This window comes from Marmota monax, unplaced genomic scaffold, assembly GCF_021218885.2.
Source record: "Marmota monax isolate L192 unplaced genomic scaffold, Marmota_monax_Labrador192_F-V1.1 WCK01_AAM20220418_F8-fsc00037, whole genome shotgun sequence".
Lineage (NCBI taxonomy): Eukaryota > Metazoa > Chordata > Mammalia > Rodentia > Sciuridae > Marmota > Marmota monax.
The window spans coordinates 7,996,415-8,068,503 of NW_026693245.1; the positions used below are offsets into that span (position 1 = coordinate 7,996,415).

At 40.8% G+C, this 72,089-nt stretch overlaps 1 protein-coding gene across 1 annotated transcript; it reads left to right on the forward strand.

Moving 5' to 3' along the window:
- Window positions 1-9,814: 9,814 nt before the first annotated feature.
- On the forward strand, window positions 9,815-38,704 carry Snx18 (sorting nexin 18). The gene is made up of 2 exons (XM_046456355.1): window positions 9,815-11,569; window positions 36,030-38,704. The coding sequence occupies exons 1-2, from the start codon at window positions 9,949-9,951 to the stop codon at window positions 36,281-36,283; spliced, it is 1,875 nt and encodes a 624-aa protein (XP_046312311.1). The 5' UTR covers window positions 9,815-9,948; the 3' UTR covers window positions 36,284-38,704.
- The last annotated feature ends 33,385 nt before the right edge of the window (window positions 38,705-72,089 follow it).

Genomic DNA, 72,089 nt, shown 5'->3' on the forward strand with positions numbered 1-72,089 from the left:
TGATCTAATTATGGCCAGTTCTTTTTTTTATTGATTTTTTAAAAAAAATAAATGACAGCAGAATGCATTACAATTCTTATTACACATATACAGCACAATTTTTCTGGTTGTATATAAAGTATGTTGTATATAAAGTATGTTGACACCAATTCGTGGCTTTATGCATGTACTTTGGATAATAATGTCTATCATATTCCACCATCCTTGCTAATCCCCTGCCTATTCCCTTTCCCTCCCACCCCACCGTCCAATCCTCCCATGTTCCCCCCACCCACCCCACTATGAATCAGCTTCCTTGTATCAGAGAAAACATTTGGCATTTGTTTTTTGGGGATTGGCTAACTTCACTTAGCATTATCTCCTCCAACTCCATCCATTTACCTGCAAATGCCATGATTTTATTCTCTTTTATTACTGAGTAAAATTCCATTATGTATATATGTGGCATTTTTTTTATCCTGCCCATCTACTGAAGGGCATCTAGGTTGGTTCCACAGTTTAGCTATTGTGAATTGTGCTGCTATAAACATTGATGTGGCTGTGTCCCTGTAGAATGCTGGTTTAAAGTCCTTTGGGTATAGACCGAGGAGAGGGATAGCTGGGTCATTCCATTCCCAGATTTCCAAAGAATCTCCAAAGTATGGCCAGTTCTTATGAGCACCTGAAGGTGAGTGGAGGTGGAAGGGACAAAATAAACCCAAACCAGGAACATTCTGAAAACTCTCAGCCAAATCATTTGAACTTCTAAGGTTGATATTGTAAGCACCTTCTCTTCCTTCTTCTTGCTTTTCCTGAAGACCAGAAAAAACATTCATGGACCCATCGGAGCTGAAGTTGGAGAATCTTTTTCTTTCCTACACGAAGTTCTTCTGAAACAAGTTGAAGGTCGTCTAAAGGACAAATTCTGTGCCCGATTGCCCTTCTCAGTGCTCTTCCCAGAAAGCGGTTCCTCGAAGTATTTGTACTTAGGAAGCCTGAGATCATCCTAAGCCTGAGAATTTTTCTGTGCACACTTGGCTTAAAAGTTATGGGAGCCCAGATGTTGGTAAATAGCACAAGTAAACAGGTTTTTTTGGATTCACTTTAAATAAAGATTCCACTATGGCTATCTCACTCTTACACTTCACCTCCCTCTAGCAGCAGTTTGGTTTAACATTGAAGCTGAATCTACTGAGAGTCCTTTGGTGGACTGCCAAGGAGTTTTTAAAAATACATTAAAATTAAAGCTGGGCATGTTGATACATGTCTGTAACCTCAGCAACTTGGAAGGCTGAGGCAGGAGAATCACAAATTAGGTCAGCATCTTAATGAGATCCTCTGCAACTTAGTGAGATCCTGTCTCAAAATAAAAATTAAAAAGGACTGGGGAGGTAGTTCTAGTAAAGTACCTCTGGAGTCAACCCCAGTGCCAAATAAAATAAAGTAAAACATAAAAACAGCAAGAAGAGAACCTTCAGGTCTATCACTACAATGTTTCTGGATGCTTGATGATTTAGCCACCAGACTGATCTCCAGATACTAGGATGTTATTTCATAGAGAAACATGAATTTGTTTTATACATAGATATGAATTTATAAAGACCCTTTACACATATGTTTCATATGCTAAGAGAATTCTTTACTAAAGAAAATATTCATGATAGGATTTCCTCAAAAGCAAGTCACTTATCCTTGTTTAAAATGTTTTGCTTACCTGAATGTGAATCTCTTTACCTGATATTCAGCATGGTGTGTGTGTGTGTGTGTGTGTGTGTGTGTGTGTGTGTGTGAGAGAGAGAGAGAGAGAGAGAGAGAGAGAGAGAGAGAGAGAGAGAGAGAGAGAGACCCTGCATATTCTTCTCTAGGTATAATTTTGAGTTTCTTTGAACAGCGGTGACAATGACAATTATGGACATATAGATCTTCATGTGAAATTGACGGCAGTGCTGTCTATGCCATTGAAAAGTCATCAGATCCATTTCCCCACTGCTCCTCTGATTTTTATAAACATGTCCTCTGAGTTTGGCCAATATGTGTAGAATGAGATGGGAAAAATGTTCCACCACAAGCAGCCTGCCTTTTCCTGTTATGACAGGGCATTTAAAGAGAGCAGAGGTCTTCTCTAAAGGAAGGGCTTGTCCAGAGCTGCTCTGGGGAAAATCCATGACCTCACCTTGATTGGAAATGGGCATTCCTCCTGCTGATCTCAGCCACTCCTACTGTCTGAATGCCTGAAATATCTTCAAACACTTCCAGAAATATAGTGTGTGCCACACAGCATTGTCTGGCGGGTCTCAGATATTGGTTTTTTTTTTTTTTTTTTTTTTTTTTTTAGTTATAGATGGATACAATACCTTTATTTTATTCATTTATTTTTATGTGGTGCTGAGGATTGAACCCAGTGCCTCACATATGCTAGGCAAGTGCTCTACCACTGAGCCACACCCCAGCCCTCCAGATATTCTTTTACCAGTCAGGATTAAGACAGGTAAAAAATAATTTAAACTTTCAAAACAGGTATTGCCCTACTAGGGGTTGGTAGGGTAAATCCTGGTATTAGATACATGTTGTTTGGCCTACATGATGTTTTCAAAATCAGGACTTCTTACGTAGAAATCACGATTTCTGGATTCTCAGAAAAATCAAGGCATGTGGAATAGAGGGCCCATATTCCTGCATGTCACCAAAAAGCCTCCCTTTAGCTGGGGTAAGCTCTCAGTTTATCAACAGCCCTCATCTCCCTATCACTCCCTACCCCTCCACCAGACCCACTAGTTTTGCCTATCCCATGTGGCAATTTAATTAATAACTTCTTTAAAATGCTATTACCTATCATATTTAAATAATAACCATCTTGTGTAAGGTAAGATTGTTGTATTTGCATGCAGTTTTACCTTTACAAAATCTGTTTTATAAATTGCAATACTCTCCTGGAAAGCTATGTTATGTTCTTCAGGTAATAGTCTATTATGTACATATTCATTTCTTTTCCAAACTATTTCCTTGTCTTACAGACATCAGTTTCTTGAAACTTGATAGGTATCTTAGAGGAGGAGTCAATGTATCATGAAATCAATTCTTAGTAAATTTCCAGTTAGATTTTGTTTGGTTCTTTGTTGTTTCAGTTTTGCTTGTTGATTTACTTCACTGAATTTAGATTCCCCTGCAGTTTCTAACCCTGTAGGCAAAGATGCAAGAATAGAGTTCTCATATGTTAATGAGATAAAGGGTTCATTTGAATTTATAATAGAAGCATGGACACGGCCCCACACAGAGAGCCAGCATGGTTAGCAGCGAAGAACAGTGAGGACTTGGTGTACCTGGAGCAACCAGGTGTGTGTGCCTGCCTGCCTACCTTCTTTTCTTCCTTCCCTCTTTCCTTCCTTCCTTCACAACTTTTCCATGTGTCTTCTCACATTCTAACTTTTTACAAATGAGTTTTTCTTTTCTGAACTAAAGAATGATAACTGAAGAATCTTAAGTTATCTATTTCTATGTCTGGAAACTTAAACTCACATTTATCCCTAAATATCTCCTTCCATTTTCTCAAATTTGGTTAATGCCCACATTTATAATATATCTGTTTCCTATAGCTACTGTACACTTGACCACTGCCACATAAAATATTACAATACCTCCCTGCCCAAAGGAAACCACAAAGACTTCAGGTTATAAATTAGGGATCTTATTGATCTTTAAAAATGACTACTTCGAACTTCTAGACCTTTCACACCTGAAATTCATGTAAATGGGAACAGCCCTATAGACTGGTAATAAATCCTTATATCACAGTGGGATAGATGCCATAAGACCTGTATGAATGAATGGCAGTGAGAACACAGGGAAGGAATAAAGCATTCTGCAGGGTTGCCAAGAGAAGCTTCTAGGGAGAAGGGGAGCAGGGTGTCAAAGGATGATAAACAGTTCTGCCAAGTAGAACTGGGCATACTCCAGCCAGAGGAAAGCATGTGTAAAAGTCCCAAGTTTTGACAGGTTGTTGAGCAACCCCAGTGGGAAGGCTAGTATAGTGAAAGTGAAAAGTAAACAACTGCAGGGCATTTGCAATAGCCCATTGTAGTAAGAAGGCAGCCTAAACTCAGGTGGTGACTGAGGGGATGACAAAGGGACTAGATTTGGGGTTTGGGTGAGAGTTGAAGGATCCACAGAGTTAAGATGACTCTGAGATTCCCATGGAAGAGTGCTGTGCATGAACACCAGTGTCAGAGAAGGAAAACCCAGGAGGCAGCAGATCTGGGGTCAGCTGGCAGGGTTTGGACACCTTTAATCTGTTGAATGAACTCTTCAGCTAAATTCGAATGAATACTTCCTTTTCTGATGGGACTGCTTTCTTCTCTTCCTTGAAATTCTCTTTTAGTTTCCAAGTATGATCTTGTGAAATATATATTTGGCCTTCTAGTTTTCTGGCATACAACTCCTAAAATCCTTAGAAAGTCTAAACTGTCCTTTACTCTGCTCCTGAGTGGACTGATGGCTAGCAGCCCTAGGAAGCCTCAGGGTGGGGACTGGTCATTGGAAAGAACACTTGATCTATTTGAGCAAATGACCCCTCCATCCACCAGACTCTTCTGCACTCTAAGTTCCATGAGTATAGGGACCATTCCAATTACAGCCTCCAGCAATTGAGTGGAGACATGTGAATATGGTACAATAAGTGAAAGAAGCAGGCTGGGCGATTAGGTTTCTGGTAATCATCAGGAAATAAAAGTCATCTTCTACCTCTTTATCATCCCACTGTAACCTAATTAATCAAATTAGGCACATTTACTTCAGAAAGCCTTCCCTGATCATGTTAATTTTACTCGCTAACTCCTCAAGGGATGGAGCAGGTATAGTGTATATTCTGGTGCCTACTTGTTTAGTGGAAGAAGGGCAGATATTCCAGCAAATATCCTGTGGGTGGTATCCACAAGTGAGTGTTGAGCTCAGAAAGAGATGCCCAAGGTGATACCACAGGGGTAATTATTCTTCCCCTGGAACATGTGAGAGGTACAAACCCTCCTATGTCTATAGGGGCAGGAATGGAAGATAGTCTTGAGTTTAAGACACCAAAGAGTAGTGGGAACCATAGTGTACTTGAGCTGAACATGCCCTGCCTAATGGGGACAAGTTAATAATTGCTAAGTAGAAATGCTGGCTCAGTGTGGCCAGACATTCTGATTTTTCCTTTTCTAAAAAGAAGCGAGAATCCATATTTTTGGATGAGAAATCTCCAACACAGTTGCTCCTCAATTTATGATGGAGTCAAGACCTGATAAACTCATCACAAACTGAAAATATTGTAAGTTGAAAACTAATTTAATATACCTTAACTACAGAACACCATAATTTAGTCACAGAGTGCACTGCAGAATAAAGTACTGCTTGAATCCCCTTGTGATCACGTGACTGACTCACAGCTTTGCTTCCCTGCTGCTGTTCCAGAGCATCATGCCACAAATAAGAAAAGATCAACATTCAAAATTCATGGTATGGTTTCTACTGCATGCATTTTGGTTTTGTGCCATTGAAAAGTCATAAGTTAAACTGTTGTATTCAGGGAACCTCTGTATTTTACATGCCCATCCAACCAAATGATAGGCCAGATTCAGGTCTTGGTTTGATAGTTTGTGACTTTGGTTCTATACATAGAGGAATATTGCTTGATAAACTATAAAAATGTGAACATATTGAAAAGTGGAAGAAAACAGACCACAATTCAAAATAGGGCAGTTACAAACAGGGCAATGTAGCTACAAGAACACACTCATCAGTCAATAGCTGAGTTAATTAAATGAAACACATGTTTGAAGAAAGAGGATAATTTATAAAGGGAACTGTCAGATGAATGTTGAATCATGTTCTTTATTTGATTTTGGAGCAGAAATGAGCTGTGTATGAAAAATGTGCAGTAAGGAAAAATGAGGGATTTCTTCAATAGCAGTAGATATCTTTTTAGGTAATTGTACATTTATAACTATAAACAGCATTGCAGAGGAAGCTAACATTATAGACTATAAATATGAGAATTCATCCAAATCAACACCTTAAGAATTTATCTCAAGAATGAAGCACATAATTTGGGAAACTGATTTTAAGAACTGTACTGCTTTTAATTATATGAAAACTACTTTTCCACCTGAGCATTGTAAAACATTGTATGACCTAATTATTTCATTAAATCCTGATACGATGTTATGAAGTAGGTTTTTATTCCCATTTTGCAGTCTAAGGTTTGGAAAATTTCATTCATTTTACAAAGGGACATAGCACCCTTCCTTTCGAAGGCAACACTATTTCTGAATCCAGGCCTCTGGTAAGTGGCCAGTGCTCTTGAATAATAATAGTAATTTTGAGGAACCAGCAGAGTGCAGACCAGTGATTCAGTGGATGGAAGTTATCAGGACAGCTGAATAGTTATTAGGTCACATGACAGCAATGTGACCTCAGCAGACAGTCTTCTCCGTGGTTGGGTGCCCTGATGTGTGATAAAGGAGGTGACAATGTCTGCTCTGTGTGTGGAGGAGCTGCTGTGAACACAGCAAGGAATAACAATAAAGAGGGAAGTGCTTATAAAATCGTATGTGTACATTTGAGAAATGCTCCACACAAAGGAATGGTTTTCAAGTACCATTTAGTGTTATTTTAAAAACAATGTCTCACTTGGCAGTGATAAAATTTCCAACAATCTCAGAAAGTTCACAGTTGTGTTCTGAGTAATTGAGTTAGTTTTAAGGTTGTTAAAGAAAAGTGGCAGCAGAGGGACCCAGGCCTATAGACCTAGACAGTTCGAAGTACTTCTAGGAGCTAACATCATCTAGGAAATAATAGACATTTTCTCATTCATTCAATTGAACACATACTTTGTTCATTGCTAGATCCTTAGTGCCCAGAACAAACCTGCTGCCTGGAAGAGGTTTATATTCTAGCAGATAACTAATGTGTACATAAGATTAGGCAGTAAGTACTGAAAAGAAAAATAAAACTGGCTGATGGATGGGATGGGAGGGAGGGAAACTGTACTAGTCAGGATAATTAATGCCAGCTGTCTCAGCAAATAGACCCTGCAATTTCAGGGGCTTAGCCCAATGTAGAATTTTTCTTCCACAAAGTGTGATTGGGGTCCATGACTCAGGGACCCAAGCTCCTTCCATTTTACTTCTTGGTTCTCCAAGGGAGGAGGAGAAAGGAGGTTTGGAGGAGCCAGGTCAATTCTGAATGAAGAGAAAGTAGAGCATGGTGGATCTCTGGGGGAATAAATTTCCAGGCAGAGAAAACAGCAAAGGCAACACCTGAAGCAGAAATGTGCTTTATTGTTTCAGGAATAGCAAAGGAACTATTATGGCTTCTCTCAGTGGAAGAAACAGCCAACCAACTGGCAGACCTCAGTGTCTCCAGCAAAGGGGAAAAATGAGAAAATCCTGTTGTTTGGGGCCATTTAGAGTCACCTCAAGATTTTTATAAAGGCATAATTAAATGGAAATTATTGATAGCTTTAATGACCGTGTGAACTAAATTATGAACAATATTCTCATTTTTCTTGAGAAATCTTTTAGAAATGCATTACTGAGTCTACTTCCCTGAGTGAATAGTTACAAGTTGTTAATACTAGAGCACATTTTCTACATGTTCAAGACCCTTTAGGGGTAGGCTGTTTCCTGCCACTCAGTGCATAAGGGCAAACACCAGGATAGCCTGACTCCATCTTTTTGGAAGCTAGGTACCTGGCAAGCATAAAATCCTTGAACTTGACTTTCACAAGCTGAGCACCTGAAAATGCGTATGCACCTGTGCTGCAACCAACCTCAGACCTCAGATGCTCAATAATTCCTCAACTATTGCTTCCACAGCAGCTCTGCCTTCTGTAAAAACCATCACCTTGAACTGGATTTGTCACACTTGAAATAAGTCTGAAGTTACTGTAATTAACTCTAGAATCTAAAGAGTAACCACCAAATGAATAGTGAAATTAAGTATGTTTATCTTAAATATTCCAGGTTAGCTTCTCATAAGTTAATAAAATAATCTGTATTGGAGATATTTAATGTTAACTTCATATTTCTGGCCACATAAAGTATTGTCATTAAAATTCAATGATCCCAGATCAGTAGAGGAAAAGACCAGGAGGAGGGAAAAGGAAAAAAAGGAGAAATACTTGGGAATGATATTGGCCAAGTTGTACTGTTATATCTTGGACATGTTTGAATACGTAACAACGAATCCCATTATTATGAACAACCATAGTGCACCAATTAAAAATATGGAAAAAAGAAAGAAATTCCTTGGTCCCTGGTACTCACTGTGAGAATAGTCATACCAGAGTTTTCAGCTAAAAAATGTTGTAATTTAGAATTGATTTGCTGAACTGAATTAAGGTTTTGCATTATGGCATTCCCTTTGGGAGTAGTTCTGTTAAACTATGTTTGTGATTTTTTTCAGGATTCTTAGAGTAACACAGCCCTTACAAAAATGGTACACTCCTCTGGCTTGTTTGCCGGAAAAGGGACAGAGAACAGGCTGAAATTAATGACATATGAATGCTGAACCCCAATTAAAGTTGCCTTCAAAGGAATAATTAGGCTAGACTTAATAAGAGGACATTATGTGAAGAAAAAGCTTTGGGCAAATTATACACTGAAGGAAAAGAAGATACAAAACAAGGCAACTGTAGGAGACTGGAGTTGATTAATATTTCAGGAAGTGATTTATAATCAAATTATCTTTAAAATAACATAAGTTTAGTGAAACATAGAGATGATCTGGAGAGGGATAGTCACTGACCTCAGACCAGGAGAAGAGGTGTGAACACTGAGACTTTTCTTAGTGTGTACACCCTACAATTGCAATTATGGGGCCTTTATTCTCTTTATGAAAGAGGCCAGGAATTTGGCTTTCCATAACAATAATAGCAGCAGCAAACACTGAAACTGTGCTTACCATGTATAGTGTATGCCACATATTAATGTTTCATTGGTATGAACCCCCACCACAAGCCTAGGGGGTAGATACAATATAAGTGACTTGCTCGACGTCATAGAGCTAGTTTGTATAGGAACACTGACTGGAACTCAGCAGCCTGGTTCTGAAGTCTAGAATTGCACCCATCTGTCTCAGGGAGGAGAGGGGTCACATGCAAAATCTTAGCCTTCTGAGCACAACTTATTTTACTGGCAACTCTCTAGCTCCTTTCTCCCTACAACACTCTTTGCTTCTGCTTTTTGTCAAACATAACACCTTCCCTAGCTCTTACTTTGCTCTGTCAATCTCCTCCTCTCCACACCAAAAAGCTTCAGAGAATACGAGAGGGAAGAGAAGCTCCATCAGTGAATAACTCCTTGACATAGGCATCCTGTCGTGCAATCACTAACCTTCCTTGCAAAATCCTTCCTTACATGCAAAGGTTAACTCATCTAGGAACCTTCACTGAACCTTCAGAGTGTGAAAGTTTATCAGGCATACAAATACTAACTTACTTCTAGGAAGAATTTTTAAACTTTTAACTTAAAAAAAATCATGGTTTTTAACCCTAAAAAGTCCTTAAATATTTACTTCTGAATAGAAAGCACCTCCTCCACCCACTGTGCTCTCATTCCCCGGCCTCACGCCGCAGCTGCAGCCACAAGGGGGCAGCGGCGCCACGAGGTCTGGTCGGGCGGCAAGCGCGACAGTTCGGCCATCGCTTGCTCTCGCCTGGCACGTGGCTCTCGGCTGTGGATTAGCGCAGCTGGGGACGTGGGAGGCCGCGGGCCCCGCCCCCGGCCGGCGGCGGCCCTGCGCGGCAGTCGGGGCTGCAAGCGGAGCTGCGCGGAGGGCGCTACCGGCGGGCCAGGGAGGCGGGCCAGGGAGGCGGGCTGCGCTCTGCCTTCAGGGCTCTAGTCCGTGTACCAGGGTGCGGGTAGCACCGCGAGCACCTTGGGCGGGACCCGGGCACGGGGCCCCGGTATCGGGACCTCCCGCCAAGGCGCCAGGACCATGGCGCTGCGCGCCCGGGCGCTGTACGACTTCAGGTCGGAGAACCCGGGAGAGATATCGCTGCGGGAGCACGAGGTGCTGAGCCTATGCAGCGAGCAGGACATTGAGGGCTGGCTCGAGGGAGTCAACAGCCGCGGCGACCGCGGTCTCTTCCCGGCCTCGTACGTGCAGGTGATCCGAGCCCCCGAGCCCGGCCCGGCTGGCGACGGCGGTCCGGGCGCCCCTGCTCGCTATGCTAATGTGCCGCCCGGCGGCTTCGAGCCTCTGCCGGCCGCGCCGCCCGCCTCCTTCAAGCCGCCGCCCGACGCCTTCCAGCCGCTGTTGCAGCCGCAGCAGGCGCCGCCGCCAAGCACCTTCCAGCCGCCCGGCGCGGGCTTTCCGTATGCCGGGGGTGTACTGCAGCCGTCGCCTCAGCAACTCTACGGCGGCTATCAGGCCAGCCAGGGCAGCGACGATGACTGGGACGACGAGTGGGACGACAGCTCCACGGTGGCCGACGAGCCTGGCGTGCTGGGCAGCGGCACCTACCCGGACCTCGACGGCTCGTCGTCCGCGGGCGGCGGCGCTGCTAGCCGCTACCGCTTGTCCACCCGCTCTGACTTGTCGCTGGGCTCCCGCGGTGGATCAGCTCCTCCGCAGCACCACCCTTCGGGGGCCAAGAGCTCGGCCACGGTGAGCCGCAACCTCAACCGCTTCTCCACTTTTGTCAAGTCAGGTGGGGAGGCCTTCGTGTTGGGCGAGGCTTCGGGCTTCGTGAAGGATGGGGACAAGCTATGCGTGGTGCTAGGGCCCTACGGCCCCGAGTGGCAGGAGAACCCCTACCCCTTCCAGTGCACCATCGACGACCCCACCAAGCAGACCAAGTTCAAGGGTATGAAGAGCTACATCTCCTACAAGCTGGTCCCCACGCACACACAGGTCCCGGTGCACAGGCGCTACAAGCACTTCGACTGGTTGTATGCGCGCCTGGCTGAGAAGTTCCCTGTCATCTCTGTGCCCCACCTGCCCGAGAAGCAGGCCACTGGCCGCTTCGAAGAGGACTTCATCTCCAAGCGCAGGAAAGGCCTGATCTGGTGGATGAACCACATGGCCAGCCACCCAGTGCTGGCACAGTGTGATGTCTTCCAGCACTTCCTGACCTGCCCCATTAGCACAGATGAGAAGGCCTGGAAACAGGGCAAGAGGAAGGCCGAGAAGGACGAGATGGTGGGTGCCAACTTCTTTTTGACCCTGAGCACACCGCCCGCAGCAGCTCTTGACCTGCAGGAGGTGGAGAGCAAGATAGATGGCTTCAAGTGCTTCACCAAGAAGATGGATGACAGCACGCTGCAGCTCAACCACACTGCCAATGAGTTCGCGCGCAAGCAGGTGACGGGCTTCAAGAAGGAGTATCAGAAGGTGGGCCAATCTTTCCGTGGGCTCAGCCAGGCCTTTGAGCTGGACCAGCAGGCTTTCTCAGCAGGCCTGAATCAGGCCATTGCCTTCACCGGAGATGCCTATGACGCCATCGGCGAACTCTTTGCCGAGCAGCCCAGGCAGGACCTGGACCCAGTAATGGACCTGCTAGCGCTGTATCAAGGGCACCTGGCCAACTTCCCGGATATCATCCACGTTCAGAAAGGTAAAGCCTGGCGGATAGAACAAGTGGTATGGAATATATCCTTCAGGCTGAAAGCTATTCTTTGACAGCTGTAGGTTTCAGACATTTATTCTGTAGGTCTGGGAGTCAGGCAGGGATATGGATCCCTAGACCTTTTTCTAGAGCATTTGGTATATTGTGGGACATGTACCTTCCAGTCAGGGAGTAAGTACTTTGTAGAGAAGCTGCTGAAAGTACTTTTTATGACAATGCTATCATTTAGAATTTGAATAGTTGTGTAATGAGCTGCTCAGATCTGTAATCTTGTGACTAGGGTAGAATTAGCAGGGGACCCAAACCATGTTATGCATCCATTTGAACACTACAGTATCAACTTAGTATAGGAGGAAATAATGGGGCAGAATTGGATGTCTGCAGATGAAAGTAAGTCCTGCTTTCACTCTCCACATCTCAATCTGTGTGTTGTTAGGGGACTTAGGATCTTTTCTCTTGAATTGGGGCTGTATAAAAACTTTTTTTGCATAGGCTTCTTGCTTGCAACCTTTTAAAATAAGGTAAGAGGCTCACTGTAATTTCAGGAAACCAACTTGGTCTTTTTGAGTTTGGAATCTGTTAACTTGCTGATATTAAGAATGTTTAGGAAAATGGCTTAGGGAAGCTACATAGAATTCATAGAATATGAATACTGTATCTGGGAGAATTGCTTATGGTATCCCACTGAGTTGGCTATCTCACTGTCAGTATGTTTTAGTAGTAGTTGACAGTGTTCCTAGCATTCCCAACTTTTGTTATAACACTGGGATTTCCATTACTTTTTTTTTTTTTTTTGGTAAATTGTAGTTGTATTGCCTATCCTAACGTTTGATACTAATTTGCATTCTGATCTAGTATCTAGATTGACAGAGAGAATGGATAAGTGTTGGAGTTAGGGAGGCCATCCCTACTGTGAAAGCCCTGTGCAGGAGAAGGGTGGGAAGAATCATCTACTCTTGTATCTCTGGCTGGTGGAAACCTCCTTGGGTAACCAGGTCTGGCCTTCAGTGATGAGATGCTTACTACTTTTCCAGGTGGGCCAGTCCATTTATGAACAACTGATCCTTGAAATGTTCTTGGGTATTTTGAACTGAAGTTAATGTTTCTTTTTGATTGTCTTTCTGTACCCTGGAACCACACTTGATAAATCTAAATCCTTGACATGTCAGGCCTTTATACATTTGGAGACGAAGACTCCTGTCCACTTCCTTCCTCTCTGGATCGCTCCTTCCTCTTCCAAGTGTGACTAGGCAGACTTCTGACTCTTAACATGGGGGGAGGAGGAAGTACAAAGGTTCTAGAGTTGGTCTTGAAACTGCTGTTGCTGCTGTCAAGATGCAGTACCCTGAACATCTGCAGTACTAATTTTAGTAGGGAATAGTAACTTTCTTGGAAATTTTTAAATGGCAGTCTAAGATAAAATTAGCTTTTTGAGTTATAATGTTGCTGTTGAAGTATTCTGCATTCTCTTTTTGCATCAGTTATTATAAATCCTTTTTGGCTGGTGCTAGTGAACGGACTTTTTAACTCTTTAATGTGGCACCTTAACATTTAAATTCCATTACCTGCATCATTCTGGATTCATGCTGCCTGCTTATTTACACATTTATGTGAGTTTATGCAAATTGTTAGTAAATAGTTGAAAAGTGGGTAGAATCAAGTACAGACATCTGCGGCCCCATGCAGATAACTGCCTACCCCAGATTGGCATCAGTTCATTTACTCATTTTACTGTCATTCAGACTTCAAAGTCAGCCTTTTTCAAGTGTCCTGTTGTCAAAATAATGTATTAGAAAACATATGGTGTTTGTCTGTTTTAAATTTATAATAGTAGTCCACTTAGCCTATTAAACTACCAAGCTTATATTTTATGCATTTTAATTATACAGAAGAATGGGTTTCATTGTGGATATATTCATAATGCTACAATCAGAATTTTCTCCTGTTGCTTGGGATTTGAAAAACTTCCTTCATCAAAATTGGTGTCATTTTATGTGATTTAAGTAGGTTCAAGGTCACTAAACATAATCTTTAGGAACTTCCAGAAGAATACCAGTTGATATTCAGTATAGTTTGTTTCTGCTGTTGCCTTGGTGTGTAATGCACAGGGAGCTTGTGTCCCTAGATGACATGTCTTTAGAATGTTCTGCCATTTAAAGCTATAGAGTGCAATACATAAAGCTAGAAGCTTACAACCAGTGTTTATTAAAGATGCTAGGGTTGGTGATTTTTAGGAGTACAAATGAGATGCAGATAACAAGCCAGGGAAGAGCTTTTTAAGCATGTTTGGGACTTGTGGCTGGAAGAGCAGCTGGACTCCTCTCCCCACCCCTTAACTATGCAATTGCTATTGGAACTGCCATTGGAATGACTCTTTTTCAGTCTGAGCACTTAGGGAGTTTGTTTACTGGTTGATTTCCCCCCCCCCGCCCCCCCGCTAAGGTCTCAAAACACAATCACATCAAAGGTCTTAATTGTGACTTTTGAGAACAGCAATGACAAAAATCTTTAAGCAGTTTAACCAGTATTTTGTTGTATTTGGTACAAAGTTTATATTTCATTTTAAGAGAAATTTAAAAATTCAAATATGTTTCAAAATAATTGTTTTGCCTCCCTATTTCTCATCATTTAATGACTTCCAGCTGCCAGCAATTTAAAGTAATAGAAGAGCAGTTTTTCATTGCTTGGACATTTTACATTCTAATCATAATAAGGAGGTCTATACTTCAGTGAGCTAGAACATGATTCTAAAGTGCTTTGTAATTACTAAAGCAGTTAAGGGAGAACTGATTATTTTTTTTCCCCTTAATTGTTGGGGTTTGAAAGGTAAGCGACATTAGGTTCCTCTGAGCCTCTTGCGTATGTAGGAGGATGCTCTGGTCAGTCAGCTTTTAAAGTATTCTAGATTCGTGCTAGTCAATGCTGCACCCAGAAGCCACATGTGTTAAGTTAAAACTAAATGGGATGAAAAATTCAGTTACTTTCTCACTCTGGCCAGGTATCAACTGCTTAAATAGCTAGTGATGAGTGCATTGGATAAAGGGAACGTGTTCATTGTTGCTTCAAGTTCTGTTGGACAGCACTGTTCCACTTGGCTGGCAGCCCTGTGCAGGTGACGATCTACTCCAGGTTGGCATCAATCCGTTCATTTATTTTACTGTCTGGAGTGGTCACCTCTGTGGGTCTGACATTTACTTGCATCCCTGTCCTGAGTTTCTTCAGCAAATTGATTTTCTTTTAATGTGTCTTCCTGATAGTTTCTTTTTGTTGGGTCATCTCATGGCATCTTCTTCTTTCCTGTAATTAATAAAAACTGGGAGGGGAAGCAGGTTCTGCTGGATCCCTTGTGCCAGTTTCCCAGACACTCCTCCTGTGAGCAGTGTTCAGTGGTGTGAGCATGTCCATCTGCTTGCAGCTGGCCTTCTTGGCTTACTCAGAACACACACTGGTCTTCGGTTTAGTGTCCAGGACCATCCTGGTGAAGACACAGCTACAGAATGAGGACGGGAAACTCAAATACTTCTAAATGTGGTGGGCTGGCTTTTTCCTGACTTCACTCAAAACTGAAACCATTGCTTCAACTCATCAGGATTTTAGTGCAGTACTTTTCAGCAAAGTGAAGAAAGCCATATTCGGTTCCTTCAGCTAAAAAAGAATTCTGAATGGTTTTTTTAATGGTCCTATTTCAATTAATGGAGTGAAGAAAGAAGGTAGTTTGCTGTAGTCTGCAGTACATTGGATGTGAATTCAGAATTTGTTTGGATCTTACTTGAATTTTGTTCGACCTAACCCTAGTCCCTTACTTTCTTTGTACATACGCAGTTCATGGATTCCTCAGTCACCAGTGTGCACAGATCTGTTACTAACCTGTAAACCCCGTGGTTTTGATTTTATTTTCTTGAAATGATAGCATTCTATCTTCTCCCTCTCTTTATTGTCACTGTCTGCAGTGTGCCTTATAATGCTGATGCTGGTGAGTTTGGGGTAGTTCATAAAATACATGTCATTATCATGCATTTCATAATAGATTCAGCTTTGTTTCCAAAGAAATGATTAGGCTCTGAAGTTTAATAAAGATAAATCTGGATGGCAAAAAGTTGTCGTGGTTTGGAAGTTTTATATCTTGGGGGATATTGCAAAAGGGAAAAGATTATGAAAGTTAAATTATAAGAAATGTTTTTATGTGTGTTTTAAAATATGGACTAGATGGCTAGAGGGAGTCACTTAGAGTAAAATTTCTTTATTCCAAAGACAAAGTATAAAATCATGTTAAATTTATTTGTTGGTAAAACCTAGTTTGAGCTCTGTGAAACAGGGAGGCAGTGTAGACAAACAGACAGTGCTGTTTTCTGTATACTTAAATATGCAGAATCTACTTCTTTGCTCTCAAAATGTTCCAGATGGAGCCCCTTTTTCAACAAAAAATAGCTCCAGGCCCTCAGGAATGGTATACCAGTAGCTATCAGTCCTGCCTTCTAGAATTTCACCATTGTGCTTCCTTTTACCCCCAGGAGGGTTGGTCTCCAGTCCCTCAGACATTAATTAAAGATAGCCTGAGTCCCTGAAAGGCACGCAAGGTAAGACTGGGCTGCACTGAGGCTTTGCAGTGCTCCCCATTCTCCTGTTGCTAAAAATAGCCCTGAAAGAGGGTAGTGGGGTGGGGGGAAGGGCTAAGAATTCAGCTGTTAGCAAACTCATCCTTATTTGCAGACTCATCCTTATTTTGAAACCTCTGGGCTAGAAACTGAGGCCAGTCATCCCTTTTGTTTCAGGTCATCTTTATCAAACCCATTTGTCCCCTCCCCAGTCTCCACCCATTATTTTCTAGAGAGTCTTCACTTCTTGCCTTAACCTTTGGCCCATTTGTATTTTCTTAGTGGAACTCAGGCAATCTTTGGGGCTTTGGAAATAGATGACTCAGTTCCTTGGTTAAAGTATAAATGTGACTGGCCAGGGGGGGCCATGCCATCTTGGTCAGAGGCTAGGCGGGTGCTGCTCCTTTCAACCTGCCAGTGATTTCTAGACCACTTTTTGAGCTATGCAGTCCTCTTCCAAATCACACTTGGAAGTCCCATCTGTGTTACACCCATCAAAGCAGAACTGAAAGGAGACAAGGGACCTGCAGTCCCATTCCCAGTCCTCCCAGGAACTTTTGGTGCCTGTGGGCTCCATTGGAGACTTTCCTCTTTATTCAGAATTGTCTTTTTTTTTTTTTTTTTTTCCTGGTTCTCTTTGGATTTTGAAACATGATGGCAATGGTAGAATCCAGACAACTAAGAAATTTTGTGCTTCACTTAAAAACATGGCATTTACCTTAAGTGTTTTCTTTGGGCTAAATAAAAATTGATTTGTTATCGCTACATATTTTTAACTCAAAGCTTAATAGTAAAATTAAGTTTAATGTGCCATCTATTTATGCAGCTACTTAATATCATTAAATGATTATCACCAATAAAATGGTATACTAATGTTTAGCTCGGTTTGATGAGATCATAGGCAGAAGACAGACCTGTACCATCTGTCATCCCACATTTAAAGACAGCACAGACTTGATTCTAATTATTAGGAGGTAGGGATGGTTAGTACTGATCCTCAGAGAGTTTGTAGACTGGTAATAGAGGCTGGTCAACCAACCAAGGTGATGTGGTATGCCAGGTTGCCAAGAAGCCACGAGTTTAGAGGAGGGAGGCAGTCTCTGAAGAGACCCCAGGACAGACAGTGGAGACTGGATGGCTTGTGTCTAACAAGGGAACTGAATTAGCCAAGCCAAAAAGTCATGTGTGCAGAGTCTCAGTGCTGGAGGAGCAGGGCTGTGTTTGGACCTGTGTGGAGCATTGTGGTCAGGTGGATGCAGGCCACGGGGAGCTTTGAACAAGTTTTTCTAGCCTCTGTAAGCTTCATTTCCCTCGTCGCCCAGTGGGAGCACTTCCTCACCAAGTCATTATGAGGATGGAATGTTACAGTTTGTAGTAGTACTCATTAAATGTTTCATTTTGAAAATGTAAAATGGTGCTAAATAATGCTAAAATTGTTTTTAAAAAATCCCAGTAATCTTATCCCTCCCAGCACCCTACATATTACTACCAGAATTGCAGGCAAAAGTGTAAAAACCCAAGGTGTCATTGATGTAGCAATGAGATGTTATATTTTAATCAGATTGTCCTGTATTGCGCATCAGAAGTTTAATTGTAACAGAGGGATAAATGCAGATGTTATTTGGAGTGGCCAAATGTTGTTCATATTAGAGTTTATGTAAATTGTCTCTTTGCAGTCCTTCTCCCCTTCCAAACTCACTTTGCTCTGGAACAAATCATTTCTACATTTCTGAGCTTTATTTCCCACATTTGCAAGTGAGGTTCACGATTTCCTCGATACCATTTTGTTGGTTGCTTAAAAAATGGGGGAACATCATTTCCACATTGAAAATAAAATAACTCTTAAGTATGCAGTAAACATTTTAGAAATTGTTTCAGGCTGGTTTCCACAGTGTTTTGTCCCAGTATGTGACTGTAAGACATGAAAATCTTGCTGGGCATGGTAGCGCATGCCTGTAATCTCAGCAGCTCAGGAGGCTGAGGCGGGAGGATCACGAATTCAAAGCTAGCCTTAGCAATGGTGAGGTGCTAAGCAACTCAGTGAAACCCTGTTTCTAAATAAAATACCAAAAAATAGGACTAGGGATGTGGCTCAGTGGTCCAGTGCTCCTGAGTTCAATCTGAGGTTCCCCCCCGCCCGCCGCCAAAAAAATCCTTTACCAACTGATGTGAAAGAATATTTATGCACATTTAGTTCAGATGTGAAAGAATATTTATGCACATTTAGTTCAGATCCAGCAAACAGGTATCACAACAGGCATCTTAGGCTTACCCCACCAGGTGTTTCCAGTGTGAAAGATTGATGTCTGACCTCAAAGTCGCTGGTGAGATCTCCCAGCATTTTGAAGCTATGGTGAATGGTGGATAGCTGGAGAAACTTCTCTCTGACACTAATGAGAATGTAATTAGTGGGGTCACCAAAGAGAGAGATTATTATGGTGATTCCCTCCTGCAAAGTGAACTTTATTTTGAGTTCTAAATGCTGTCCCCTCTCCAAAAATAAAAATAATTGAAGTTGATTTTACATCTGTAGCTCAATTAAACTTTAGGGTAAATAAGATTTAGCCAATATGCATTTTTATCCTTTTTCTTGGTTTGGTTTGGTTTTTGCAGTACTGAGTTTGAACCCAGGGGTGCTCTACATTTTTATTTTTTACATTTTGGAACAGGGTTGCCCAGGAGGATTTCAAACTTGAGATCCTTCTGCCTTAGCTTCCTGAATAGCTGAGATTATAGGCATTTGCCACTGTGCCTGACTCTATCCCATTTCTTAGAATTTTTTTTTTTTTAAATCTCTGACTTCCCTCTTCTGCTAAAGAAATTTTTATGTATTACTCAGTGAATAGAAAGATAGTGATTAGGGAGAGAAGCTAAAATCATTAGATTTATTCATAGGACCCTCTAAAAGATAAAATATTTTACTGAATAAATATTTAAATATCCATCATAGTCCGGGCACTATTAAAGATGCTGGGGCTGTAGCAGTGGCTGAGACAAGATTGCCACCCTAGTGGGGTGGGGGCACACAATGAAAAATAAACACAATAAATAAATTATAATGTATGTTGGAATATGGTATGTGTTGAGGGCAGGGGATAAAAGTGGAGTGGGGAAAGAGGTGTTGGAGGGCAGGATGAGAAGTATTTAAAAGAATGGTCAAAGTAAATCTCATTGAGAAAGTGAGATTTAAGCAGAGACTCAAAGGAGGGAGGAATTTACCCAAGCAGGTATCTTGGTGGAAAGTTTTTCAGCAGAGGGTGCAACCACTAAAAAGTCTCCCCCCCCCCCCCCCCGCCCACTCAGGGTGGGTGTGGTAGGGACAGGTTGAAGAACAGTAAGATGGTCACTGGGTTGAATTTAAGGGGATGCTAGTAGGAGAGGAGATCACAGAAGGTCAAATTTGTAAGGCTTTGTAGGTCATTGACAGGACTTGGAATAAAAATTCAAGTCAAAGAGAAGCCATTGCAGGGTTTTGAGCCAAGGGGTGATATGCAGCTGGACATTTCAACAGATTACCCTCATTAGTTGTGTTGAGAGTAGAATGGGTAGGGATTAGAAGCAAATAGGAGCTGGGAACCAGTAGAGACTCTTTAATAATCCAAACAAAAGCTGATGTTGGCATGGACCAGGGTGGAGATGAAGTGATGAGAGGTGTCCCACCCGGAGTGGAATTTAAAGGTCATATCAAAAGGTTCTCCTGAGTGACTACATGTGGCATGTAGGCTAGAGGAGGATTCATCAAGGATGACTCCACAGTTATTGGCCTAACCAACAATAATAAGTGTGGGAACAGTGGTGGCATGGGCAACCAGGACTTGCGTTTAAGACTATTAGATCGGGGATCGGGTTTTTGCATTCCGATCCATGTGTCTCCCACCCAGCACAAGCACAAATAATCAAATCCTGATCCTAGTCCTCTTCATTGGAGCATCTGGAGTGTCCCCATTGGAACTCTGTTCAGTGCTTGGTTACTGGTTAGAGTGTGGAAGTCATGATTTTATGATCCTGTATTATGCAGCTGCACTGATTTATACATGCAGAGCGAGTACTTAGTGAAAGCTTATTGAATTAATGAAGTAGGCACTCAGCAACTTGTTTGTCTTTGTTTTACAGGATGTTTTTGTTTTTTCCATTTTTATGTTGATAGAAAACGGTTTAAAAGTGTATCAGAAATAAAGATGTAGGATATGATGCAGTTATTAGTTATTATATGAATGATTTAAAAGTCTTAGGCTTAAGTTTCTATGAAGTAACTTTCTGAAATTCATTGGAGAGAGAAGAAATTTGAAAATGCCTTATTTTATGTGCCAGAGAATCAATATTATATTTTGTGGTATCTCTTTATATTGACTTCTTGATGTTTAAATTTGCATATACAGCATACACATACACACTTTCCTCTTTGGTTAAAGCTTCATTTATAATACTTTTACTGAGATCCCTTTTGCTTAGTTCAGAGCACAAGATCCAGAGAGACTGCATTCACTTTATGGGTTTAATTGGGTACATGGAACAGTGTGCTTAGGTGTAACGAGGTAAGGGCCCTCCTAGAAGTAGGATTCTCTGAAGTAGGATATGAATATAGAGAATTGAGATAAAAGGTAGATTTAACTTAGTGTTGAGAATAAAAGAGTATATAGAGGTCCAGAGGATGGAGAGTGGTTATTAGTTATGTTTGAGGCTCAGGTGGGTAGCGTTTGGTTTCCCCTTTGGAAGATGGTCAAATTTGACTTTGGGTGGAATATAGATGAGAAGTACACACCTGGTTTGAACATGTTTTAGGATAGGTTTGGTAAGCACATACTAGTTGATATGCTGATTCCCACCCAGTACTAGCCCAACAAGGAAGACTAGGTGTTGCCATAGAGTGTGACACAGTTGTAGACATGTGCCATGATGTGAAATAGCACAGAGGTGGATGTAATCAACTATGGGAAGTGGATAGGTCGATTTAGGGACAATTTTACCAGTATAAGAAAATTTTGAAAATAAATGGAAGTTCATCAGGCAGGCAGAATAGGGGAAGGGCATTTCAGATCCAGGGAACCACGTGTACATAAGTCAGGCTCAATCCTGGTTGCCTCAGAATCAACTGGTGAGTGGTTACAAGTATAAATTGGGCCCACCCTGGATCTTTTGAATCTGAATGTCAATGTCTTGCTGTCTGGGCAATGATGGTCTTCAAAAAGTGCCTCACGTACTTTTGATGTGCTTCTGACTTTATAACTGTTGTTGGAAGTGATGGAGGAACCATCCTGGAAGAACCGCGAGGTATTGATGTGGCTAGTTTTATATTTCTTGTGGATAGGTCCTGATAGCAAGTGTCAAAGGTGGCTTTGAGTGAAATGAAATGGGAACCTCTGCAATAATTCAGGCAAGATTTGATGAAATCCTAAATGAAGACAGTATGGTAGAGGTGGGAGGAGAAGAAGTTAGAGGGTTTACTTGCCTGCGGGAATGGAGGAAGGGTACAGGGAGGAGAATAAGATGACGTGTAGAGGAAGACTGTGGAGCCACCAATTGAAAGATGACTGGAGATGGTTTGGAGCAGAGGTCTACAAACTGTAGCCCACTGGCCACATTTACCAAGGCACATGTTTGTGGATGGCACTTGAGCTAAGGATGATTTTTATATTTTTAAATAATTTTGTTTTTAATAATTATGTAAGTATCTGCATAATAGCCTCAATTTTGCCTATTGACTTGCAAAGCCTTAAATAATTACTATTTGGCCCTTAAAGAAAATGGTTGTTTGACATGAGGACAGGCAGGTAAGTGAAATTACTATTTAGCCACTGTTTATTGAGAACTTATTCTGTGACTGTCAGTATTCTAGGCACGATGTATTTGTTGTTTTAATTCCATGGAGGAGAGGATGTGATACCAGAATGGTTGTGAGCACACACCAGAACCATAGGGTTTGTGTTCCTGCCCCCTTCACTCACCGACTCATCTTCTCTCAGCTTCCTCGTAATGTGGAACAGATATCTTTTATAGTATTGGTGCCTAACGTTTTTAAGCATTATTTATTAGCTATTGCTAATATTGCATTAATTTCCTAGCTGCTATAACGAGTTAACACAAATTTAAAACAACAGAAATTTATTCTTTTTACAGTTCTAGAGACTGGCAGTCTGAGAAGAAGGTGTTGGCAGGCCCATGTTCCCTCTGGAGACTCTAGGGGACACCCCTTCCTTACCTCTTTGAGCTTCTGATTGTTACTGGCCATGCTTAGAGTTTCTTTTCTGCCTCCATCTCTCTCCATGGTCACATGGCATTCTGATGTCAATCTGACTCTCCCTTCTCCTTTTTCAGGGACACCAGTTAGATTGGATTTAGGGCCCATCTTAGATCTTGTATGACCTCACCTCAACTAATTACATATGCAAAGTCTGTTTCCAAATAAAGTTTCAGTCACAGTTTCTGGGGGGATGTGAATTTTGGGAAATGCATTCAAACCCAGTACAGTAACTAACTTCCCCAAAGGCGTATTATCCCCATTTGGTGACACTGAAAACTGTGAGGCTGAGGGAAGTTAAATTTCTAGGTTCACATGGCTGATAAGGAGTGTCAGGACTGGAGTTCATTTTTTGCCTTGAATTCTGTACACTGCATAACCAGAATACTTACTAGAAAATTTTGAGTTTTGATCTGCAGGCAGTCAGCAACCATTAAAGATTTTAAAGTAAAGAGTGATATCTTATTTAAAATAGCTAACATATTTTGAGGATTTTTCATGGAGCTTCATGTTTTATATTCATTATATCCATTTAAACTTCATGGGAGCCTTTGAGGTAAATACTCTCATTTTTCTTACTCTGCAGAAGGAGGTGAGCCACGGAAATTTAAACCTCATGGGTTTAAATTAGGCATTGTGGCTGTGTGGCCTGACTCTCTGAGACAGGCCTTTTGGAAGTTCTTCCTACTGAATGTGAATAGAGAGGAAGCTGTAGAGTAGTGCAAGTCAGGGTAGCTTCAGAAGGAAGCTGGTGAACTTGAGACCCCTGCTAGGTAGCATGACAGGACTTGGTGAGGTGCTGGCTGTTTGGAGGAGTCTAGGGTTACCTTTGAGTGATACAAAATAGTGAAGCTGGCAATAGAAATAGGCAGGGCAAAAAGAGCAGAAGAATTAGAAGGAAAGACAAGGAATGCAGTTGAAGGGAATCTTAGGAAATCCTATTTTCCCAGGCCTTTTATTGGAAGGTAAAAACCTTAGTTTCTTTGTTCTAGGAAGATAGAGGCCTAGGCTAAAATATGAACAGAATCTGCTAAGTAGAGAAGCCCCTCCACATGGACCAGGAAGAGTGTGAAGTGGCATCAGCTCTTGACAAGATCTATCCTGTGGCACCCAGAATCCCTGAACCAGGGCCTTCCAGGAGCCTGGGTCCTGTGCCTTGTATTTATGTGTAACTAACTACATGTGCTGTGGTTACAGCATGACATTTTAACTACATACTGATAGATGACCAGCATGGGTCATCTCCAAGTTTTCTTGTTTTAAGACTTGTATTTTGAGTGTATTTTAAAACTTGATATATTTCTAGGTACTTTGTTTTGTCTTAAGTTAGTTATTTTTATGATCTCATTCAATAGGAAATTGAAAGACCCTGCCAGCCCAGGGAAGCAGGAAAACCATGGGTGAGGGGTCTTGAGTCTAAAACAACTGGTTCAGGAGTTATCCCCAAATCTCAGTGATCATCAGGCGATGTGAGGTGCCAGCCATTGGTGCACAGCAGGCAGCACTAAGGAAGATGAGAGTGCTTGAGATGCCCACCAGCTGTTACCACCATTGCTTATGGTCTGCTGCAAGGATTAGCATTTCAGTTATGAAGTAGACATTATTTAAGAAAAGCCCTCCTAAGAATTAATATATTCACTGGAAATATTCTAACTACGGTGGTAACCATAGAGGTCTCAGAAGCCATCATAAGACTCAGGCTCCTGAAAGGCCCTTGCTCTGGACCTTGGGTCAAGACTCCCCTGGTGGCCTTTGTCAAGAGCTGGTGCCACTTCACACACTTCCTGGCCCAACGTGGAGGAGCTTCTCTATTTAGCAGTTTCTATTTAATTTTATTTTAGTCTGGGCTTCCCTTTATCTTCCTAGAACAAAAGAAAAAAGGTTTTACCTCTAATTAAAAGTAGTTTCCAAAGTTTATTCTTCTTTTTGATACAACTACATTGTTGAATGTGAAGGATCTACTAAACCCAAAGTACTAGCAGCTTGAATGCATATCTAATGCTGCTTTAGTAAAATTCCATGTGTATTATTTAAGAAAAGAAACTGTTCCTATTCTCAGATTTTAAAATCTTCATACGTGATCTTCATAAGCAAATCAACATTTTCACCATTTTATCCAAGTACTCTTTAATTTGAGGACGGTGCCGAGGAGAGGAGTAAACCTAGGACCTTCTGCATACAGGGCACAAGCTTTATCAGTGACCTACACCCCCAGCTACTTATTTAATATTTATTGTAAGTTGAAACACAGTAATCTTTTTATATATATAAAATAACAATTTCCAGCAATGAACAGCTTATTTTACCAAAAAAAAAGCTATAAGAGATCTAATCATGTGATTTCATTCTTCATTTTTGAAAAAAGATGAACTGTGTGAATATACATGCACAGTGAGTAACATGTTTTAAGACATTTACACTCAAGCTAATGTTTTCATTCATACTAAATGCCACTCTGCCCTTAGTTAGACATTAGGTGATAAATGAAGCTCAAAGAACTACTTATTTAGGATCTAGCAAGTCTTCCTCCCCTCTGTTTTTTTAAATACTTGTTTAGTTGTTGATAGACCTTTATTTTATTTATTTATATGTGGTGCTGAAAATAGAACTCAGTGCCTCACACGTGCCAGGCAAGTGTGCTACTACTGAGCCCCCAGCCCCAACTGTCCCTGCTGTTTTTTCTGTTTGTTTGTTTGTTTTTTGTACTAGGAATTAAATCCAAGGGCTCCTAACCACTGAACCACATCCCCAGCCATTTTTATTTTTTATTTTTTATTTGGAGACAGGGTCTTTCTCAGTTGCTTAGGGCCTCACTAAGTTGCTGAGGTTGGCTTTGAACTTGTAATCTTCCTGTTTCAGCCTCCAGAGCTGCTGGTAGCAAGGCTTTTATATAGCATAGACTACTTAGATAAGCATCAAACCAAGTTTAAAGACCTGAATTCTTTAAATGATTAAAATTTTTTATTAATAAGCAACCAGGTTAATTTTTCTAAAATTTAATACTCCTTGACCTACATATATATACCTTCTTCCCTCCATTTTAAAATGGCTCTTGGGTCTAGGGGTGTAGCTCAGTGGTAAAGTACTTACCTAGCATACACAAGGCCCTGAGTTTGATCCCTAACACTGCCAAAAAAAAAAAAAAAAGTAAATAAAATGGCTCTAAAGTTATTTGTTGTTTATTACATTTGTAAGTTGAAGGTGAAGTTTAAATTAATTTATCTTTGAATTTTGATAGTTCTTGACATTAGTGCTCTATCCCTGAGCCCCAGGCCCAGCCTTTTTGAGGCTATTGTGAATTGCTTTCACTGGCTGGAACTCAGCATTAATATTTGCATCCTTCAGGGCTTATTAGCATGGTCCATACTTGGTATGATTTTATTCAGGAATTGAATTTCAGGGGCCTAGAGGTGGTTTGTGGGTCACCTGAGATGTAGGCTTCCAAGGGGATTTGGCATGCTCTGTGTGTTGAGGCTCCCTTGTGGGGTTTAAGATCACCATGGATGAGGTAGCCCCAGCAGGCCAGATTCACGGGAACTGCCTGAGCAGATCAGGGTCACATGCAGCCAGCCACCATTAGTAACATTATTTAGTTTCCCTAATTTTACTCTGTACCCCTGAAAATAGGGGTGATGAGTACATTCCTTTTGGGATTGAAGAATAGAAAATGAGAGTGCAGGACTGTCAGGTTTGTACAGAGCAGGTGCTCATCTGTGACTACTACCTGGCACATCGCCACCCATCTCTGTGTGTTTGGTGGGCATTCCACACGGCCCCCCCCACTTCTTTTTGAGATGTTTTACTCAAAAGATTATCACAAAATAAATACTGGAATAGAGAGAGAAAAAGGTAATCAACAAATGAGTGGAACCAAAAGAGAGGAAGGAAGGAAAGAGGACAGGAAAAAGTTAAGTTAGCAGGGACCTCAGGTCAGTGTGGATACCAGTGAGGAGCCCTAAAAATAAAATAGGTCACATTGACCAAATAGCATTTTCTTCAACATTTTACATGTTCACAGGAATGAAGAAAAACAGGCTGAGTCCAGTCTTCCACTCTGCTGTCCCCATGTCCTTCAGCCTATCTCTTGTTCTGTCCTTCACACCATGGCTTCAGTTTCCTGGGGGAAGGTCATAGGAAGACTGAAAATCTACTTAATGTTTTCGGTACATTCAAGATTTAAAAATTAAAGAAGGTGCTTTCTTTCTTTCTTTTTAAGGGGGAAAAAAGCAACAGCCTTTGGATCCCTGTTGCTTAGTGACTGGGCCTTTTGTTTAAGTGGTTTTAGGAGGGACAAAACATACTGAGAAGAAATTTGGGTGAGAAAAGGAACACAAAGTTGAGGTGCACAAGGGGACCATGGTGTTGAGTTCATGGAGCAGAGAAGCTTGCAGGGCACAAAGAGGGGGAAAATGCAAGGGACCAGGCAACTTCTTCAAGGGAGAGTGGGGCTTGCCTTGGTTAAAATTCCTGAGACAGAACAGGGTATGGGGATTTTCCCCCCCATTTTGCTAGGTCAGAAGTTTCCAGGAAAGTCGTTCCTTTCTGCAAACCAGAAGGAGAGGAACATGGAACAGTACAGTTCAGTGAAATGCAGAGGCATTTGCTAGTGTGCTTGTTTGTTTAGTTAAACTTGCAGTGGGTTTTTAATATATGCGAAGGGGCTAGATGACACCAGAGCTATCCTACTCTCATTTTAGAAAAAAGACAGCAACATTGCAGTGCTTCTTAAACATTAGCTTTTACTTATGAAAATAATGTAATGGCATGCTGTGCAAATATTGTAATGCTTTTGCAAATGATGCTGGGTTCCTTGATCATAATTAATTTCTAAAATGAGGATTGCTGTTGGTTTTAGTTTGCGACTTTTAAGGTAATGAACATTGTCACATGATTATTTTGTTCTACATTCATTGAAAACATGAGTAATATAACCTAAAATTCAGTACATATTGTATTAATACAGTTATTTCTTGCTTTGCTCTTTGACCCTGAACATATTTTAAAACTATGCAAGGTGGTTTACACTGCTAAGATATAAAAAAAAAAAAAAAAAAAAAAAAAAAGAGGTAGGAGATGAGTGGAAGTGTATTTAGGACTATAGATTTCTATGTAGCTGGATTTGGTGATAAAGAAGTGGGACAAAGTGCCTTTCTTTGAGCCTGGGCAATTGTGATAAGTATGAAAATGAACCCTGTTAGGAATTTTGCATGAACAGAGTCTGCATCAAAGTCTGGGAAGTTTTGTTAGTAACAGGTCCTATAGCAAGATAAAAACATTTGTTTTCCTTTTCACTCTCAAAATGTGAAAAGGAAAGGCCTTTTGCAGCAAGTAGCAGGGTTAATCTCCATCTCAAGTCTCATTCACACTTCCTCTCAGTCTGTGATCACAGGTTGGACAGATGATCTCTTAAAAGTGACACCCTGCAAGGAATGGACAGTGGGAAGGGCAGGGCTGGCAGGCGGGTAGGAATCCTGGCTTCTTTGCCAGGAATTGGCAGTGGGACTTTGGACAGGTGACTCTGCTTCCAGTTTGTTAGATTGAATTATACCCAAATTTTTTCCTGAGGCCCTTTTAGCTGAAATAAATCAATCTGGCACCGGCTTTGCCGGTCTCACCTATGCATCAGCTGTGGCTGGCCTTCCCTGGGCCTGGAGTGATCTGAAGGACCTTAGGGCTCCTTCTTATCCTTTAGGAATGAGGCTTCAGGGTTATTCCTGAGTGAACTTTCTGCCCCTTGAAGAAATCCTAATAATTTGCCAAACTAATTTAATAATTAAATTGAATGCTCAACTGAAATAGCACCTTCCACTGTATGAGGGGCATTTTCTTTGTCCCTTTTGCCTCCTTTGCTGAGCTCCCTGGGGAAGGGACAGTTGGAATGTGCTCAAGGCCAGCAGCCTACAGTACTTCTGCCTGGTCAGGATGTTGTGAAGTACATTGCCTCACTTCCATTACTTTCAGTAATACTTTCTCGTGTACTCTGTGTACATTTCAAGAATTTAATTCCAGTTGTGTATCTTGAGGAGACTGCACTACTCCATGTGTTACCTCTGAACTAGTAGTTTCTTCTGAACCAGGAATGTCCCTATGTATTTTTTAAAAGTACATATTCACACTGCTCGGTGTTGTCAGTCCTTTCTGCTTCATAATAAAGTTTTTACATGCCTGTGTTCCAGATGTAGCCAAAGAAAGTCTGTTAGCCCAGGATATAGCATCACAACTATATACTATGTTCCATTATAAAATGTTTTTCCTCTGATCACCCCATTTAGTATTTTATTATTGGTTCCTTATATTTGTACATAATAGTGGGACTCATTATGCCATATTCCTACATGCATGTAACATAATTGGCTCAATCTCCTTCCCTTTCCCTCCTGTCCACCTTCCCCCTGATCCACCTGCTCCCCCTTCTATCATTATTACTGTTATTTTAATTAGTGCATTATCATGATGTCTAAGCAGGATTCATGTGGTGTATTTGTACATGGACATAGCATAATTTGGTAAATTTTGTTCTCCAGTACTTTTCCATTTCTTCCCCTTTTCCCTTTCTTGATTTTGTTTCCCTACTATTTTCATAAGATTACCCCCACCCCTTTTCTTATTCCTTTTACTCTCTAGCTTTTGCAGTGAGAGAAAACATTCAGCCCTTGACTGTCTTGAGTTTAGTTTATTTCACTTAGCATGATGTTCTCTAATTCCATCCATTTACCAGTAAATGACATAATTTCATTCTTCTTTGGGGCTGAGTAAAACTCCGTTGTGTATTTATATCACATTTTCTTATCCATTCATTTGTCTGTGGGCATCTGGACTGGTCCCATAACTTGGCTATCGTGAGTGGTATGCATATATCACTGTAGTATGCTGATTTTAGTTCTTTGGGATAAATACTGGGGAGTGGGACAGCTGGGTTATAGGGTGGCTCCATTTCTAGTTTTTTGAGGGATCTCTGTTCTGCTTTCCAAAGTGGTTGTACTCATTTATAGTATAACAAATAATATATGAGTATACCTTTTCCCCCACATCCTCACCAGCATTTATTATTTATATTCTTTTTTTTTTTTTTTTTTTTTTTTTTTTTTTTTTTTTTTTTTAATAATATTTATTTTTCAGTTCTCGGCGTACACAACATCTTTGTTTGTATGTGGTGCTGAGGATCGAACCCGGGCCGCACACATGCCAGGCGAGCGCGCTACCGCTTGAGCCACATCCCCAGCCCTATTATTTATATTCTTGATGATTGCCATTCTAACTGGAGATTAAATTGTTCATCTAACCATGAGATTTATTTGATTTTTTTTAAAAAAATATTTTCTTGTTGTAGACGGACACAATACTTTTATTTATTTATTTTTTATTTATTTTTAGTTGTAGTTGGAACAATACCTTTATTTTATTTGTTTATTTTTATGTGGTGCTGAGGATTGAACCTGGTGCCTTGCACGTGCTAGGCGAGCACTCTACCGCTGAGCCACAACCCCAGCCCACTTTTATTTATTTACTTATTTTTATGTGGTGCTGATGATTGAACCCAGTGCCTCACACATTTGAGGCAAGCACTGTACCACTGAGCCACAATTCCAGCCCTTTTTTTGATTTTTTAAAATTATTATTATTCATGATACAATGAAACCTAAGGTCAAGCATTTTAACAGTGACCTTAGGCTTCATTGTATCATTTCTTCCCCTATTTTTTCCTTTACCTTTTTGGTTTTTGAAAACAGTGCATAATGTTTGGTAGTGGGGCTGGCAGGGGCCAGTTTCTCTTAAATTAGCCACTTAAGAAATAGAGCTTTTGAAATCTTTGCCTGTTTTTTTGTTATTGATTCCACAATTTAAAAAAAAAAATGTGTGGTTCCTTTCCTTAGGCAACATTTTTAGCATTTATTCTACCCTCCTCTTGGGTTTGGTAAAAAATATGGTACAGCTGAGAAAATGCTTCAAAGATGCTGTAATGTCTGTTACAGCCCTGCAGCTGGTTGGATTGTACCTCTGCAGTTGTTTCTTAAGCCACTACAAATTACTTGAATTTTAAAAGCTATCCTAGAAGTAGCAAGCCTATAATGATCTAACTCTGCCCCAATAGTTTTCTTCTCCTACCTCCCACTCCTTAAATGCTAGAGCTGACTGAAAACTTTGCAACCTCTGCCTTTCTTGTTATATTTGAAATGTTAAATATGAAAGATGTGAAGCATAGAAATACGTACGATAATTTCTAGCTTGAGAAATGTCAGATCAACTGTGAAAACACAGGTATATAAAACAAAATCCCAAATCCTCTAATAAGGGCTGGGGATATAGCTCAATTGGTAGAGTGTTTGCCTTACATGCACAAGGCCCTGGGTTCAATCCCCAGCACACACACACACACACACACACAAAAAAAAAAAACAAATCCTCTAATAATAGTATTTCACTTCTCACTGATGCTTGCACTATCACCTCTACTAGAAAAACGTTTCTGCTTTGCTCTGGTGTGAACTCCGAGCCTCTGAGCTCAGTGGGTAATAGAGGTGGAGCTAAAGGAAGCTTCCTGGGAATCCACAAAGCAGTTCTGTGTGTCATCCCCAGGTGTTTAAGTGCCCTTGCCATTTGTCCATATGTGGGGGTTGTTTGTTTAAAAGTTGCTACACTGATTTCTGTTAATTCTTAGTCAGTAAACTGGTAAATTAGCTTCCATAACAATTAGCTTGTTTTCTTCATAGAAAGGATAACCCTTACTATTTTGTTAGAATGTTTAGGAAAAATGAGTCAGGAGATTGTGGAATGAATTTTTTTAAATGACTCTCTTGGGAAAAAAAATATTTTTTAAAACTTTGCAGAGTATTTTGTAAAAGATGAACTTTATTTTGTTTAGAATGTTGAAGGCCTTTGGAGTTTTGATTCCATTTGAATGTTTGTAGCCAGTTGTTCTCTTCTTACAGAAGGAGCCAGGTTTCTGTCTCTTGGTCAAGATGTGTTCTAAAATGATTGTGGTTTTTATTTTAATTTATTTTTTTAGTACATTTCTGTCAGGTTGTTTTATAGATAATCATCTTTTGAGGTTGGATCTAGGAGAAGATAAGTCAGACTATACTTCAGTTAAGGGAGTTTATTTTTTCTTCATTAAAAATTTGTTCTAAATCATGGGTACAGTTTTGTGGAGACATATTGTCCTTGGTTATTTGCAGCTCCCCCTATTCTATGAGTTTGTACATTTATAGTGTGCTGTTTAATACCTTCATATACTATGTTATATAGTTGTTCATTCCTATTTGCCTGGTCACCTCAGAAAATAATTTGAGCCCTGTAAACAGAAATGATACCTATACTTTTACACACAGATCTCCTCCTCCTCGTCTCACTGCTCCTGCAGTCCGGACACATCAGGCTAGTGGATTTGAATTACATTAAATGGGTCCAACGGAAATTTGAAATGGAATTGACTTTTGAGCACTTACTCTTCCAAATGGTTTGATTGGCCTTCCAAATTTGCAAAATAATTTTTTACTGGATGTTCAACTGTACCAAAATAGAGACAAAGCCCAAATCCCTAAAAGAATTACATATAATAATTGTGGTGGTAGTTCAGAATTTTTGTCATCCTCCAATAGGATCTAAGTAGATAGAGGGGAGAGAGGGAGGAAAAGAGGGAAGAGAGAATGAAAGAGGAAAAAAAAGAAAAGGAACTCCTCTCTCCAGTCTTAAGTTTGGGTTTAGACTTTCAAAATAAGTGTGCTTCTTGTTCAGTATTTTGTCTTGTGGCCCCCTGAGTTGTTACAAAGGTAGGAAAAACATGTGTCTTAGACATGTTAAGGAACTTTACAAGTGCAATTAGTGAATTGAATGAAGTAAGAATTCCAGAGGGAAATTTTCAAATTTAAACATTTTCTACACTCACAGTATTTTCTGAATTATGTTAAAACAAAAGCTGGGGCCATTTTAAGGAAGGTGAGAAAGGAGACAGCTGTGCCAGGGGGAGGCTGGGACCAGGAGGAGAGGAAGCTGCTGACTCCCAGGTACATTAGTTTTCACCATGCTCCCTCCTAGACTGACCTTGCTTTCTTGCCTCTTCAGTTGTGAGTTTCTTCTCTGCATATTTGTAGTGTTTGTTTTGAAGTCAGTTATGATTCAGATCCCATCTTGGCCTCTTACTGGGTTTCCTGGGTGACTTTCAGGCTCAAAATGCTGAGTAACTGCCTCAATTCCCTGGTACAAATAGGAGCACTGTCTGTTGCAAGCTGCAGTGAGAGTCTGAGACAGTCTGGAAAGTGCCTAGCATATATTAAGATTATTTTGGTGAGCTGCCATTTACTGTCTGTACATTCTTATTCCCTGTGCCTCTTTGCCATCCTCAGCACAGGGCATGGTAGGTAGATGTGCCTCTGAGTGTTTTCTATTGTGACACAGTTCACATGTTATCTTGGGGAAAGCCACATCCATCTCCCATGTGAAATTACGTCACTGTTGTCCTGTTCTACTTTGTGTCCAGGTAGTAAGCTTTTGCTGAGTGCCTGGCTTCTTTGTGAGATTTGTAGGATGGGAACTAGTTATACATGTTTGATTCTCCCTGTCCTGTCAATGTGTGCTATTCATGTCAGGCCTTCCAAAAATATTCCTTAAATTAATTAAAACTCTTGCCTCAGAGCCCAACCTTTTGGGGGCTTTAAAAATAGCAGCATTGAGTTATTTACCAACTAATCTGTACTTGGAAGAAAAACCAGTCTTTTTCCTTGGCTTCTTTCATATGCACTCTTCAAAAGTTTAACATTTTTAAATACCAGAAGGTCCTTGGGCCTAACAGATACTCTAATACTTATATCCACGGGTTTTGAAAAGATATGCTGATATGATTTGTTGTTCGTCTCTAAATTGGTGGTTGTAGATGCATACCTGCAATTCAATATAATAGAAGTTGTTTCTAAAAATATGGTGATCTAATTTGGAGTTTGACAAGCTGCAGCTCTGTCACAATTCACACAACTCTGGCCAGGTTTCAGAGCTTCCCATGGCCAGACTCTGGTAGAAAGCCACAGTCAGATCACCTGAGACACTTCTCATTTAATTTTCTTCTCTCTCTCTTTTAAGCCATTTTAGAACACATTTCATGATTTCATATTCTCAGCTGACTTTTTAAAAAAGATTTTCCCATTGCCTTTTTTTAAATTGTAACTTTCCTGGTCTTTTCAACTTCAATTTCTGTATATAAAAATATGAGACCTGTACAAACATATCAAAGATAATGTGTTAAAGACATTTTTTTCTTTTGTTGTGGAGAGGCCTTCCTCAGTTTTTATATATAACAGGCAAATTTTAGTGCTTTATTGATACTGTCAGCCGAAAAAGAAATGTTAAAAGCTCTGTACTTTTAGGGTGGTGGCTTCTTAATTTTTAGGGCAGGGGTCTTCCTGAGGCCATGTTGACTTGAATTGGTCCTCTCCGTTCAGCAGAGCTCACTCATTTCCACTGGGTGAGGTGGAAGTGGTGTGTGGAAGCAGCTGTGCCCTTGCCTTGCTGGCATGTTGGCATGTCATTCCTGCTCCAGGGCTTTGCTCATTTAGATCTTATTTAGAATTAATGAATGAAAATAAATGTGTGGGTATGCATGTACATATATTTGTTGTTGGTAGCTTTTCATTTCTCAGCTCTTTGAAGTGTGAAAAAGCACACTCTTTTACCTTTAAGAATTTTATTTAGTACCAGTTTATTCTGTATTATTTTGTAGGAGATTTGAGGAAATTTACAAATTAGGTAACTTTCCTTGTGGGTGTCTTCATGGTTAGAACTGAACACTGTCAGCTTCTGACCTCTTAAACTAAGGCTGTCTTTTTTTCCCCTTAGGAGTGCCAAGTTCTCAGACCACCAGGCTCGTAGTTTCTCTCATCTTTCAGTGCTGCCTGCAGTTGGGAAATCTGAATTCATTTCCCTCCCCAACTTAAAATTTTTTAACTCTTTTTTTTGACTAAGAGAGCTTTTACATATTCTTTTTCCCATTTTTTTTTTGTTAGTGCATTATAGTTTTACATAATGGTGGCATTTGTTGTTAAATATTCTTACACAATGTATCAAGGTAATTTGGCCAGTATCATTCCCCAGTATTTTCCCTTTCTCTTCTCTCCTTCTTCCCCCTGGTCCCTTTCCTCTATTCTACTGATCTCCCTTTGATTTTTGTGAGATATTCCCCACCCTAAAGACATACACACATACATCTTTCTTTTCCTTTTTCCCTCTCTAACCTCCACTTATAAGAGAAAACATGTGACCTTTGACCTTCTGAGCTTGGCTTATTTTACTTAACATTGTGATCTCAAGTTCCATCCATTTTCCAGCAAATGACATAATCTCACTTTTATTTAACTGAATAAAATTCCATATATCTCTCATATTTTCTTCATCCATTCATCTGTTAATAGACACCTAGGCTGGGTATTGAAAATTGTGTTGCTGTAAACATGGGTATGCATGTATTGCTATAATATGATGATTTTAATTCTTTAGAATAAATACCAAGGAGTGGTATCACTGGGTCATATGTGGTTCCATTTCCAGTTTTTGGAGGATTGTTCATACTGATTTCCATAGGGAAATCTGAATTCTTAAACTGGCTGTATTCAGGTGCTTTGGACTTTTAACAATTTCTCATTCCCAAGAACCCATGAATATCCTGTATTTCCTACCACTAAATATCCCCAAGCTTTTGTGTCTTTGCATGGCTATGCTTCCAGGAGAGAATCCACTCTTACATGGCACCTATCAAAGTGATTGATTTCCTTGTCCTCACCCGAGCATACCCTTTCTTGACAAGAAGCTATGGTACCTCTAGGCATCATTCTTGCGTCATCATTAGGGCAGACTGAAAACTCACTGATGCCTATGGTCCCTAAAGAAAAAGTAATGAATTCTAATTGTTCAAATCCCTGATTCTCCAGTTATGGGTCTCCAGATAGAAGTAGTCAGGATGAGGCATTCATGACAATTCACCCCCTACATCAGGCACGTCAGCTACACATGTACTCTCTGTGAACAAGGCATGGCCTTGCCAGCTCCAGTGTGAGTGACCTTGAACTATACACTGGCAACATTGCCAAGCACCTCCATGACTGTAATATGAATTACAAAATCAGCCCAGTTGGGTGTGAACACATTTCAGAGACTGGTCCTAAAGTCTGATACAGTAATGCTTTAGTGAGACTTTCCGAGGAAGCGGGTTTGCATCCTCTGTGGGGTATCATTTTTATAACATAATTCTTGTGAAATGAATGGACATAATGGTACCACACCATTTAAGTAAATGAAAACTGCAGAGTTTCTTGGTTTGTCTTTTTTAAGGGCAATTCCTTGTACTTTATTATTTGCCAAGTATAGTATCTCTCAAGAACTACTAAAGGTACCTGATTAATATGGCAAATGCTAGTTTTCGATGAAGTGAAACTATAGCAATGATAATGTTCAAAAGCATTATCAGATTCCTTTCTTTTTAAAATGATTAATTATAGTCACTACTTTTAAATTCTAAAGGACTTTAGGTAAGTATTTACAACACCTAAGATTCTGTGTAACATGTAGTTGTATCATTGGGATATGTGTACATATATTTTAATTAACCAATTATTGTTATTTTTAATCACAGGAGCTCTTACCAAAGTAAAGGAGAGTAGGCGACACGTGGAAGAAGGGAAGATGGAGGTCCAAAAGGCTGATGGCATTCAGGATCGCTGTAACACTATTTCTTTTGCCACTTTGGCTGAAATTCACCACTTCCATCAAATTCGAGTAAGAGACTTTAAATCACAGATGCAGCATTTCTTACAACAACAAATAATATTTTTCCAAAAAGTGACCCAGAAGTTGGAAGAAGCTCTTCACAAATATGATAGTGTTTAATGACTGGACATTGGATTGTAAACTTTTTTCAGTTCAAGAATAATTTCTACAGCAGAATAAAAACTGCTGTCAAAGAGCTATTGCCAACTATCAGTGGTGGTACAAGGATGGTTTTGTGTTCAACTGAAAGCCAGCTGAATATATAATTATGTAGGAGAGAAACCATTAATATGGCTATATCATAGAAACAGTACCACACATTGTAACTAAATTATACTATGTATGCCTACACTACCATTGTAACTTTTGGAATAATGATTATACTATTTGCCTTATTGCTTTTTGAAGTATGGGTATTTTAGTGCATACTTTGTAGACCTCAAAACCCATGAAGGGTCTCAAAGAAGCTGGCTGGATAAAGCCTGCTGTGGATGCCTTTTCACTCTCAGATTGGGATTACCTAAATTCAACCTGTTCTCTGTTTACAAATTCCAACTAGAGCAGCTATGCGACTTTGTGCCTTTAGACTCTTGGTTTTTCATTTTGCGTCCCGCCCCCCAAGGAAGCCACAACTTTTCTGATTGAAAGAGTAAAAAGCCAGTGTACATGACGATAAACTGGTTATAACCTCATATTGGCAGGGGTGGGGGTGGAGTGGGAGGATCAGCTGTCATCAGTCTGCACAGCAAGTATTATCTCTTGAAACATGCTGGTGAACGCAGCGGAGTGAGACTCGATGCTCATCTCTGGATATGAAGTCTATTAGGGAAGAGATGGTGCACTATATTCTCTTAGATGCTACGGTAGCATAGCCTCTTCACGCAAGTGTCCTGAAAACTGGGCGTGAGGATTTTAGCAAACACGTCTTATAATATGGAGAAAGGAGTCTGATCAATCAGGGGAGACAAGTACAGAATCAGTGACAACACACACTTGGTTTCAGTTCCTGGGAGGGTTTTCTTTTTTTTCTTTTTTTTTTTTTTTTTAGCTTGAAGGTTTTCTTTTAATATTCAGTTTTTTTGTTTGTTTATTTGTTTGTTTATAAATGGATCTACACTGTTAACTGATTGAGACTCCACTGTGATTCACTCGTTTACTTAATCAAAAACTTTTCAGGGATGTCTGTAAATTTCAGTGTTATACGTGATAAAAGTGGTGTTGGTTGATCTAAGGAGGGACCAGAAATAATTTCTACTATTCCAATACTGGAGGAAAAAATTACAGATTTAAACTGTGCTGAAACAAAGAAAGTATTGATTAAAGCCCTACTCCCCGACATTTAACCTTAAAAACTATTTTAAATGTATTTTATTATAAGGGAAATACAAATGGCTGATAAATACCAAAAACATTCAAAAGCAGCTTAATTTAAAAAGCACAAAGAGATTCTGGCTTGAAATGCCAAAATCTCAAATGTTTTTATAGTTGCTGAGCTAAATAATGTGATTCTTGAGTTTACAGATTTAAACTGTCACTGAAAGGTTAAAGTGTCTACTGTTTTATGAAATTAAACTTAACGCTGCCTCAGAAATCCCGGTACTGAAATGGTAACATGGAAGTAAAGAGATCAGTATGAAATAGTGGTGAGTCACAATGATTAAAAAAAAAAAAAAAGGTTGGTTTGCAGAAAGGCATAAGAAGAAAAGGTTATTGGAATAGTTACTCAACAGCACATTTACTCTCTCAAAAATAGTCTCATATGGGTTGGATTTTTAATATCAGATTATATAATTTTGGTCTCTGGTCAAAATTTTGTACCTTATAATACTTAGAGCCAGACTTAACGTTATGTGGCTTTGTCTATTACAGATACTTGGAAATGCCACCAAATATGTTGTTCTCTAAAGAGTAACTTTCTCTTATTGATTGAAAAATACAGTTCTTATAAACAAAACCCATATATAAATAGATATATATAAATTAATTTTATTGCAGAAGTTTGAAATTTATAGCATTTGAATCTGTATTGGACAAAAAAGCACTATGCTTTTCAAATGATTTGAAAGTCACATTTATTTGCCTCTTTATTTTGATGATGGTTTGATTTTTTTTTTTTTTAGTAAAAAAAAAAAAAAACTAAACTTGTGCAATGGTAGCATGGAAATTATCTGAGGTATTGTTGTATGATTGTGCTTTAGCCAGGGTGGACATAGCTTAATAAAAACTAAAGATTAAAATACAAAAAAGTATAAGTCCATGCTGTCTACGTCTAAGAGAACTTTTGTTCTTCATAACTAGATAACATTATGTTGCTGATTCATAAGGGGTTTAAATTAATTCTGTGGGTTAGAGCACCAGAGTTATTAGTGTCCATTTTCATTTAAGATCTTTATTCTCTTAACGTTCTTGGTCCTTTGAAACATTTCAGTATACAAAAATACTGCAATGTTGATACCCAAGAGAAAAGCCATTATCATGTGTATGCTGGTCAACATGATCAGTGTGGTACAATTTTTTAAAATAAACTATCATGCCCTTCAAGCCATTATTTGTCTTTATTTCTAGAATCTGTAATTCTGACATATGATGTGTTCATAACATGAGAGTGTGTGTGCTTGAGCCTGTTTTACTATTTTAATTACAGAGTTGCTTACATGCTGTAGTTGTAATGCAGTGAGACTGGTTCAGCAGCCACACATTGTCACCCAGAAGCCTTCCTGGCCCTTGTATCTGAAGCGATGGTTCATATCGGGAATGGGGGAACACATTTGAAGGTGAAATGTAAACTAGTGCAAATTGGCTAGAAAAACATAGTCATTGGAATGTTCTCGGGCATCACCTACACCATTGTCTTGCATTTATTCATAAAAATATGAACAAAGGATTCTTAAATGTTGTTTTTTTTTTTGATTGTCTTAAATTTTGCTGCTGTTCTTAAGGACTTGAAAAAATGTTGTAGTCTGTCAAGTCAAGTATGGAAAGTTTATGCATAAACTTTTAAATGTTATTCTTTACTAAGTTCATTGCCATAGCTGTTTTTTCCATTTGTCTCAATTTTCTCAGAATCAAATACCATTTCTGATTCTGATATCTTTAAATTTATAAGCATTATACATTTTTTTCTCATTTTCAATTTTATCTTTGGTTAAAAGAATAAGTAAAACAGGGTGTTATTTATTTATAGATTAGAAATATTGAATATGTTTTATTTCCTTCAAAATGTTATAATTAGTGCAGATCAGCCATGTTTGTCTTTTAAAAAATAAACAAAAGTTGCTTTATTTCTCAGCTTCAATGGAATGTTATAATTATTTTTTGTGCATCCATCACAGAGGCATTTATTAATGTGAGAATTTAACACAGAGAAATGGAAGGGCATGTTCTCTGTCGTAAGCTTTCATCTGTAGTTGCCATTTAAGTTGTCCATGAAACTCTAGCTAATTGGATTTATTTAAAACCATAGCTGGTAGTGATTGTACATGACTGTGGTCCTAGCTACTTGGGAGGCTGAGGAGAAGGATCCACAAGTTCAGTGCCAGCCTGGGCAAATTAGTGCTCTGTGTCAACAAATTTAAAAAAAATGTGGGGTGATGTCTCAGTGGCAGAACATCCCTGGGTTCAATCCCACTTTACAAAAAAAAAAAAAAAAAAAGCTATTCAAGTGGTTCCGCAGAGAATTTGCTTATTAGTAATATCAGTAATTAGTATATAGCAGTAAATTGTGAGTAAGAGGTTTTTACGTAATAGCTGTTGTGGGCCAAATAACTGACACATAGCACTTAAGTAAGGCATTTCACATGCTATCTTGGTTGGTTGCCAGAAATAGGCCAACTCAAACCCATCTAAGCCAAAGGGGGGGGGGGGGGAATGGATACAGGGACCTGGTAGATCCCACAAGGGACCAGAGTCCCATGTAGATAATCTTGCTGTCTTTGTGGGGTTTAGTAATCTGATATCTCCTTGTCTCTTGATCCATTTTCTTTTTTTTTTTCTCCATGGACTGAGTTTCTTAGCATCTTCTGATATGTCTGAAGCTCACAGGTCTACTTGGATCAGTGGTAGACATCTTTTCCAAGCTGGACAAGTCGCCCATGATCTGGGGAGACTGAGGAAAGACTTTCTCAGAGGCTGTGGAAGTAGGGAAAGGAAATGGTTGGTACCTCTCAATATGAACTTTTTCTGATGTTCCTCACAACAGACCTCTAAAGAAGATTCTATCTTCAGTTTATAGATGAGTTTAAAAAATCAGAGATTGGGCTGGGGTTGTGGCTCAGTGGTAGAACACTTGCCTGGCATGTGTGAGGCACTGGGTTTGATTCTCAGAACCATGTAAGAATAAATAAATAAAATAAAGGTCCATTGATGACAACAAAAACAATAACAACAACAAAAAGATCAGAGGTCACACAAACTAAGTGATGGGGCTGAGATTCAAATTGGTCTGGGTCAACCTATTCTTCTTAAGTTGGATTTCATTAGATGCCATTTCTTTGCTTTTGAGATATCTTTAAACCTTCCCAAGTACCCACCACTCTATTGAGAGGAATCTTATCACTTTCTGGACACTGGGCATGATGATACAAAAGGAACCTCTCAAAATCTGCTCTTGTCACCCATTTTTGTTGAGAAAGAGGAGAGTCTGCTTTACTGCTGTCTCTTAGTAGGAAGGGCTGACCAGTCTAGCATAGATGGGAAGTGTGTCAGGTGGGGCCTTCTGACATGGTTCAGCTCCTACCTCCATGTGAACATAAACACACTTCAGTTGCCATAAGAGTGGTCTTAATCACCCACAGGTCAAATCTTTAATCCATTTGTCAGTTGCAGTTAGCCACAACAAGCCTCTTGGTCACAGATGGGGAGCAACAGTGTTTCCGAGTGGTAAGCTCTGATGAGTTATCAGTGGTCCTATGGTAAGGATACTGTTGTGCTAGGGCTTGGGGGCCAGAAATCTGAAATACCCAGTAGCAGAAGCCAGGCTTTCTGCCCCTGAGATGGTGGGCAGGGAGTAGTTAATCCAGGACACAGCGTTTCGGGGATCACAAATTCTTTCCATTGATTCTGGATCTCTGAATGTCCCAATCCCATCATTCTTGTGGCAGACATGGAGCTTCCAAAAATGCTACCTTGGATGCTTGTCCAACTTCTCTGGGTTAATTTGTTATAGTAGTGTGTCAAAGACAAGGCCAGTGGTCCATGTGAAGCTACCTTCAAGAGGACTTAGAAACCCTAAGCATGTGTGGTGTTCTGTCGCTGTGTGTTCTGCCAGCATACACTGGAAATATCTCTTAAGTTTGAAGTGGTCAGAGGTATCAGACCTCGTTTTTCCTGTGGTTTAAATTTCCAGTCACCCCAGGAAATGGCTCTCAGGACTTAATTGCTGAGTTGTCAGGCTTCTCTGCAAGCTGACCCAGCACATCAGGGAGAAAGGCAGTGCTTTGGGCCCAGAGACCTGGGTCAGATCCTAGCCTCTCCACTCTGCATGACCTCAGGCAACTCACTAACCCATCTCTCAGTTGTGCAGTAGGCCTATTTAGATTGTGTTGAATTGTCAAGGGTATTAGATTAAATATCCTATAAAATCCTTGACCAGTTTTCAATACTCCTTTCTAAAAAACAAAAAACATGGAATGTAGTAAAAATTTCAGAATTAGGTACTGTGTTAGCTTTTCGTCACTGTTACCAAAATACTTGACAAGAACAACTTAGAGGAGGAAATTTGGGGCTCACAGTTTCAAGGGTTCCGTCTATGGCCTGTTCCATTCCTCTGGGCACAAGTGAGGCAAAATATCATTGCATAAGGGTGTGGTAGAGGAATGCTGCTCAGCTCATGGCAGCTGGGAAACATCTAGGAGCCAGGGACATGATATATAATCCCCAAGGGCATGCTCCCAGTGACTGACTGCTTGCTCTTCGCCACTTGCCTACAGTTGCATTCAAATTATTAATCTATCAAATGGATCAATCCACTAATTAGGTTATAGCATTCAGAATCATTTGACTTCTAAATATGCCTGCATTGTCTATCACATGAGCTTTTGGGGGGACACCTCATATCTAAACCATAACAGGTTCTTTATAAATGATGGTTCTGATCCTGAACATTTTGTAAATTTGGGCTAATGACTTAACCTTTTGGAACCAAATTCCTCATTTGTAGTCCCCTTCAGAGACCTGCACATGGCCAATGATAAGCCCAAAACTTAGTGACACAATAAAGATCTCTGCGATTATGTGAGAAGGGATCAGACAAAGGATTTAAATAAGAATATTATGTATATTATGTCAGCTTTGGCATGGAAAATAAAGGAATCCACTTGGGTCCCTGTCAAGCAGAGGTTTCTGCTTCAGCCCAGACTCCCGCCTGCTTTCCAGGCCATGAGACCAAACCTCATTCCAGGCTCCTTTCTACTAGAATCCTAGCACAGACTCCTGCACAGTAGACGAATTCTCCTCTGCTTCTCAGACTCACCAAGCTCCTCCTGATGGGGTAGGGATGGGCTCAGCTCTCCAGAGACAATCCTTTTCAGACACCTCCCCTTGGTCTTCAAGAGCTAAGTGCCAGCCCATAACTTTAACCAAGAATATTTGAAGACAGCTCAGAATTCTGTTTTGATTCACCAGGTTAATAGTAGTTTTATTGAATTATTCTTTCACAACTTAAACGTTAAAATATATGTTCAGAAATATTAAATCTTTGCAATATTGAGACCTAAGACAAAGCAGGGAAGCCTGCTCAGTGTTTGGTAATTCAACTCTGACCTCATGCCACACGCAGGCTCTTTGAAATGGTCCGTGCATTTGCTCTGGGAAGTTGATTTTACTGCCTCTGAGTGGCTTTTGGAGCAGCCATGCCTTAAATGGAATAAAATATTAGTGTAGTCCAGGTTCAATCAGTTTGTGGATTCCATTTCGTTCAACCTGAACATTGTAGAAAATGTAGGGGTTTTGTTTTGCTTTGTTTTGTTGTTGTTGTTTTTCTTTTTATAGCTTTATTTTGTTTATTTAGTTTTTTTTTTTATGTGGTGCTGGGGATCAAACCCAGTGCCTCATGCATGCTAGGCAAGTGCTCTACTGAGCCACAACCTCAGCCCTATAGTTGTTTTTGAAAATACTTATCTTGGAAAGAAAAATATAAAAGAATAAAGTGCAGTTTAAAATTTAGCAAATTAAATTCCATTTAAAACTGATACTGCTTCAGTGTATCTGTTAGTGTCAGAATCTATTTTCAATCTTTTTTTTTTTTAAATTGCCTGTGAATTCTCTTGTAAGCCAACTGGAGAAGCAAGGTGTTAATGACATATTCAGTGTAAAGTTTAACTGTGTGGGATTGTCAAGTCTGGGAGTCGATGTGTTCTTTGTGAGAACCACAATGCCTTTGAGGAGAGTAAACCCTATAATTCCAAAGGAAAGGGGCTTTTGTGACAAATTGTGCTTTCTCTGTGTGTGTGTATGGTGGTGATCAGACCCAGGGACTCACAATTACTAGGCATACACTCTACTCACTGAGTCACACCATCAATCCAAATGGTGCTTTTTAATGTTCTAATTCTAAAGTCTATAGGAAGGAAATTTCCCTTTAAGTTATTTAAGTCTGATAGGTGTTCTCATGACAAATTTCATAGTCATCTAAACAATTTAAAACTATAGTATCACTCATTTAAAAAGAGAAAAACTATATCAACAAGAATTTCCCAAGAAAAAAATTAAATTAAAAAAAGCAAAGCAATATTTCATATGTTACACTTTGAACAAAACAAATTGTTTGCTTATTGTAGATTACTTATGAAGGTAAATGCCAAGAAAATTGGTCACAAGGTAATACTGTTTGCTTCTGGGGCTGGAAACGGGGGGGCCAGGGTGGGAGGGAGACTTTTCAATGTGTATTATAGCTTCTGTATTTGATGAAATGTATTTGCTACTTTAAAAAGTAGTTAAAGATAAAATTTGAAATTGACAGACTAACAAAATAAAAAAGGATATCTAAAGGTGGGTGAAACTATAGCTCTACACCAGCTGCTCTGAGACCTGGAAGTAAATTGTACAAGCCACAAAAACAGTGGACTCAAAACAGTTACCAGACAAGTCTTCACTCTATTCACCCCTTGTCGAAGCTCAACGGTATTGGAAGTGACTTAAGAGAATGTGTAAAGTAGGCAGTGAAGGCAGGTATGACCAGAACATGCTCTCTTATTTTATATGATGCGGGTTATTCTTATGTCTTCTGAATCAAAATGTTTCTCTTTCTCCCTGACCTGGGAAGCTTCTCATAATCCTCTCTTCCCAGTGTCTTGTCCCTTCTTTGTACTCCGGTCACTTTCATGATAGCATTTAGCAACTTATTGCCTATAGATCCAGAGCTAATATCGATCTCTTTTTCTAACCACTTATATATGGAGTATTTATTATAAGCATAATTCTGTTTCTTGCCATTAATCCCATTGCTTCATCTATAGAACTCTGCTACTAAGCCATTTTGTAAACAGGAAACTGAGGCTTATCACATAGCCAGAAAGAGAAGGAGCTGGAATTCCAGTGCAGTCACCTGATTCCACAGCTTGTGTTCTTAGGCACTTTCCAGCTCACTTGAGAACACAAGGCAGACACGGCATGATTGGGAGGTGATGTGTTTCCTGAGGACAAGGCCCGTCCCTATCTACGCTTTCCTTGTGGTCCCAGCAGCACCCAGGCACAGAGCAATAAATACAGCAGAAATATAGTTTCAAGGACAGAAAGACCTTTCTGACTCACCAGTATTATTATTGTGGATAATACTAAATTGCACTTTATAAAAGAAATAAAATGGAGAAATGCGAGCCCTCGCGTTGGCATCACCCCGCGCAGTCAGTTGCTGCCTATGAGGGCAGTCTTTCACAAAGACAGACCTCTGTTCTAGTTTCAGGAGAATGGCGGGGTCGGTGGCTACAGGAGGAGCAAACAGCCACAGTGCGGCTTTGTTCAGCTGGTGCTGCCTCTGCGCACCAGCCTGCAGGATGCAAATTTGTGCCTGGGCTTGGTGACAAGTTACTGCACATCATGCCCTTCTGAGCTATTTGCGAAGGGCTGTCTTTTGACTGTCAAATCCCCGTGGGCCAACGTGCTACTGAAAGATGGACTCCAGAAGTCAGTGAGGAAGGCTGGCCTCTGAGTGGGTGGCCTAGGCATCCCCCAAGAGATCAGGACTAGAGAACTCGCCACCATCAAAGCTTTAGAAGTCTAAAGTCTTAAATGCCGTGAGAAAGTAATCACTCACCATGCTGGTTCTTGTACTTCTCCAGTACAGACACCTTCAACAAGACCAGACTTCTGCTGTTCTCTCCTGAGGACAAATCCTGTGGGGAACCAAACCATCCTCATCAATTACATATTTGAGTAATTTAGTTTCAACCTCTTGATGAAGCCCCCAAGCACAGTAGAGGTATCCTGGACCCCAGGGCTGATGGGTTTCTTCCTTTATTCAATAAATGAAAATTTGCATCTAGTGTATGTATATGGGGAGACATAAATACATTAATAAGATAGATGATATTTAGCAGTTGACAGTGCTGTGGGGAAAAATAAAATAGGGAAGATGGGAGGGAGTTTGAATAATGAGGGATGAGGGAATTCATAATTTTAAATGAGGTGGTTAGGCAAGGGATCCCAACCTGAAATAAAGACCAGAAAGATTTGAGAGTGAGCCATGTGAATAACTTGGAAGAACATTCTAGAACATCAGTAGCAGGTTCAACCTGTGGGCTGTGAAGCTGAGTCCTCCTACTCAGGTGAGTGGGGAAAAGACCAGGTTGGGTCATTTGACCTGTAAGGAGGATGTGGGCTTTCCTTCAGAGAGAGATGGGGAGTCCCTAGAGGCTAAGAGCAGGGAAGAGTATGATCTGCCTTGTTTTATGACAGGAGCCTTTTGGCTGCTCTGAGTGGGTGGGCAAAGGCAGCAGCAGAAAGACCATTTTAGAGGCTCTTTGACCATTTCTGGACATGAGGGTGGCATGCATAGTGGGAGCTGAGGTCAGTTGAGTCCCTTGACCGGGTCACTGTGTCCCCAGTAAGGAGTTGGCAAGCACAGGGACAGTCCCCTCCTGTGTATTCTGTGCTTCCACCACAGCGGCTGCCCCTTTTGATGAACTTCTTCCTTTGTAGTTTAGCAGTATTTTTGCCTGACTCAAGTCTTTCATTCTCCTTAGATATGATCTGTTAAGCACTGATTTTATAAGTTAGCTCTTAGAGAGTTATTTTATTTATAAGTCCCCAGATATAATATTCCTAACTAGCCCGTCAGACACAGAAAACTACCTAGGTTGTCAGTTCCTGGGTGCACACATCTGACCTTGCCACTCAGTGCTGTTAAGATCACCTGGTGGCCCTAGGTGCTGCCTCTGTTCAGTTCTGGGATCTCCAAAGCAGGGGCTGAAGCCCAGTGGTTGCCTCGCCATCCACACTGGGGATCTCATAATTCTGGGTTTGAAGGCTGCCACTTGACATTTTCAAACTGAATCAGCACATCTCAATGGAACATTCACAATTCTTCTGGATTCCTTCCCACTCCCTAATGTTCAAACATAGGAATCGATGCTCTTTTTGGTAGGGCCTCCATTGAGCTCTTGCATCTGCCAGCTTGCCAGGACTTCTCTTTACAACAAGACTGTCCTTGGTGAGGCTTGCCTAGCACCTTTTGTGCTATTCATTCATCTATTTTTACCATGGTTTGTCTTCTAAAAAAAATGTCTGCAAATGAGCTGGTAAATGTTAAAGGATTATTTTCTCAGTCTCTCCTACTTTTGGTTATAGTATTCTGGACCCTAACTTTATACTAGCATCACCTAGAGAGCTTTTAAAAATATTATGATTCCTGAATTCCATTCTAGACCAACTGACCCAGTAGCTAGAAGGTGGGGCCCAGACTTCCAAATGTTTTAAAAGCTCCCCAGATGATTCCGATGTACAATTTCACTTTCTTTCTTCAAGTAAATATAAATAGGGCCTAGCACCGCCGACTGTTTAGACTCTCATTTAACATGGTGCTCCAAGGTTTTCTCTAAATGAGGTCTTATAGAGAGTCACAGAGAGTCAGTGAAGGGATGGAAAGAAGAAAACATTCATTATATAAATTTAACTCTCTGTTCTATTGCTAGAACACATGGTCTGTAATGAATGAATTAATAGTCTGAGTGTGTAATCCACTTTGAATAGCATAATTATATGTTGAATTTTGAGTCGATGTGTCAGAAGTGATTTGTTAAATATGAATGATTACAATGTATCACAAAACGTTTTTCATTCTTTAATGCCTTGGGGCTTAAAAATCCCATAAGTGGCCCCAGCCCTCCTGGGCAGAGGGACCTTTCTGGAAGCAGCAGTGGTCTTCAGGAAGGAACACAGGACCGCGACTTCTGAAGCTGAGTGTCCTTTTCTGGCCCCGAGACTGAGAAGATCCCTTAATCCCCTCCGGAAAGATTTTATGGTTCTCCTATTACAAAGGTGGGGAAAGTAAGGGCCAGAGAACTGTACAAAGGTAATTCTGTACAAATCCATTATGTAGCATTTTAAAGTTTCCTGGCTTCTCAGATGCCACCCCACCCAGATACCCACATTGGACCTCCTGCCAACTGGCCTTTTGTGGACTGTTTCCTCTGCCTCTTTGGCCTTCCAAAACTTCTTTGTCTGGCTGAATCCTGCTCCTCCTCTGGGACTGGGTTCAGGCATTACCTCCCACTGGCAGCTGTCCCTGCTCTGCCTTCCCACCCTGTCTGGTTAGGTGTCCGTCCCTTTGTTGCCATGGCCCCCATCTCTCCTCGGCCTTGACTTCTGTTACACTGTTTATTTCCCTTGCCCATGTCTTTACCTCTCCGTTCATTTGGCTTTTTTGTTTTCTATTTTCCAGGGTTTAGTACAGTATCTGGAATATTTATATATTTATCATAAAAGTGAAATCAAGATCAGGTGACTCAAAAATACTGTTTCACTGTTGTTTTATGAGTGCTGTGTATTTACAAGGAGAACAGCTATTAACCCAGTGAGTTTCTTTGCTGTCATTTCCCTGCCTCCTGGTTTACCTTGAATGGCAAATGCTAGCCAGGCAGAAAGGTCACCACCAACAGCTCTCTCTTGAGTGAAAGCCTAAAGTCTTCAGCATCTATAGTGGTAACACCATTTTATCAGGTTCCCATTAGTAGGTTTGTAGGTGGCTGCTATGGTTTGGATATGGCTTGGTCCTCAGTGTGGTGTTGTAGAGAGGTGGTGGAATCTTCTAGAGCTAGGGCCTTGTAGAAGGTGGTTATGTCACTAGAGGCACTACCCTTGGAGGGTATTAACGTAGTTCTTGAGGGGCTCCAGTTCATTCTCATGAAAGTAAACATGTTCCTGAATCTCTCTCTGGTTTCCTGACTCACTGTGATCTCTTGCACACTTGTTCTTGTCCTTGTGATGCCATTTGCCACAGGGCCCTCAGATTAAACTGATGGGATCACCCAATCTTCAGATACTTTGTTCATAAAGTACCCCTCAGGTATTTGGACTAATAGAGTTTCTTACAAGTTCTTTGTTAAAAACATGCTGCAGTGAACATTTTTGTCATTGTATTAGTTTCCTATTTTTGCTGGAACAAATTACCACAAACTCAGTGACTTAACACAAATTGATATCTTACAGTTCTGGAGGTCAGAAATCCAAAATAGATTTCATTGAACTAAAAATCAGGGGTGTCAGTAGGCTTTCGTTCCTCTTTGAAGATAGTAGGGGAGGATTCATTTTCTTGCCTTTTAATAGCTTCACGATGACACCTTCATTCCTTAGCTACTGGTTCCCTTCCATCTTGAAATCCAGCAAAGTCTTATGGAGACCTTTCCACATGAAATTACTCTGTCACACTCCTTTGTCCTTCTTGTCCACATCTGAAGAACCCTTGGGATTACATCGGGCCCTCCAGATTAGGAGACATATCTTACAGGAGAAAAGGACTTTATAACCCTTGTAACTTTCTCAGAGGCACACAAACTGGGATTTAAGCCCAATTTACCGTTCTCATGTGTCCTAAGGCCTGATAATTAAAGAGGACCCAGTGAGATCCAAGTGATTTACATTGTCAATATCACTCCACGTATTCTCTAAAGTAAAAATGACCACATTAAAAATTACCTAAGGACAGGATTGTTCAGCTATATATAAATATAAAATTCCTAGGAATATTCACCAACTTCTGAAGTGGAAGTTTATCTTACTAAATTACTAGGATTCTTCTTCTTCCTCTCTCCCTTCCTCCTTCCTTGTCTTGTCTCCCTTCATTCCTTTCTCAATCCTTCTTTCCTTCCATATCAGAATGCTGCCTACATCAGAGTCACACACTGGAGCGACTCGTGTTGACGTAACTTACAATTAAATTGGCCCCTGGCCATGCCATGTTTTCATTCAGAGGGCTGGGAGAGATCTGTAAGAAATCAGACAAGGGACATGCCCCGCCTGTCTCCTCTGACATAGCCCTGGATGACATCATATAAAAAGTCATTTCCTGCCTGGTCCTTATCTCTAACTGCTGACTAAATTAATGGTCTTACTTCCTTTATTTGTGTGTATGGAATTTGTGAATAAAAGTAAAATCACTTCCTATTGAGGTTTATACATAGGTCCTTTGGAGGTCATGTACTTGCATGGTTTTTCTTTCTCTGGGGACTAAAAAGTTGTTTGATGTAGAAAATGAACAAGTCATAAAATATGCCGAAATTCAGTGAAAGACCGGGTTTACTGACTACCCTTTTCTGGTAAATGTGTTTCCAACCCACAAACTTGCTGAAGATTTGGAATAAGTGAAACCTGACTCATAGTTATGGAAGTTTTAAAACTGATTTAAAAGGGTGGTTGCCATAAACTTGATCACTCTGTGTGTCACTTGGGAGTAGATGCCATATGTAGTATTGGACAAAGAAGAGAGCACTGGATTGGAATTCTCATGTCAACAGAAGCCAAAGTTGCCTGTCCTAAAGGGAGGCCATGGCACCACATCCTGTGTGTGAAAGTGCCCCAGCAACACCAAGCATGTTTCTTCGGGTATCTCCAGCCCAGTGGGAAAGATAAGGACACCCAGATCCTGCTCCTGAGGGCACTAGGCTGGAAATTGAGTAGCCATCACCAACAGGGTGAGACATTTGCATTGAATCAGTTATAAATGTCCATATTTAAAAGTATCAACCTATAAATCAAAATTGAGAACTGATCCTCTCTTACACCCCTCTTAGTATCAAAAATGCTCCCTTTTGCTCTCTAAAACTTTTGGGGTGCTATTTTACACATTTGTTGTCAACAAAAATAGGGTGATTTTTATGCAACAAATTGAGGGTGATGGTGCTTATGTAAAATTAATGGGATTGAGAGTAAAAATACTCAAGACCTTTGAACTTTCCATTTCTAAATAAACCTTGTATGTCTTTATTATTTCTCTTATCAACAGGAAGTATATATATAACTGATAAAATCTGATGCAAGGCAATGAGTCTTGACATTTGAATTTTTTATTCATCCAACTATGATTATTTTATTTGGGGGGAAAGGTTAACATCCAGCTGGAGTGTTCTAAAATAAAGTTTTTGTTTTTGTGATAGAAAACTAGTATGTGGTAAATAATACTTGATAAATATAGGAAAGTGTTATGAAATCAATTGCTACTGTAATTGAGCTGTTTGCCCTATGAGACTCTCTCTTAAGTGCCTGGCCTCCATCCTCTCCATCCTTAGGCAGCCCTTGGGGGTAGGCACTAATATTATTCCCTGTTACTGAGAAGGTGCTCAGACACCCAGAGCAAGGTGACTTGCCAGAGGGCCACACTAGGAAGAGGTGGAGATGGATTTAAATCCAGTTAGTCTAACTCCAGGCTTTGTTTTAAGGGGTGGTGGATTCTTTGATGTTCGTTTCTGGGGTTTCTTCTAATTATATTGCAAATATGGAGGGAGATAAATGTGGTTGTTAGATTTAACTATTCTTTATACCATGAAAGTGAGTATATTGGCTGTGAGAAAGGGCATGGGAAGAAAAGGGCCCATCTCATTTCCACTGCCTTTTTAGTGCATAGACTCAGGCTAGTGACTCCACCTGACATTCCCCTTTTTCCATCCAGACAGAGGTAGCTATGACCTGGCAGCCCCTTGAAAGCCCACCCTTATAGTTTTCTCATGATATTACATGGATTTGATTCTTATATTTCCCTGGTTCCTCATTTCTGCAGCAGAACCCTGACTGGAATTTTATATATATATATATATATATATATATATATATATATATATATATATATATATATATATATATATATTAAATTTAAAATAATTATATATATATATAATTAAAAACAGATACCAGATTATAAACTTCTCTTTACAACATATTTTCTTGACATTTTACAAATTCTAAAATCAAGTGTTAACTGTATATTTCTTCACATACATATAGCATCACTTATTTTCCATTCCCTTATTGTTAGACACTTAGAATTCTTTATGTGAATAGATAACACTTCTTTGATACAGTGTATTAGTTTTCAATTATTGCTGTAACAGATTACTACCTCCTTGGTGGCTTAAAGCTGTATTAATTTATTACCTTACTGTTTAGGAGAATAGAAGTCTACTAATGGCTCTCACAGGGCTAAAATCAAGAAGTTGGTAGGACTGCATTCATGCTGAGGGCCTGGGAGAACATGAATTTCCTTGCCTTTACAGCTTCTTGAGGCTGCCCATGTTGCTGGACTTACTATGGCTGCTTTCCATCTCCAAAGCCAGCAATGGTTGGTTGAGTCCTCTGCATTACTCTGATCTTGACGCTCTTGCCTCTTCTTCTACCTGTAAGAACCCTGGCAATAATATTGGCTCTATTTGGATATCCCAGGACAATCTCCCCACCTCAATGTCACCTGATTAGGAACCACAATTCCTTGCAGCCTAATTTTTCCTTGCCATGTAACATAAAATGATATCAGGCTCTAGGGATTAGGACTGGTGGACTATTTGGGAGACTATTACTCTGCAAACCTCACACAATAATTCTGCTTTTAGGAGCCATCCTGCAGAAACAGCCAGAGGTGCAGATCAGGATGTTTTTTCTTTTCAGTATTGGGGATTGAATCCAGGGGTGCTTAACCACCCAGCCACATTCCCAGCCCTTTTTATTTTTTAAATTTTGAAACAGGGTCTTGATAAGTTGTTGAGGCTGGCTTTGAGCTTGCAATCCTCTTGCCTCAATCTCCCAAATTGCTGGGATTACAAGTGTGTACCACTGTACCTGGCCAGAATGTTTTTTAAGGCTCTGACATGCCAAATGTAATTGTACCAATTTATATCCCATTTGAAAATTTTAAAAATTCCCATTCCATTCATACCACATCATTGGTAACACTGGATATTACTGATTCTCAGTATTTTTTTTTGGCCTAGAAGATTATTAATCCCATATCTGTATGTGATAGAAAATTCAGAGTACAAAAGAGTACATAGTCGGGGCTGGGGATGTGGCTCAAGCGGTAGCGCTCTCGCCTGGCATGCGTTCGGCCCGGGTTGGATCCTCAGCACCACATACAAACAAAGATGTTATGTCTGCCAAAAAAAACTAAAAAATAAATATTAAAAAATTCTCTCTCTCTCTCTTAAAAAAAAAAAAGAGTACATAGTGAAAAGTCTCCTACTTACCTGTCTCCTTCAAGGTCTCCCAGGACGTTACCATTACTGCCAGGTTCTAGATATCACTGTGGAGATAATCTGTGCATATAGACACACATGTGGATGTGTCCCTCCTTTGTACACAAATGGTAATATATTAAATACATTATTTTGCTATCCTTTTTAGGCTTTTAAAATATGATTGATGTATAAAAAATAAATATATCATCTCTCATCTAGAATTTCTACGTATTATAAAATGGCCACAATGAATTATGATTTATTTTATTTTGTTAATGATAGACCATATATATAGACTTTCTCAGATTTTTCTTAAAAGCATGAATGCTTTGGGACTTTACATCCCAGCCCTGGGATGCTGCTTTTTGTAGCATCAACATTTCAATGTGCAAAGGTATATTGAAACAACTTCAGCCTTAGAAGATATATACATGACTCCATCACTAGAGACTGATATTATATTTATGCTATGAAGATGGACATTGTGTTGTATAATAAAACTAGCTGTTTCTAGCTGAGAAAAACTTAGTGTAAAATAAAGCTGCAAAATAAAACAGATTTCACTACTATGAATTAATATTTTCATAAAGAATTTCACTGTTACTACATCTAATAATCACTTTCTGGATTTGTAGTATTCTCCCATTGTATCCTAGAAGATTATAGTTGATTGGAAAATAAAATAAACTACCCAAAGATGAAGAAATTCAACCAACTTTCTTATATTCAAACAATAAACAGTTATAAAACATTAAGTGGGGAAAAACATCATTCACAACAGTAGTGAAAATTGATCCCTTGGGAATAAATTAAACAAGAAACATTAAACATATAAAATAAGCTATGGAATTGTATAAGAATATTGAATTTATAACATTTAAAAATATATAAATCTTCCCTCATTTCTAAATTTAAGACAAAAAATAAAAATACTGTGGAAATTTTTGTAGGAAATTACAGAAACGATGCTAAGTTTTATCTAATTCAAATGCGATATTTTAGAAAAGAAAATTACCAAATGCCTTTTGCCTTTCAGGTGTTAAGTCATGTTATAATTTATAATAATTAAAATAGTATGATCAGGGGTTGTACCAAAAAGACCAATAAAGCAGGATTGGAGTCCAGAAAGGAACTTAATTTGTGCAGAAGCACAAGAGAAGCAAAAGAAAAATCTTTCAATCTTTGCAGAAAAGATAGAAATAAATTTGAGCCAGTTAGTTTCCTGTTGAAAAGTAAAACAAATTAGAATTCTATAAAAAAATAGTAAGTCCTTATAGATCAGGTTTGTTTACAAAACATAAAACCATGAACTCTTTTTTTTTAAGAGAGAGAGAGAGAGAATTTTTAAAAAAATATTTATTTTCTAGTTTTCGGCGGACACAACATCTTTGTTTTGTACGTGGTGCTGAGGATCGAACCCGGGCTGCACGCATGCCAGGTGAGCGTGCTACCGCTTGAGCCACATCCCCAGAGAAAAATTTGCTAGAATGCATTTATAATCCTGGGAAAAGATTATAATCTTTTATACTTTTGTGCAAAAAAGAAAAGAAAATGTCTTTCTAACCACAAAAAAATGATCAAAGAACTCACAAAAGAAAAATGTGTGATTGCATTGAATGTCTAAAAATTAAAATTTGATATATAGAAAGACCACTGAAAAGAAATGAGAAACTTGAAAAAAGTATTTGCAACATATTACTGATAATAACCTTTCCACATTTGCATGAGTATTTTTTTAATAGGTTAACTTGCTAAAAGTGGAATTGCTAGAACAAAGGTAATCATAAATGTTTATTTTAAAATTCTTTATATTTTCAAAGCATTTAATGATTAAAATGTTACATAGAAAAATTAGAATACTAGAAATTTTTTAATGTTTTTTTTTACTATGCAATTTTATGCAATCCAAGTCTGTTTGAGATTTTACTTGTCAAATGATCCATACTTTTATTATAAAAATTGACCAGTGACCATTAATGAGTCTCTGTTTTCTGTCCTCTTTTAGGCCCTTAGAGGACACCCCTCCTCTCTCATTTTCTGTATGGTTTAGAGGTGAAGTGTCTCCCCCAAAGCTCATGTGTACAACACAAGAAGGTTTAAAGGTAAAATGATTGGGTTATGTGAAGTTTTTAACCTAATTAATACATTAATCCCCTGATAGGGATTAACTGGTGGTAACTCTAGGCAGGTAGGGTGTGGCTGGAGGAGGTGGGTCATTGGGGCCTGCCTTTGGCGTATATATTTTATCCTTGGTAAAAGGAGAGGTGTCTCACTCTGCTTCCTGGTTCCATGTCCTGAGCTGCTTTCCTCTTCCACATTCTTCCACCTTGATGTCCTGTCCTACCTTGGCCCCTGAGCAATGGGAACTTCTACTCCATTTCATGAGTGCCTTGCCCACTGATGCTCTGTTTGCTTTTAAAGTTTCTGTGGAAACTATGTGTGTAAATCCCTTGGCTCCATTTACTGATTCTCTCACCAGTAAAGGTAGAGTACTAAAATTAGCTCATAAGATGCCTTGTGGAGTAGAAGAGATTATGAACCGACACTCAGCACTAGCTAGCTAGTGCAGGACATCTCTGTGGCCACTTCTGCTTCAGCTTGTAAAGACAAGTGGAAGGAGCAAGTTGGATGCAGGAAACATTAGGTTCTGTCACAGAAGATTAGTCCCCCCTCCCAAAGAGATCTTGCAATATGTGACTTCATACAGAAGTTAATTTCTGCTTGATGTAGTGGTCTAGGACAGGTTGACGGGCTTCTTTTTTCCAAATGGTCACTCAGGAACTCAAACTTCCTTCCACCTCTTTCTTGGGATATTGTCTTCATTTGGAGGTTGAAGTCCAGTCCCAGGTTCCTGGGGAGGGGAAACTTTGTAGTGTGTATATGTATGGTTTTAGGGGCTAGGCTGAAATTGGGACATTTCCTCTAGACTTGTGTTGAGGACCAAGGCACATAGCTTCGCCTAGCTATAGGGATGCCTGGAAACAGAAGCTTCACTGACTGAGTCCCCCTGCTAGGGGCCCATCACTGGAGCAAGGGAGAAACTGGTGTTGGTGGACAGCTAGATTTCTTCCCCATAGCTGGTCTTGCTACAGAACTAGTAATAATTCCAAGGCCATTTCTGCTACCCATCTCCACTTCAGGGAGGTCTTGCCATTGGACCATATGGCCCCAGAAGCCATTGAAGTTTGTTGGTGAGGCCTTACCTCTTGGTCCACACTTGCACATACTTGGCCAAACTTGGCTTCTCTTCTCATCTTTTCTAGGATATGAGGAGGCAATCTGCACCACCACCCCCCATTCTTTCTTTAGATTTGTCAAATCTGTGCTATTATAATCCATTTTTACTAGCTGGAGAGCAAAGATAACTGTACCCTTAAGGTTAAATATAGTCATTTGGAGCTGTGTGTGTATGGGCATGTTTGTGCAGGGGAGGGAGTGGCCAGTGTGCCATGAACCTCAGGAATCCTGTGTGAGCACAAAGATCAGGAAGTTATGTGTTAGAGTGAGATTTCTCTGGCCCAGGAAAGGTGGGTGAGGGAGGGAATGCAAGGAATCCCCACAGAGCTGAGTACACAGTGACCACCCATCCAAAGGAACCTGAACCAGGCAAGGGTATTGCAGAAATCTTGACGTTGGGAGGTTTGGGGCCTGGGCCCTGAAGATTTTTTTGTTTTGTGATGGGGAGAACAAAAGGAGCGCACTGGAAGGAACAGCATGTCTTACTCACTTTATAAAACCAGATCTGCACAAGTAGTTAACTGTAAGCAGCCAGAGTATCTGCTGAGGGACACATAGGCACAGGCAAGGTAACAGGCTTAGCAGACGTGGCTATGGGATGTAAATGGGGTGATGGTGCCCTGGAGGATGTTCAGAAATGACCTCACCTTAGCCCAGCATCGCTCAGAGCACAAGGCATGCACTTCTTGCCTGGTCTCTGGGGACTTCCTCCACCTCTCTGGGTGCCTGCTGTGTCTGGAGTCCCTGGTTTGAAATGTTCTGTAGAAATGGAAAGCTTCTGCTGGAAGAGGAAGTGTTGGTCCCAGGGTTTGGGACCTTCTACTCCGTTCATGAGTGCCTTGCCCATTGATGCTCTGTTTGCTTTCAAAGTTTCCGTAGAAACCACGTGTGTGAAGCTCAACTCGCCCTTGGCTCCATTTAGACACATTCTTCTGTGAAAGTCACAAGGTCTGTTCTCTTCAACTGTAGCCTTTTTGCTTCCTCCTGTTTTCCCTGGGTTCCTAAAGTATGACCATTCAAGAGGCCAAGGCCTCCTTGTCGTGCCGAGATTTGTGCCTGTTCTCTTGGCAGGACATGTTGTTAACCTTGGAATACTATGTCTCCCAAGGAAAAGGATGTGCTCCGGTGACACATATTATGTCAGGAACGTGGCTAGCAATGGTAGAAAAAAATGTTGGCGGCATACATGCCCAATTCCATGGTGCAGGAGGGCACTCCTTTAGTGAGGAAGTGAAATTGGTCCCACTCTTGCCAGTGGAAAGAGGACACTGCACCCAGGCCTCTATCTTCTAGGCCCTCAGAGGACACCCCTCCTCTCTCATTGTCTATATGGTTTAGAGATGAGGTGTCCTCCCCAAATGTATACAGCACAAGAAGTGTGAAATGATTGGATTATGAGAGTTTTTAACCTAATCAATACATTAATCCCCTGATAAAGATTAACTGGTTGGTAACTATGGGCAGGTAGGTTGTGGCTAGAGGAGGTGGATCATTGGGGCCTGCCTTTGGGATATATATTTTGTCCTTGGTGAAAAGAGAGATGTCTCACTCTGCTTTCTGGTTCCATGTCCCAAGAGGCTTTCCTCTTGCACACTCTTCTACCTTGATGTCCTGCCTTACCTTGGGCCCCTGAGCAATGGAGTCAGACATCTAGGAATGAGACTTCTGAAGCCATGAGACCCAAATAAACTTTTTCTCCTCTACATTGTTCTTGTTGGGTCTTTTGATTCCAGCAATGAAAAAGCTGACTAAAACATTGTCCTGTCTACCTTCTCCCTTCCCTCAGCTGCTGCACAACCAATGTTGTTCTCACTTCCAAAGGATAGAGTGGTTGCTTGACCTCTAGGTCCAAGAAAGTACTGGAATCTCCTTGTAAGTAATTTCTACTTTGTTGGACCCAGTCTTGAAGAGACCAGACTCAGCCCTCTGAGGAGGGTTTGTTTAGCTTAAAAAAAAAAACACTTTGGTTGCAAAATCATTTGTGTTGATTATGGTTCTAGCACAGAGAGACCTTAACCATTATTAGGAGTCCTACATTGCTTGTGGCTAAAAGCACACCACCATATTCAGTGGGACATTTTCAGTGGAAATGACTTTCTTTTTGTCCTAATTATTTCAGCAATATGCACTCACTGTAAAGAATTTAAAAATACATAAAGGCATAAAGAAGATAGTTAATCTCACTTCACTTCTTAAGGGAAAGCAAATAAGAGACGGGTAACCGAGAAATGAAAGATGGAAACCAGGAAGAGATACATAGGAGAGTTTATTTGTCAGAGCTGACAAATAAAGGCCATCTCTCTATAGCAGAGAAGGGGGAACTGGCTTGGGTCCAGGATTTTTTTTAGGGCAGGCTCTGGAATCAGAGCCTCGCAGGTCCTAGGGCGGGTTCTAATGCAGGCAGTTAGGGATGTTGGTATGAGAGAGTGATGAGTCTTTCTCAGAAATGCCGTTGGGCTGGAAAGTGAAACTTTTTCCTTAAAATGGTGGCTGTCACTTAAGATGGCCATCTAGATGCTAAGCAAGGACCTTATAACTTCCATTTGGGGTCAATCCTTCTAGACTTTTCCTGTGCATTCATACACATTCATGCTTTTAAAAAAATGTGACTGTACTATTCATGATGTTTTATAAACCTTTCATCTGTTTTCTATTGCTATACAAAACAAGCCCAAAACAAAGAAATAAAGTAGCAATCATTTTATTTTTATCATATGAATTCTGTGGGTGAAAAATTTAGATATGGGACAAGGGCATTGTTTACCATGGCTCTATGAAGTCTGGGGCCACTACTGTGAAAACTCAAATGGCTGGGGATGACTGGAATGTCTAGGATCTGGAAACATCAGGAGGCTTCTTTCTTCATACATATAACTGGCACATAGGTTGGGTTCATTGGAATTCTGAGCACTGTTGGGATTGTTGCCTGGAGTGCCTGTATGTGGCTTCTTCATGTGATTTGGGCTTCCTCACAATATGGTGGCCTCGGGGTAGTTGGACTTCTTTATGGTAGATCAAGACTCTAAGAGAGGGTTTTCAGTGAACAAGAAGACATGGTGTGGCCATTTATGAATTGGAAATTATATAAGACCACTTCTGCCATACTCATGAAATCAATTACAAATACACCCAGATTCTAAGGAGAGAGGGACAAGATCCCACTATCTACAAGAGGAGTGCCAAAGAACTAAAGTTATATCTTAAAACTTTAATAGTCTTTTATTATATTTTACATAACATGAACAAAGTATTTGGTTGAATTATTTCCTCCCAAGCACATGTTTGATTCCTAACACTCAATATCTGTGAATGTGACATTATTTAGAAACAGGGTCTTTGCTGATATAATAAACTTAAGATGCAGTCATTCTGGATTAGGATGGCCCCTCATCAATGACAGGTGACCTTAAAAGAAGAGGGAAATTTGGACACAGACACATAAGGAGAAAGAGTACTAGATAATGATGAAGACACATGTTGGAATGATGCAACTATAAAGCAGGGGACACCAAGGATTGCAGGCAACTACCAAGAGACAAGGAAGGACCATTGCCTGCAGGCTTCAGAGGGAGTGTGGTCCTCCTGATACCTCAAGCTGTCATAGTTTGTGGTAAGTATTTGTCACGGTACCCCAGGACACCTGCACATCTATATAGATCTGCATCTGCATTTCATAGATGCATGGTATCCATCAAATGCTTAATCTTCATATATATAATCTATCTTAAGTATATCTAAAAAAGCCCAATAATTAGCACAAGATTATAATCTATTCAATGAAGTGGGTGACTCATGACCTCTCATACCCTTCCATTGTATCCTCCATGGGGCCAAGCACAGTTACAAAGGTAGCATTCAGTAAAGATTGTTTAACTCATCATCATTCACAGGACAGCATCAGAAAATATGTGAATCACCTACATCCTTCACATTAAAGGATTCCAAGTCTTAAGGAGTTAAAGTCTGTCCTTCTGGAAACCTGCTTGGTTAGAGCATGGCTACCAAACTTCAAATACTTTAAATGAAAGTGATGATAGTATAAAAAGGTTAAAATCCATTGCTGTTCACAGATGGAACACTTCCAATTCCCCAGCCACAAAAGGAGTTTTAAACATCCAAGCCTCTCGGCCAAGTGTTAAGAAATGATTCAGAAATGTAACCCTGGCAGATAGTGACGGAAACATTCCCGTGCATTATAGGTCTTGTGACTCTTCGGCCTTACCTGCTGTTCCTTTATGATTTGTGGGTCAGATGAGGTCTCTTGTTCCTTCTCAAGTTCAAATCTCTCTTTTCTTTTCTCAGCCTCATTTGTGACTTCCTCTGCCCAGAAGAGCAGGCATGGGGCCACCCTGGAAAGGAGCCCGTGTGTCCCCTTCCCTGTCTCTTCAGGGTGGGAAGTCCCATTGTCTGGAGAAACTGTTAGCGCTGCAAGTTAGAAGGCTGCAAACCCGTCTAGGCTTGTCCTCCCACCCCACAGGCCCTGAGTTTTAATTTTTTTAAAAAATGAAAGTACCTATAGGAAAAATAAAGCACATTTGAATTCTGAGACGCTTGCCAGTATTTTACCATTTTCAAAGGATCATTGCTGCTCTGGATGCACCTGTATAGACAACTGTTTGGAGCATGGTAAAAATTGCTCTTTGTTTTGAGCTTGATATGGAAATCCCAAGAAATTGTGCTCCACAAGTAGGTGCTCACTAAAGACTAGTGGTTGGATTGGCAGAGATCGTCACATCTTCTGAATATTTGGGAGCTGGTGCTCTCAGAGAGATTTCCCTCTTTCTCTTGGCGTACCCTGGATGGAGCTGTTTTCGCCACTCCTTGAGCTGGTTCCTATTCCTGGGCGGGCAGAGTAGTTCCTGAGGCTCAGGATTGTGCGAGGTCTCAGCAGGCTGGGGGGTCCCTGCATGGAGACCACTCGTGTGGTCAGATGGCTGTGGGAGCCTGAGTGTGCTGCACAATGGCCATTTCTGATCCCTCACAAATGATAGCAAATTGATTCTTGGGCACCTACTTGTGTCAACTCTAGGATCAACCAGAAAATCAAGATGGTCAAAGGGAAGGACACTGTTGCAACGTGAAGTGCCACTGCTGGATCTAGTCCCTTCATCTTTTAAACCCTGGTTTTAAAATTTTTGTTTGATTGGTTTGGGGTTTGGTTTGTTGGTTGGTTGGTTGTTGTTGTTTTGCTTGTTTTATTATGGGGGAAGGAGCTGCTAATCCCTTAAGTGATTGATTTACTCATGGTGCCAGCCTCCTTTTTATCTAGAGGTGACATATGACTGCTGTAGAGGTCTCCTGGGGGCTTGTACTTTGCCTAATAAATATGGAACATGAGAATGCAAACATTGTCCTTTTCTGTCTTTTAACTGCCTTGAACACAGACTTGATGTCTGGAGCCTTGGTAGTCATTTTGTAACATCAAGAAGGAAAAGTAAAGAGAATGGATTATGCACAAGCATGAAAGGAAGGGCTCAGGGTGTCTCATAGTCACTGGCTCTGATGACTTGGAGCCCCCTGAATCAAAAGCAGTTTGTTTCTCAGTGTGTGTGTGTGGGGGGGGGCGGGGTACTGGAGATTGAACCCAGGGCCTCATATATCCTAGGCCATTGTTCATTTTGAACAAATTGTCCAGGCTGGCCTCCAATTCATGTTTTTCCTGCCTCCAACTTCCTCCTGAGTAGCTAGGATGATGGGTTACATCACCATACTCAGCCTAACTCTTCACTTCTTGCTGTTTCAGTTACTCTTGACTCTGTTAATCACCACATAGCTGAATGCATTTCTGATCAATGAAGGCATGCACCTCAAATTATTATTATCTAGGTACTGTGTACTCAGTACAAGGAGGTCCACCTTTGTACCTACAGGTGCAGTCACTTGATGGGTGGGGTTAAAGCTCAAGTTAGTCTTCCACAGCAGAAGATTACTTCAGATTTACCTGTAGCACACATATAAATGTTGCATTCTATTTCATGATATATTGATGCTTATTTTAACTTAAAAATATGAAAATTGTTATCAAAAAAAGAAGTTTAAAATCCTTCCTTTTTCTATTTATAAAATTGATGTTCTGGGAAGAGGTAGGCTTTTCCCCCCACCTCCTGGGACTTTGAGCATCCCAACACTCTGCCCATACCCCCAGGGGTATACAAATCCCATGATTTGAGAAGGCCAAATAAAAGAAGCAGCCAAGATGAAGACAAATGGTCTTAGAATAAGAAGTTGAAGGTAAATTTCCTTAGAAGTAGGACACACCACAGAAAAGAGAACGTTGGGGAGATTATGCAAAGTCAAATTTTCAGGAGATTCATGTGGTATAGGATTGGAACCTAGTGAGACAAGGCACAGGAAGAGCAAAGAAGAGATGGTTGTTGTGTGTTAGGTAGATTAAGTTCAGCAATGAGGGACAAAGAAACAGGTTAGGCAAAATGGTTCTTATTCTTTACTTAAGAAATAATAGGAAACAGCTGGGAAATCCAGCATAGGAAAAGTGGCACTTAGCCATTCAATTTATTCCAATTAGCAATGATGGCATAAAAAACCAGCCAAAGTTAGTGACTGGAAATAGCACTATCATTTATCTTCCTCGTGAACGGAGGCAGGGCATAGTGGAGTTAACTTATATCTGTTCCTTATTGCATCTGTTTGGTGACCCAGAGGCTGTGGGGGACCAGACAGCTGGGTCTGGAACCATTCGCAGGTATGGTCAGGCACACACTTCCTGGTGAATGCTGGCTCTGAGGAGGGACCTTGCCAGGCTGTGGTTGGAAATACCCACAGGCAGCTGCTCCACGGGGCTGCTTGGCTTCCTCACAACCTGGTGGCTGGGTGTTCAGAGAGCAGCTCAAGAGATAAAAAGTAGAAGCTTCCCACTTCTTCAGACTTAGATCCAGCAATGAGCATAGCACCACATTGGATGAAGTCCTTACAGAGGCTATCTTTGGGGGCTGAGGGCATAGACCCTGCCTCCCAATGGCAGGACCATCCAGGATTCTGGGGTCATGATTTCAAACCACCCTACATGCCATTAGACAGAGCCCGGTGTCACATCTACCTCTATTGGCAAGGGAGGCTGGAAAATGAAATCTTTCTTCTTGGATGGTAAGTGCTATGTCCAGCTACAAATGAGAGATTTATTACTATGGATAAAGGAGAAAATGAATAAATTAAGGATAATTAACAGTCTGTGCTACTTGCAGCAAACCGCAGATGACTTTAAAGTCTGGAATTAGGGTGGCAGGTATGGAAATGCCAAGAAGAGGGAGTGCAAGAGATGTTAGGGACTGAGACTCAGGACTTGGCCTGTGGAGGTGGGGTGGGGTATAGATCTGTGCAGGTGCCCAAGCGTGAAGGAACCCAAACACTGAGGCTATCTGGGAACTTCTAGCCAGACAGTGAAAAACTATTGTTTTCCAAGGTCAATCTGGCACCCACTAAGATTTTTAGACATGAGTAAGGCCAGTGTGACCCTCCTAGGGTGCTGGGCCAGCCTGAGAAAAATCTTGAACTTCAGTATAGCCGATTATAGCTTTTAAAAATGGCCATGGCAATGTTTCAGTCCTCCCTGCTCTGCCAGCACCTTGCCACTCTTCTTTGGACCTTGTGACTGCTCAACAAATAGAATGTGGTGACCATGGCACCATGTGACTTCTGAGGCTGGGTCAGAAGGAGCACTGGCTTCCACCTGGCCCTGGATCTATTGGGATACATGACTTTGGAGTCCTGAGGACTGTGAGGACTGCATGCATCCCAAAAGCCACCATGCTGAAGAGAAAGAGAGATGGCCAACGAGCCTCAGCCTCTGAGTCTTAGTGAAGGAGTTAAGGACACACTACCCCCAAATATGCCAATTGGCACATGGATTATTTTAAGCTGAAGGCACTTGAGGAAAAGCAGGTCTAGAGAAGACCATTGGACTCATCTCTTTGTCTGAAGCCACTATAAGTTCCCTGTGCCAGGATGAAAAGATCCTCATCACCAGGGCCTGGGAATCCATGCTACAATGGATCTGCACAAATACATTTACTAATCTAACCGTATCTTCCATTATCTTCCACGAGTTTTACGCAAACCCCATATATTTTCCAATGACTTCCCTCACTCAAACTGCTTTGTCTTGTCATTTTTTTCACAAATGTATCATTTCTTTATCTAAAAATTATAAAAGCTATTTGCTTTTGCTGTATAATTCCTGATCTGTGAGCATAACATGTTTTATATCACCTTTTTTTTGTTTTGTTTTTGGCTGTGCAAGAGGTTGAACCCAGGGCCTTGTGTATGCTAGGCAAGTGCTCTCCCACTGAGCTACATCCCTGGCTCTTTTTATTTTTTACTTTGAGATAGGATCTCACTAAGTTGCCCAGGCTCACCTCAAACTTGTGATCCTTCTGCCTCAGCCTTCCAAGTAGCTGGGATTACAAGCATGCAGCTCCACATCCCACTATGCCACCAAGGTTTGAGAGCTGGACCCTCCTGAAGATGTGTGAAAACTAAGAGGGGGTGGCTATAGCAAAAACCAGCAGGAAGTCTGCCGGGGGTGGGGGGGGCAGTGGTTTAGAGTGACACATAATCTTTTTCTTCCCTCAGTTCTTGGTGGAATGTTCTGGAACTGAGGAAGAGGCTGCAGCACCATGTGTGGCTATGGGAAGGCCTAACAACTGTGAATCCACCATGTGGAGAAGTGAACTAAGTCAGGTCCAACCTTTATCCAAACTGTAGGAAACTATGGGTTTCAGTGAGGCTGCTTGTTATAACCCCCGATGCACTGTTTTGGTCAGGCCTCCTGTCCCCACCATCTGTAATTCTGGTTCTCCAGGAGGAACTCCTGGAGCTGTGGAAGACTCCAAGGAAATCAATGCACAGTTCTGAATGAGTGGTGAGCTCCATGACCCTTGGCTCTTCAATCTAAGCCCATTAATCATGTCTGAAGACTTAATTGAAAGTTGACAGAAACATCCAATTGCAATGTGATCCCTCAGGACAGTTCTACCTCCCCAATGACAGGGGAGTCACCTCCAGAGAAGAGAGAATTAAGTCTTTCTCTAGAGACATTCTTCCTTTGTAAAACCAGAGACGGAAGCTAGGATCCAAGTGTGTGCTCACTGTCTTCAGTTGTACAGATGACAATCATCTCCTCTGAGTTCCCAAACCCTGCTGGAGATCCCCCCATGCATAACCCAGCAGGAGAGGCCTTAGCAACCCTTCCTCCAAGGACACAGCTGGCCAGCCCATCCCGAGCTCAAGTGGGGAATAGGCAGCCAGAGTTGGTTAGCTAAAGGTCACAAAGACGCTAAAGCTGGGTCATAGGAAGATGCCGTAGTATGGTCTCTAGGAGTGCAGAGTAAATCAAGTGGAGAACAGTCACAGATGTTCCACTGTCCCAGGGAGAGGCAGAAGCTTTCCTGTTGTCTGCATGAGGCCAGTTGTATTTCCTTCTCTGGTTCTGCAAGATGCTCCTGGACCCTGGAATAAACTCCTCTTGAGCTTGAGGGGTTTCTTTTTCTTGTAACCGAATACTTTTCTTGATTAAGAAACCTACTGTGCATAACGCTAGCTTGGGCCGGAGCAGGAAAGGCAGGAGTGATTAACACCAGGTAGCTACTTCATCCTTTGAAAATATCCTCACATGGCTTCAGTTCTCCCAAACTTATGCCCACACCTATCCAATGTTCTATTTCACTTACCAGATTATGTAAGCACTTAATAATTAGCTAATTATTCAAATTATGCTAATTTTTCCTTTCTAACTAGTTTAAAATCACTGTGGTGGCAAGAACCATGTCCTATCTATTTTCTGCAACTCCTAACAGTGTCTGGGACAGTACCAAATGTACTGTAGCCAATAAGTCTAATTTATTTTTGGTAAATCGCAGAGAAAGTAAATATCAAATCAGAAGCTGATTCAATTATTTACTTTAATCAATATGAATTTCCTTTATTCCCACCTCCATCCATTTTTTTTTATCAAGTCTCTGTTTCCCTTGGAGTTGGTGAGAAGCTGGAATAGCCAAAGCTTCTTGCGCTCACCCAAATTTAAGGAGATATGAGGGTCCAGTGGGTAGGAATGCGTCTTTCCAAGTAAAATCAGCAGCACTCAGAAGTACTGGTGACTGGAAAGAGAAGTTAATCAAAGATGGGAAAGAATCTGTGTGTGCTCCTAGGAGGTCTCGCCTGGCAAGGCCCTCGAGGGTGTGGCTGGCCTTAGGGATATTGCCAAGCACATTTTCCTCCCTTTCAAGGAACATTTCTTTCCTTCTTTCTTTTTTTTTTTCCTTTTGTGGTTTCTAAATATAGAAATTGAAGAAATGCAATATATTTTCCTTAGGAAGAGGGTAGGTCTTAACATTTGCCAGATGTAGTCAATAAGTGCCTATCAGTAATGCATTTCTTTTCTTTTGGTCCGCATACAGGCACATTTAATGAGTTCATATAGACTGGCTCAGGTTACACTGGCTAAAACACATTAGAGTTTCTTGGAAAAGAGACAGAGAGGGAAAGGCTGGGAGAGAAAGTTCCAATTTAGGCACTTGCCTGACTGGGATTATAAATCTGCTCAATAAAATAAAAAACATTTACAGAAGAGTTTTTCATTTCCCCTTATGAAACTTGGGTTTATGTTTTATCCATATTTTATATATGCTTTTGTAGGATTGTCACATTTAAGGCAATGTCTTGAAAGCTATTCTTTGATGGTACTTTTTTTAAAAAAAAATGTATGGAACGTATGAATGAAGAAAGATCAACAAGTAACCTTTCAGGGGGCTGTGCACATCTCCCTTCTTGCTCCCTCATTTATTTTAGGTGTTTTCTTTTTACAGTTTTGTGGTTCACGTTCATTATTTTAAGGCTCCTGGGAGCCTTAAATTATTTTACTTATTTGATGACTAGGCAAAGCATTACATACCTTCTATTTAGCTAAAGACTGGCAAAGTAGTTTTTAGAGTGCACTAAGATTTCAAGCCTCAGGGCTCCTGCAAGTGTGAATAAATTACAAGGGCAGAAGGAAAAATAGCCACCATTTTCATATATTTTTTTTTGGAACATAATCCACTGAAAGAACTAAGTACCACAAATCTGAGAAGAACAAGGTAGTCAGTCTCTGGCAGCAAGGAACTCACAAGCAGGGGCATTCCTGTCACATGGAAACATGGTCTGTTTCTTGGATCAATTAAAAAAGCCATTGCACATGTCACAGTAGGAGACAGCTGAGGGATTTTGACCTGTACTTTGGGGAAACTCTTACATGAGCAGTGACTGTCATAAGTGGCTTGAAGCTGTGGCCAGGGGTTCCCCAGTTGGTCTACTGGAGAAGGTAGGACTAGAAAATGGTGCTGAGGAAGCACTGGACTTAGAATGGCAGAGAGAATGGGGAAGGGCTGACCTCCAGCCCCAAAGGAGCAGAGGGCCGGATCAAGAGCCTTAGGGGAGATGATCGAGGGATCCATTTGGCAGGTTGCAGCATGCCTTCGAATCCCATTACCAGGAGTGTACCTTGGTCCTCCTCTACATCCTCTCTGTGTCAAGGGTGCCGTGAACAATCCTGAATAAATATAGTTGCATGCCAAGTTATATTTGGGAAGATTAATCTGGTTCCACTGTGTGGGAAAGATTAGAAAAAGGAAGAAAGTAAAGGTGGGGGCAGGGCTAAGTTAGGAAGCAATTGTCTAGGAGAGGAATGAGTATTTTAGAGATTTAGCTGGCAGCTGCCTATCATCCCAGAGACTTGGGAGGCTGACATAGAAGGATGGCAAGTTGGAGGACAGCCTGGGCAACTTAGTGAGACCCTGTTTCAAAATAAAAAACATAAAGGGTTGGGCATGTAGCTTAGTAGCACAGCACCTCTGGATTCAGTCCCAAACACCCTCCCCCCCACCACACACACACATGAAAAAGAAAGAAAGAAAAGAAAAACAAAGAAATTTAGCTGTTGCTATCGGGTTACAGGGAAAAAAAAGAATTTTAGCTGGGACAGCTGTTGCTCTAGGATTATAGATTTCAAAACAACATAATGCTGAAAATATTTTTAAAATATGGAAAGAAAAAAAAAAAGGAGCACGCCCTGGTTTCACTTGGGAGTGAATGAGGATGAATGATGTCTGATGTCTGCTGCTGTCATCTGACTTCTCCCTGGTCTCAGCTCTTCCCTGTAAATTCAGCCCACCTGCCCCCAGGGTTCCCTTCTCTTTTCTTGCTCTGGGCACTGGAGCTTAGTGTTTACCATCAGCTAACAACCAGCAAAGAGAGGTTTCTCTTAGGCAAATGCTAGCAAGGCTTGCTGGCATCTGATCATTTCCCTAATCTCTTTTCCAGATGGAGCCTCCCTGAAACACTCCACCTTCAAAGTCTTCCACGTGGGTGGTGGCTGCTTTATTAACCGAAGTCTCCAGTTCAGTTGATTGTCGAAATGTAGCAAAGCATCTGACCGCCAATGCTGGTTCAGATTTGAGGATGCTAAGCCTGCTCTCAAGGAACTAACACAGAAACAATTGTACCCTTCAGGTGGTTCAGACTGAACTTGGGGCTGTCATTTCCAGCCCTTTGCAGAGCATTGTTTGGGGACCAAAGTGCCAAGACAGTGAAAGTGTTCAGATTGTCTATGAGAATTTATCTCTAGTCCTTTGATGAGAACCTCCCTAGAATCCCGAAACAGACAGCTTTGTAATGTACCAGTAAAACTCTGCTGTCCTCTAAAGGCTACTGGTTATCTTGTTAAAAATTAGCAGAAGCTGTGTGTGGTACACACCTGTAATTCCAGAGACTCTGCAGGCTAAGGCAGGAGGATCTCAGGTTCAAAGCCAGCCACAGCAACTTACTGAGGCCCTGTCTCAAAATGAAATACAAAAATGGCTGGGGATATGGCTCAGTGGTTAAGCACCCCTGGCTTCAATCCCTGGTACACCAGAAAAAAAAAAAAAGAAAAAAAAGAAAAAAAAATCAGAGAAAGATGCAGATTATGATTTGCCATTATCTGGAAGCAGGCATCTTGATACTTGCTCCATTCTAATATTTCTAAACTCCTCTCAGATGGTGGCAGATGCCTGTGTCCTAAACAAATTACTTGTGATGGTGCCAGAACACACTTAGGGGAATCGCAACACATTCCGTGAATATTGACTAGGATAGTTGATGACTTAATGTTAGATATTTTCATTGATGACATGTTTTTAGAATTTTGTGTTTATACTACTTTTTTCTGAATGTAGAGTCTTTTTTTGAAATTTGAAGAAAAAAAGAGAGAAAACAAAAGCTAAATACATAATTTGCTATCATTGGCTTTGAAAGAAATCTACCAACCACAATAACTGTTAGGAGAGGGGATATGTAACTGTGTTGAAATCTCTTCCTTTATCTAAATCCCACCCATTGCTAAGGGTTTGGGAGAGTGTCTTCCCCATATAGTCTGTATTTGTCTTCTTTCTGAACGACCATAAAAGTTGTAGTTAATGTCATACAATTTAGTCCCTCATTAGAGACTACCTTGTATCTGCCACCATTATATATTTTTCTCACCCAGATGTTAAGATATTTTAGGAAGCATGGCTCTTGCTACACTTTTCAATGATCTCCTAAAAGCTGGATGGAGACAGGTAATTGATAATGCATACTAAGTAAAAGCATCAAGCATCTAGTTGGGGCTTGTTTCAGGAGCCAGTTCTAGCTCTGTGTCTTGCCTCCACTGCTGGAGGAGCTCAGGCTCCATGTGATCCTAGGCTTGCCATATGGAGAAGGTGGGTCATGATGAAGGCCATCGACTGTTGACAGCCACGAGTAGCCATGGAATGAGGATCAAGGGCTTTGGTGTCAACAAACCTAGACCTAGAACTTGCTTTTTCCCCTTAGCTGTGTGGCCCCAGAGAATTTATTATACCAAAGCTTAGTTTCTCCACATATGAATCAGGAAACTTCTAGAATTTTTTTGAGGATTAAATAAAAAATAAATTGTATAGAGCAGTATTTCCCATTTGCTCCATTGGGTAAGCAATGTAATTCCACTGGCTGTCTCTGAACATGCTACTGGAGAGCCTATGTGCCCAGATTAAGAAGGTCCATAATCCCATTCTTGTCCTAAAACAAGAGAGAGGAGGTCCTTGTGGATCTCTTCCAGCGTCCAGCAGAAGCCTAGAAGTGGGTCCTCAGGGTCAGGGTCAGTTCCAGATCCTCTTACCTTGCTCCTGGTTCCAGGCTACCTAATGGATTCTGCAGCAATCACACTGTGTCAAAACCAAATGTTGTGGCTGCATGCACTATGGGTGCACAAAGCCAAGCTGAGCCCCTGCCCAGCCACTGCCCAACTGGCAGTGGTTCCTCTGGTTGGGAGGAGGCTATGTCTGGATTGGCGGGATCATAGCTCTTTAATAGAACCTCCCCTAACTGCTTGGGTTTACTCTGGGTGAAAAGGACTCATAAACCTAGGTATCACCCCTAGTGTGCTTATGAAGGCTGACGGAGAGACATCTCAGCTAGAAATGCATCCTGATGCAAAGGTAAAAAAGCTTTAGTCAGGTTGTAGCCCCAGTGTGGCCCCTAGGGTTCATGACCTGTTTTACAGGACAGCTTTCTGTGCACTGAAGGCCTGTGGATGGTTTTGAACTCAGAAACAGGAACAATAGAAAGCAATGCCTATCTTGCTTAACTGAAAGTAGGAGAATCCGTATAGATTATATGGCATTTAGGTAAGATATTTCTCTTCTTTCCAAACGGGAGATTTTTGTGCACCCCAGTGTGTAAACCACCAGCAGGATGAGCAGGCATGGCTTGGCCTCACTCAGATGGGTGGTCTTGGAAGAAGACCAGACCTGGGGTTGGAAGACCCACCCCGGGCTGTCTTGTGGAAATGCATCAGTGTAATTCTAGATTGGATTTTTTTGGATCTACACATATCTTTGTGGGCCTGAGACCTCTGCTATTTACTCTGTGAACAAAGTAGAAAAGGAAGGTCAACATGTAATACCATGATTTACATGTCCTGACAGACTCCCGGCCTCTGTGTGGGAGAGCAATGCAGAATCACATGCCAGGGGTTCAAATGCTATGCCTCTAGAGCAGACTTCTGAATTGGGTGGGTGGGTGAGGTAGGGAGGAAGCCACAGAGTCCTGGTCATACCCTGTTGGTCTTTTGTCCTACTGGCCTCTGTGACCTTGAATAAAGGGACATGGACTTCCCTGGAGTTAGATAACTCTGGGACTGACTTGCTGGGCCTGGTTTGTATGGGGTTGGCAGAGGAGGAACATAGTGAGTATAAACTGTGGTGAGTTGGTGGCTGTAGCCATAGCAGAGATCCAACAGCCAAGCAGAGCCTCCTAGCTGGGGAGCTGGTGGGCTGGATTCTCCTTTCCCAGCAGCACCATCTGTGGAACACCATAACACACAGAAGTATGTTTCCAGAGCCCAGGGGAAGTCTACCCTCTGTGGACAGAGGATGAGCTGTCCCTAAGAGAAACCTTCTAAGACTCCCACTCTGAGAAAAATGGTGAATGTCCCTCAAGACAGGAAGCAAAATTAGGAATTGGGTTATGTTAGGTACATTTTGTTTTCCTTTCCTTTGGACTCTGGAAATGCCCAAATTTAGTGCCAGATTTTAAGTTTTGCTCCTACATTGTAATGTCCTTTAGCCACCCCCCAAAATCCTCACCACCAACTGTTTACATCCATAGCCATGTGTGGTGATGCTGTGGGGAAATGGAGGGGGGCGTAACTTGTTCCTATCACCCCTTCATGAAGACAGCTGGGAAGCCACAGCATGAGGGAGCACGTGACACAGAGGAGCATGGCCTGCCTCATGGAGAGGCACATGTGTGTCACAGATGGCAGAGGAAGGGATCCTTGCTGTGGAAAGAGGCCAGCACTCCGTAAGGCCAATGACCAGTTATTTCAATTCTCTCCTGCATACCCCTTCTTCTGGGGAGAAAGTCCATTACTCCCATTTGATGTGGCAGAGGTGATGCCTCAGAGGGCCACAGGGATGCACCCTGAGATCCTCCATCTTCTGTGGAACCTTCAACCTCTACTCTCACAGTGAATTATTTACACCTGA

Excerpts from the sequence above, each read along its gene's own strand:
- Snx18 (XM_046456355.1), top strand. The coding sequence starts at position 9,949 with ATGGCGCTGCGCGCCCGGGCGCTGTACGACTTCAGGTCGGAGAACCCG. Across the intron at positions 11,570-36,029 it reads TATCATCCACGTTCAGAAAG|GAGCTCTTACCAAAGTAAAG; the intron begins GTAAAGCCTGGC and ends TTTTAATCACAG.